This window comes from Leucopleurus acutus, assembly GCF_964270905.1.
Source record: "Leucopleurus acutus genome assembly, chromosome: 2".
Taxonomy (NCBI): domain Eukaryota; kingdom Metazoa; phylum Chordata; class Mammalia; order Artiodactyla; family Delphinidae; genus Leucopleurus; species Leucopleurus acutus.
This window is the reverse complement of record NC_139143.1, coordinates 50,140,644-50,204,476: the sequence shown is the minus strand read 5'-3', so window position 1 is coordinate 50,204,476 and position 63,833 is coordinate 50,140,644. Positions and strand designations below refer to the sequence as shown.

The 63,833-nt window shown below is 44.5% G+C and overlaps 1 protein-coding gene across 2 annotated transcripts; it reads right to left on the bottom strand.

The window, feature by feature from the left end:
- Positions 1 to 3,700: 3,700 nt before the first annotated feature.
- SMYD2 (SET and MYND domain containing 2) lies at positions 3,701 to 54,591 on the bottom strand. Of its 2 annotated transcripts, XM_082834591.1 has the most exons (12): positions 54,290 to 54,591; positions 33,507 to 33,570; positions 24,254 to 24,364; positions 21,814 to 21,874; positions 20,922 to 21,046; positions 15,817 to 15,884; positions 13,135 to 13,237; positions 10,761 to 10,871; positions 9,970 to 10,090; positions 8,636 to 8,810; positions 6,555 to 6,663; positions 3,701 to 4,582 (listed from the first exon to the last, which is right to left on the bottom strand). In XM_082834591.1, exons 1-12 carry the CDS (start codon positions 54,460 to 54,462, stop codon positions 4,502 to 4,504), a joined length of 1,302 nt encoding a protein of 433 aa, XP_082690717.1. In that variant the 5' UTR covers positions 54,463 to 54,591; the 3' UTR covers positions 3,701 to 4,501. The 2 variants fall into 2 exon arrangements, with proteins under 2 accessions (XP_082690717.1, XP_082690718.1); XM_082834592.1 differs by lacking the exons at positions 20,922 to 21,046; positions 21,814 to 21,874.
- Positions 54,592 to 63,833: the final 9,242 nt, after the last annotated feature.

Here is a 63,833-nt window from a genome sequence, read left to right as displayed (position 1 = left end):
CTTGGAAAACTGGACAGCTATGTGTAAGAAATGAAACTAGGACATTCTTTAACACCATATACAAAAATAAACTCAAAATGGATTAAAGACCTAAATTTAAGGTCAGATACTATAAAAATCCTAGAGGAAAACATAGGCAGAACACTCTTTTACATAAATCACAGCAATATTTTTTTGGATCACCTCCTAAAGGAAATAAAAGCAAAAATAAACAAATGGGACCTGACTAAACTTAGAAGCTTTTTACACAGTAAAGGCAACCACTGATAAAACGAAATGACAACCTACTGAATGGAAGGAAACATTTGCAAATGTTATGACCAATAAGGGACTAATATCCAACATATATAAACAGCTCATACAACTCCAACGTCAAAAAAACAACCCTATTAAAAAATGGGCAGAAGAGCTGGCTTATTTCCCAAAGGAAATGCAGACGGCCAACAGGCACATGAAAAGATGCTCAACATCGCTTATCATCAGAGATATGCAAATCAAAACTACACTGAGATATTGCCTCACACCTGTCAGAATGGCTATTATCAAAAATAACACAAATAACAAATTCTGGCAAGGATGTGGAGAAAAAGGAACCCTCATGCACTGTTGGTAGGAATGTAAATTGCTGCATCCACTGTGGAAAACAGTATGGAGGTTTCTTAAAAAACTAAAAATAGAACTACATTCCACTCCTGGGTATATATCTGAAGAAAACAAAAACTCTAATTCGGAAAGATACATGCACCCCAACGTTCATAGCAGCATTATTTACAATTGCCAAGATATGGAAGCAACCTAAGTGTCCACCAACTAATGAATGGATAAAGAATATGTGGTACATATATACAATGGAATACTACTCAGCCATAAAAAAGAACAAAATTTTGCCATTTTCAGCAACATGGATGGACTTGGAGGGCATTAAGCTTGGTGAAATAAGTCAGACAAAAACAAATACTGTGTGAAATCACTTATATGTGGAATTTAAAAAATACAACAAACTAATGAATATAACAACAAAAAGCAGACTCGTAGAGAACCAACTAGTGGTTACCAGTGTGGAGAGGGAATGGGGAGGGAAATATAGGGGTAGGGGATTAAGAGGTACAAATTATTAGGTATAAAATAAGCTACAAGCATATATTGTAAAACAGGGGAAATATAGTCAACATTTTATAATAACTATGAATTGAGTAAAACCTTTAAAAACTGTGAATCAGTGTATTGTATATCTATAACTTATATCATATTGTACAGCATCTACTTTAACAAAAAAAGATGATACTAGACAAAATACCAATGAACATGGAAAGAAGTCAAGTAGAATGGCAAGAGAATAGGTACATACACTAATTTGTTTTGTCATTCATGGAATGAGTAAATGGACTCAATTTCTTTGGTTGATGAACAGAAAAAGTAGTCTTACCCTATAGTTTAGACATAAAACTAACTATGAGTAGATAGCCCTGTTTATTTCCAAATACTCTATTAGCAGGAAGCAAATTAAAAAAGAGAGAAAAGAAAAACTCAAAAGAGCAAAAGATAAATACAAGAAAAACACACAAATATGCAATAAAATGACAAAAACAGGATCAAACACATCAATTTCATGTGATTCTACTTTTTATTATCTTTAACAACAAATAGGGAAAACTTGTCAGACTTAACAGTTAAGAAATATATAGAAGAAAAGAGCTCTTTCCTAATAGCTATAGAAAACATAAAATCTAGGAATTAAGAAGAATGTGCAGGACCTGTATAAACGTAACTAAACTACTTCAGAGGCAAAATGTAGACAAATTGATAAACTCATCGCATTCTTGGATAGAAAGACTCACGAAGAGGTCAGTTCTCTGAGTACCAATGAGTTCAATGCAATTCTAATAAATATTCCAGGAGTACTTTTGCTGGGGGAGTAGGGAAAGGCCATGAGAGGACTTGGCCAAGTGATTCTAAAGTACTTTGTAGGGTTAAACATGGGAGAATGGTCAGAAAAACTCCAGAGAATGCAAAAGGATTAGCCTTAGTAGATACTAAAAGTTCTGCAGTGCAACAATAGTTAAAAGTACTTTACTTCTATAGTAGACAGATCAATGGAATGAAACACTGCAGAAATAAACCTAAGTCTTAGGGAAATGATAATGGTATCATTTCAGATCAGCAGGGGAGAAGAAATCATTCCATAAACAATGCTGGCATAAGTGGCTAGCAATTCTGAACATTAAAAAGTTTAGAGTACTATTAGATCCCTTAACCATTAAACAATGTATTAAATAAAACGATTCCAGATAGATCATAGACAAAGTTGTATTTCTTTTCTTCATTTCAAAATGAAAAAAAAAAAATCTGCCTTAGTACAAATGTCATGAGAAATAAAGTTAATGGACAACCAGGGGAAAATATTTTCAACACATGACAAAGAGCTAATATCCCAATATACATTGAGATCTTAGAAATTATTATGAACGGCATAAATAACAAAATAGGCAATGGCTGTGAATATCAACTCACAGAAGAAACACAATAATTCCTAAGTATATGAAAAAGTGCCCAACTTCATTAATAAATGCATATAAACAAAATAGTTCACACATTATATTGGCAAAAAAATTTTAAACAATACAGTGTTATGAAGGTAGAGGAAAACAAATACTGTAAATATTATATTCTATTGGTACCTGCTGCAGTTTTTTAAAAAGGAAATGTGGCCATACTTACTCAAATAAAAAAAAGTTTCCACTATTTGATCCTGAAATTCCACTTCTAGGAATCTGTCTCCAAAAATGGTACCCCATGTCAGCAAAGTTATACGTCTAAGACTGTTCACTGTGGCGTCGTTTATAATAGCAGCAAAGTGGAAAACCCACATGTCCATAAATAAGAGAACAGCTGAATAGATTATGACATACACATTCCATGCAACGTTCTGCCTCTAAAGAGAAGGAAGCAAATCTGTAAATGCGGAAATGAAAAGGGTCCCTATTGTTAGGTCAGAGAAGCAGACTACAAAATATGTCAGTACCATTCTGCCTTTGTTTTTCTAAATCTATTTATACAGATATGCTATATGGGTGTGGAAAACACTGGGGCCACATAAGCAAACTATCACAGTGGTTACCTCTGGGTGGCAGGACTGCTGAGAAAGAAGGAACAGCTCACTTTTTCATATAATTTAAATTTATTGAGAAAGTATTACCTTTACAAATTTTATAAAACCTAGACAGATGTTGGGCTAAGCTTATTTTAGGCCTAGCTACAGAGTAAATTTGCATTCTTAAAACACTAAGCTCCCCAGAGCCAGGACTATGCCTTCTTCATCTCTATGCACTTGGAGCATGTTTTGCATATAGTAGGTGTTCAGTAAACATCTTAACACACTTCACTGAACAAGAGAAGGCATTCTACCTGCTGAATCCGCTGTGTGCAGTTAACTGCGAGTGAGAGATGTGTGTGGTGTCTGTAGATGAGGAAAGAAGGATAACAGACCAGATTCACAGCTGTTTCCAAGCTGTTTGCAGACCATGAATCTGAAAGAAAGCTGAGTGTAAACTCCATCAGGCTTTAATTATTACCTAATGGGGAGGTTCCTCTCTTTGGATCAGAAGAAACTCATCTAAGAAACATCCCTGCGCTGCAGTGCTCAGGGCTGTGCCCCTCTCTGCAGCAGCTGCTGAGAAACTTGCAAGTTGCTGTGGTCCAGGCTGTGGCGAAGCTGAATTCCTGCCGGCCGTGCAGGGAGAGATCAGCGTTTGCTCAAGAACATGGAGTCGGTAAGGAAAAAGTGTTTTTCCTGCTCAGGCTTACCCTGAGCACAGAATCATTATGCACTGAAGGGATACCAGACACTGGACAGAAAAAACCTGAAACTGACGCATTCTCCTGCCAGGGAGGGGCACCCATATCACTCAACTGCTCTCAGCTGCTGATACCTTTCTTCCCTTCTTGCACCTTCTCAGTCTTGGGTCTTGTCGTCCTCCATGGGCACTGTATAGGGAAAGCAGCTGCAGGCTAACGAGGCTGCAGACGCCACTCCTGGGGGAGGGAGCGTGCCTGGGCTCCCTGCCTGATGCAGAACGGGTGCAACATCCATGCCAAGACCCGGCTCCATCACCACTTCGACATCCCCCCGCCCGACCGACAGAGGAAAACACAAACTTCATATACTATTATCTTTTTTAATTCTCTTTCATCATTCATGTTTGTTTAGAACATTACAGTAGGCATGAAGGGAAAAATAACTGCATTTTTAAATGTATATTATAATATATGAAACCATGCCATTATCTTTTAGGGAAAAAAAGCATTCAAAAATTAATTTGATATGAAGGTTCAAGATTAAGACCAACATCCAAGTAAGCCATTTGTAAGGTTAAGTGCAAGTTGTGTTTTCATTCCAGTGAGTTTACAGAGATGCTGGCATGACGTGTATGATTTGAAACAGTCAAATCCTCGAAGGTTTTTGCACTTGGATTTAAATAAAAACTAAAATGTCAGCATAGTTTCAGTGGCTTTCAATTTCCTGTTTGATCTCGGAAATGTATGGATGGTCTTTGCCATGAGCTACTTCCATGATGGCAATGGCCTAGGAGAGAGAGAACAGGGGTTGAGAGCCTGAAGCCAGCCCCCCTGCCCCTCCCCCGGACAAACTTCAATTCAGGCTGGACCTCTCTGCTTGAAGGCACAGGATGCAAACTGGCTTTCAGAGCCTGTGTTAGCCTCCAGAGTCTGGCTTTTTTTTTTAAAAAAGAAAAGAGGACAAGATTCTCTCACATCCAACTAGTCACCCAGTCTCTACGGCTGAGGAAAACATTCTTCAGTAGCTGAAGAAATGATAGAGAAATTGATTTAGGGACAAACCTTTTTGATTTTCGTTCATATTACTAATGTGTAAGACATGACTAAACCGTTTTTCCCTTTCAAAAAGTGCACGCTTACATCTTTATACATATTCTTTAAAAACTTAAAAATAGGCACAAGTTTCATGTGAGGAATCCAGAGAGCACATATTTAATCAGGTTTCTTTAAGTGCAAGAGTTTCCAGTGGCTCCATTACTTTCTAGCTGTGTAACCTTGGGCAATTTACTTAACTACTCTGTGCCTCACTGTCCTCATCTGTAAAATAGGAATAACACATACCTCTCAGAGTTGTTGATACACATAAAGTGTTTAGAATAGTGCCTGGCATATAGGAATTACATACCTAAGGTAATCCATAATAATTTATTTTGCTCTTTTGTATTCAACTGTATTCTTCACAGATCAAAAAACTTAAATTATTCCCACGTCCCCCAAAGAGGGAATTTTTGATGGCCTGTGACTCTGACGGGCCTTCCTTTCTATTCTACCATTCTCTTCCTAGATCTCAAACCAACAGGAGTGCAAGCCTTCCGGAATCGCCTGGTTTAAATGTCTCTCCTTGCCCTCTGCATTCACGTCAGGACTCGTGTTCCTTCCTCAGATCTACTCTATCCTTCAGTGATCAGCAATTAGTTACTTAACAGCACTCTGCCGTTGAGACCTAACTGGTTAATTTTTTTCCAACCTCACCAAAGCAATAAATGTCATCTTAGAAGACAACTTCCACAGTTTAAAAACAGAAAATTTTATTAACTCCCACTTCTAGGCTGGGTCAGCCCTGGCCCTTCCTTTTGGGATGTCGGACCTTACTCCATCTTTCCGTATACTGTATCGGGAAGATATGGGGAATCTGGAGAATTAGGCATCCAGGCCTGGTCCACGGCCCCAACTTTCACAAAGATTCTCTTAACAGGTATAAACAGACTGTCCAAAGGTTACATTTTATCAACCTTTGTCTTCTACATAAATAATAATTGTCCCAAAGATTGTATTTTATCAACTGTTCATTCCTATATAAACAGCAATGAGAACCAATACTTGGGATGGTGGCTGTGCTTCTGTGAGCGGCAGGGCCTGGCCCCTGGCCCGCTGGCAGCTCCTGGCACATAACCATACTCAATGAATGCTAACAATGATTATTAAGCCTATTTTAGAAACTGCAAGTGGATAATCGTCATGCTGAGGGCCTCTCCAGACCCAACTGCCTTGATTTCACCACAATCAGGCATCACGAATCTATAATTCCTAAAGGGCAGAAATTTGGAGAATTCCCTCACTACGGTCTCCTGACCTATCCATGGCCTCTTTTTTATTTTTCTTTTCTTTTTATCGGTAATAGTGGACCAGAAAAGACATGTTAATAATGCCAGCCTCGTATCATGATCACATACTTATAGCACTTCCACGGCGTCCCAGGGGACAAAGGGCAAGTACCCCCTTCCCCACAGCCGTGAACCTGTAACCACAATGTGGACACCCCTTTCCCAACAGAAGGGTCAGGATGCAAACGTGCCAAAGGCTCAGTTACTTACTACCCAGCCGCCTGCTGAATCCACCCCCCTCCCACTCCTATGGCTGGAGGGCAGCCAAGGGCTAGTCTTTCTCCACGACTCCGTCAGTCACCTGAGTCCTGCAGGAAGGGAGGTGTGAGGAGTCCGGCAGGCACTGGGCCTCCTAACCTCACATCACACACATACCTTCTTCAGAGCTCTCTCCCCAGCAGCTTTGTTCTCCAGGCCCATGTACAATCTTCCCAGCTTCAGCCACATGGAGGCCACGTTGAGGGAGTACAGAGGATAGTGCTTACTGGAAGGAGAGAAGAGACAACAGGCCACCTTGTCAACGGCTGCCGAGAGCCCACAGGCCGGGTGCAGTGAGCTGTGGTCGCCCAGCTGGTGGCCACACTCTCCACGGCAGCCAGGCTCCTCCAGACCCCGGCAGGTGCTGGGTGGAGGGCATGGATGGTTCAACCCTGTCTGCCCATCGTGGATGCACTTCATTTTATGTAGTTTGTGTGTTTCTGAAAAACCACATAAAAACTACAGGGGAGATCCTATGGAAAAACACGTATAAACACAACATTGAGTCCCAGCCCCAGAGTTTTGTCTTTTAGGTGCACGCATCGCAGGGCATTGGGAAAATTCCCTCTTTATGAGGACAATAGGCCTATCCCCTCATATTAAAAAGACAGTATACTTAAAGATACAAACATACCAGTGTCTCAAGACCTCGGCTTTCTGTCACACTCTATGATATCAGTTGGTTTGGCAAAATTATAAGCTCTCTGAAGTCAGGTACTCACCTCCTACTACTTCTAGATATTCCTTCTCTATTGCCCAGGAGAAGGCTTTGTAGACAGCGGTATTCTCGCTGGTTTTAACTGAAGGCTGACTGATGGGGCCTGCCTAGGAAGGAGCCATCTCCCTAGGAACAGAGACCAGGAGGCAGCTGGTGTGTGTGTGTGTGTGAACACACGTGTGTGTGTTCAAGGTGTTTATTTACAGGCTGGTCTGTTCTACCTGCTCTATCCTCAAAGTCCATCCAAAAGAGACACATTCTAGCTGTATTCCTAGGCAGCGGGCAGCTCGCTGCCCAGAGAGATCCCTAGAGCCAGCAACCAAGAGAAGGCCAGGGCTGGGCCCCCCGGAAGAGCTCCCTAAGCTAACAGAGGGTCCAGCACAGCAAGCCCTGCTGGGAGAGCAACCACAAAGCCAACATTCACTCTCATTCTCTGTCTCTCTCCCTACAGATCTACAGAGGGAAGTGTACATGGCCCAGAGGACTTACTCACCCACCTCAGGAAGAAGGACAGGCTTTGAGATTATCCCTAAAGTATCAAATTCTGTTTCCAGGAGCAGATTTTAGGAGCTGGCTTCCCCCATGGGCTCCCCCTGCTGGCTAATCAGGGCACTGTGAGGTTAAGTGGAGGGCCGACTGGGCAGTGGAAATTCAGACTGGACATAAACTTTACAGTCCCCAATCTTAGAACTTGAAGAAGTACTGAGTGCTTCTCAAAAGCCCTCAGGGTGCTTCTGGAACACAGAGATTTCAAGTCCAATGCCCAGAGATTCTGATCCACTTGGTTTTGGAGAGGACCCTGTAAATGCATAATGTAAATGTGTTTTAACAGACGCCCCAGTGATCTGATCTAGGCCAGCCAGGCCCTGAAGTGGCTACTCAGAACCTCCTTCTGTCACCCACTTTAAGGTTTACTAACCCTCTCAACATGGAAACTTGCCCATGGTTAACATTCATTATCACTACAAGTTAAAATCCAACTTATTTTATTCAAATCTAGGGGAGGCTATTAAATAACCACAGACAACACACCAGTCCCAGAGTTTCCCCATTTGCAAAACGGATGCTGCACCCTGAAAAACGCAAAAGAAGGGGATAGAAAACCACTAATGGATTACTAAGTGCCATTTAACTTGGAAGGCATGGGAGGGGAACGAAACAAACCGGTGGCTTTTGAATACTGGTCTGAATTAACTACTGTGGACGGAGTACCCTGGACGGGTCCTGGGAGGGATCCTGCCCCAGCACCCGCTGCATCACCTCAGTCTGCCTCCCTGGGTGCCTCTTCCGGGTGGTGGAGGGCACAGGCCGGGCCCAGCGGAAGCACCCTGTGCCTGCGCCTCCAGATGTGTACAGAGGACGGGAAGCTGCTCCTGGCATGCTCCAACATGATAGCGTCAAGACAGAAGAGCCAAGGGACCATTCTAAATCACCCACTTCCATTGTGTGCTAAGATGATGGGAAGCGCCACTGCAATCACCTGTAGGGCTGGATGATTTTCTGTCCGTACCGCAGGGCTCCCTCCCAGTCCTGCATGTACAAGCAGACGCCCATGGCCTGGTACATCATGTGCAGCATGTACACGTTACTGTCCTCAAACACACAGCTCATCTTCTCCTGGCTGAGCTCGCAGATCTCCAGCAGCTCACTAGGGGGTGCTCTAGAGTCAAGGAAAGGACAGGCCTGGCAGATCAGCTAGGCGGCTTCCCAAGGCCCCAGGGGCAAGGAGCTGCTATTTTGTTCGCTCCACCTCTAGCTTCACCCTCCGAAAAAGTAAATTACAGAAAGCCCGGCAAAAGTGAAAGGAGTCCTATTTTTCTGGAAGAAAAAGACTAGGAGAACCTGGAGACCTCAGCTGTTAAACACAAAGAATTTTAGCCACAGGGAACAGAGCCTCCTTTCAGCTGTAAACAATATTGATTAGAATCAAAAATCTTCAATTTTCTAGTTAAATTTAAATCCTCACCCAAGCTGAGAATTTTCGCTAAAGTTCTTAAGGAAAAAGTCCCCACCATGGGAACGTTCTTTTTTACACTCAGAAAAAAATGTGTCTTTCTCCAATTTCCTGTCACTGGTTTTCTTTCTTTCTTCAGTACGAATCTAATGCCTTTTCAACACCCAAGAAAATGCTATACCACAGCGGTTAAGAATATGGATCGTGGGCTTCCCTGGTGGCGCAGTGGTTGAGAGTCCGCCTGCCGATACAGGGGACACGGGTTCGTGCCCCGGTCCGGGAAGATCCCACGTGCCGCAGAGCGGCTGGGCCCGTGAGCCATGGCCGCTAAGCCTGCGCGTCCGGAGCCTGTGCTCCACAACGGGAGAGGCCACAGCAGTGAGAGGCCCACATACCGCAAAAAAAAAAAAAAAAAAAAAAAAGAATATGGATTGTGCTAGCAGACCTGGGGCAAAACCTGGCTCTGCCCAGGTGAACTGTGTCCCTTGGGCAAATTACTTGCTATCTATGAGCCTGTTTCCATCTGTTACACAGCAAAACCCTTGGTGAGGTGCCTTGCCCAAAGGAAGATACCCAGTCAGTGAGGGTCTTCAAGGAACAGTTCTGCAGTTTTAGACAATAAAAGTCTTCCACAAGGATGCGCTCCTGAGCAAACTAGTCAAAGAGGAGAAACAGATAAGGTCAACATCATGAAATGCTGATGTAGTTGACTCCAAGGGATGGATGGCGAGTAAGTCTTTAAACATTTACCAGGACACATCCTTCCTCCAATATTCAGAATCTGAAACCCATTCTCCCCCTGTTCCCCGTGCCCAACTCCCCAACAGCCCCTGTAAGGGAGGGCTGGTTGTAAAGGATATATTTGTAGTGCTTGGCCCGCCGGAACTCCTCAATGACATTGCGTGCATATCTGACCATGTCACGGATGGCTTCTGCCTTTGGGGGATCATTGAGCTTCCGGATTTCCACCTTGGCCTTATCCTGAGGAAAATGTCCACAGGTTACTTCCCACGGAAACCATACTGATGGGGAGACCTCTCCAACAGCACGTTTTCCCGTGCAGAGGTAGAGGCCTACCCATTCTAAAGTTACAAAAGAATGAAAGGGAATCAGGCAGGGAATCTAAGAGAAGTTCAATACTCATTACTTTTTTACAAAAAAACAAAAATATTCATTTTCTAGACCCTCCTTATTGAGGCAAGACACCGAGAATATGTTTGCTGTGGGCAGATATGTGTGTTCAGACATCTGTGAAATCAAGAGAATAGAATAAGGAGGGGTGGCACTGACAAAATAATTTAATAATAATCTTCAGATTCTGGTGAATAGGTGGGAAAGCTTGAAAATGTTTCTCATGTGCTTCTTCCCTTCCCTCTCTTTTGAGCAGCCATTTCTTTTCAAGACATAGCAATTTGGCAAATCCTTCTCTTATTTGAACAATGTGATGGAAATGTTTTAATCAGCTGCGAGAATCAGGTTTGAACAAAGATCTGGTCTAACTGGATTCCCCCGGGCTATGCTAGTAAGGCGGTTTAAAGCCTCAAAAGTACGACAGGAGGAGACGCCCCAAGTCAGACAGGGGCGCTCACTTGGCACAGAGGCCCTGAGAGAGAGAGCACAGTCAGCACTTGTGCCGGGTTGGGGAGTTTACCTTGTCTTTGGTGGTGCACTCCTGGCACTCACAGGTGAAGAAATAAGAATCTCTTAACCGGTCATTCCTATCTTCTGTTGGGTACAGGAGGTCAATGTAGCTGGTAAAAACCTGAAGGGGTCCAAAAAGTTGATGTTGCAGATTGCTACAGGCCAACTCACGCCTCATCCTGCCTGTCGCTCTGCAAACATTCCTGATGGTGACCTTGCAGGGACAGGAGGGCCAGAGCTCGGGATACAGTCTTTTACCTTAACACACCAAACTCCTTAAACCGAGCACCCGCTAGTGGTGGTGAAGAGAAAGGGCTTCTCTACCCACCTCCTACAGAACCAAGGAATCCCTAAAACGGTAATTTGGAAGGTTGAGAGCATCCCGCTTCCTTCCTCCCCAGAGAGCAAGCTGTGAATCTGGCCCAGCAGTAGATGCCCCTGTCTTGCGTATAGAAGCAAAGGCCACGATGGGCAAAGAGCCTACTCATCCTTGGGATTGGCCCTGCACTATCTCTTCCTGGTCTTTGTTTAGCCTCTTTGATCTCACAACCCGGGACGGCCTAGATGCACTGCTGGGTGGGTGCAGGGGGAACATGAACACACACACGGTGTGTGTCCCTTTATCCTGCCATCAGCTGGCAATGGACCAGGAAGCTCGGCTCAGCAGCCCGGGACAGGTCAGCACAGGGAGGATGCAGCTCCTAGGCCACCAGCAAGCTGCTGCCTTACCCAGCCGGGCCAGAGAACTTGGAAAAGTCATACCTTTGGGCTCGTCAAGTTCTCCCGTCCTTGCTTTTTGCTAACAGGCTCTATAACTGAGACTTGCAGCATATGGAGGAGGCCGGCATTTAACTGTCCATTACCGACTCACTGGGATGGCACTCGCTGCTCATCCCACACCATCAGGCAAACGTCTGACTGAACAGATGGATGTCCCAAAGCCGTCACTGTGCCAGTAACCTCGGGCACTGGCAGGCAGGCGAGGGTGGGGGACCCACACGGGCTAGGTGCTTGCAGGTGCCCTGAGCTCTCCCCAGTGCAACGGGCAGTAACAGAGACCCTGTGGCTCATCTGACACCCCAGGGAGTGGCTTTTCCCCTTTGTAGGGCAGGTAACCCCCAAAACAGTGACTTGCCCAAAAGGAGGAGATTGCATTTCTGATCTGTGACAGCAGGAGGGCAAAACAACAGGAGCGAGCCTCGCCCTGCCCCAGTGGCCAGAGCCTGCCTCATCTCTTTGAAATGACTGATGGGCACATGGTGCAACAGACAGAAGGGCCCAGAAGATGGCGACAAAGGCCGCTCGCGGCCCAGACACAGCCAGTCCAGGTGACAAACTGCTCCAGGCAGCCCCAAGCACGGGTCCTGGTGACTTAGGTTCCTACTGACTGCAATCGGCTGTTTTAAACAAAAGAGGCACAGGGCAGCCTCCACAAGACATTTGGAAACCAAGACACCCTGACTCAAAACAAGATGCCTTCCTCAGGACGAATTCCACAAAGGGTGGAAAGTCTGATTTGTACCTGGGGCGTGGGGCTCCCAGTTTAGCTGTGGGTTAGTTAACAAGGTCCAGAGAAACCGAGGCCCATATCATTTCATACACTAATCATGAGATTAAAAAAATTCTAAATATCCAGACATACAACTTAAAAAATAGCATTAGAGATTACTTAAACTGAAATGTATCTAAAGTGGGTGATTACATTCCCTAAAAATTCATGTGTCTTGCTAGGGATATTAAGGTTTACTTTAAGAAAGTATAGCATACATCTGGCAAGGCCTGGCCAGCGTTCTCAACGCACCTGACAGGGTAGTCATGGACCCACAGCACAGGAAAGGAGAAGGGAATCGCTGACCAGATTCGCTCCATATCCCTAAGTTAGGGAGGGAAGCTAATGGTGGCCCTTGTCCACAGACTGCCTCTACCTGTCCCATCAAGTGTGTACACCTGGCCATCTGCATTCCATTCCTAGAAAGTGAACCCTCCCATGTTCAGATGTGGAACTGATACGACTTGAACCGTTGATGTCATTTGGAGTTGTAACTCGTTAGCTACTGCTGGGTTGCTTTTCTCTTTGCGGGCCGGGGGGGAACAGGCCAAAATTCATGAATCAAAAATAAACTCAAACCCAATTATTTGGAAATGGGAATACACAGACTCTAAGATTGCATTTTGCTCATTTTGGCAGTCTCATTTTTCTATAAATCTCTGTGAGGAACCTTCCTCGAATCTATTCTTCCCTGGTTTCTTTTTTTGGCCACAGATGGACATGGCGAGCGCCAAATGGAAGCTGAAAGTTTGGATCAAGCCGCAGGTCTGACCCTGAACCCTGGAGGGACTGAGGATGGTACCCACCACACGGCTGCCCTCAGCCACGCACTCACCTCCTCTCCAGGGTGGATTTCCTGTACAGCTCTGACTTCTGCCAGGGTCCCCTTGTAGGTCACAATGACATTGGGGCAACAGCTATGATTCATCAGTGCAACACTGTCGATGAGAAAACCCAATGTTCTCAGGAAGGCAGACAGACTGTTCAGGTAACTCCTTGGCCACTTACTTGCTAAGTTACAGAAACTGGATCTTTGTAGGACATTAAAAAAAATCTAACAGCTGGCCATCAGAGTCTAAGAGGTTGTCGTGCATGCATTTATGACAATATCTAACATCTTAAATTTGAACAGTACTGAAAAGTGAAATCTGCAGTTCAGAACGGTGATTTCTAAGCCAAAAACAAAACCAAAAAACTCCCCCTCCCCCAACAACGATAAAGACAGCAACAACAACAAATTCCTTCCTGTTAGATGCAGGACTCAAAACTCAACACCTACAGTGAGCAGCTCCTCCACTGGACACTGTACAAGACAAATGGGCTGTCACTGCCAGGCAGCTTTTTATATCAGAGGACGATTTCTAACATGCTGTCTTCAGATGCTGAGAAATCGGCACCGCGGGAGATGCCGGCTTCCTGAGTGAGGGTGTGTGATTCCCTGAGAGACCTGGAGGAGCCCGTCTGAGGCTCTGCACCTCAATTTCCTCATCTGGAAAATTGGGACATTGCTGCTCCGGCTGCTTGCGGTCTGCTTTACAGGGACGGCGAGGACAGAGAGAGTCGCCTATGTGAGGGCTTTGAGCTTTCTGATTATATCAAGGTCAAAGTTCTGAGAACAGAAATTTCTAAACTACAGGGGAAAAGTGCTTGATCTCTGAAAATGCTGCCTTGGAAATCACAATGCTGATATGATTTCTGCCAAAGGGAATTTTTCCCTCCAATTAAAACTGCCTGGATCCAAACTGGGGCTCAGATGGGCACTCACATCCCGGTGCATCCTGGCTCTGGTGGCCGGTGTGACTCGCCTGACCCTCCGTGACCAAATCCCCTTCTCCTGTTTGCTCCATGAACACAAAAAAGCAAGGGGGTTGGAGAGCCTGATGCAGAGGAGCTGCCCCCGGATCGTCGTGTACCAGGGGAGCAGCTGCTAGAGGTCTGGGTGAAGGGGGTGGCTGCCACGGGCTGGGCCATGCGGCGGCTTCCCTGTCTTGTCCGTGGGGAGGGTCACCTCCACCCTGCTTCCCAGCAAGTCATGCACAGGGAATCAGGCCCTAGGAAATCTGATAAAGAAAGGCACCAGAGGTTGTTCTTAGTGGAAGAGCAGGTTTGTAGAACCATTTTGCAAAAGTATTAAGTAACTCATTTCAAGACAGACTCCTGGCCATCTTTCTCATGAAGGCGGGGGAGCTGCCCGAAGGCAGGACACCTATCACAGCTCATGCTCTTGGTACCGCCGTTCTCTGGGCAACTGCTGGACAGGGGGAAACCTCAAGCACCACCACTCTTAGCCTTGCTTTCGATCTTTCACATACCAAGAGCAGACATTCCAAGCTCATTTCAGGGCTGAAGATGTCAAGATGAGTCTTCTAAAGAGGGTCTAATCACCCTTCTCTTCTTTTTCTCCTTCCTTTTCCCAAGGGCAAAGGTCCCAAAGAACCTTTCCCCAAACCACTTCTTTCCTCACCATCAGAATTCAAACTGCAGATGACACCGTTTTGGCCACAGAAACAGTAATACTACGGGAATAAACTTTTTGTTTCTCTGGTTCAAGAAAGCCTGTGACCGCTGATCAGGGGACATGGACCTGAACAGACTTTTCTCTGTCTTTCAGACCCGTACGATGCACAGAGCTGGGCAGCAACAGACAGACATGTAGGGCTCACGTGCCATCCACGGCCAAAGCATGGGTGTTAAGGGTTTCCTGCAATTGCTTCAACCTAGAGGCAGAGGCTCCTGTAGTTTATATTAAGCAACATCACTTTAGATGAAACTAATCTACAGTGTGGAAGAACTCAAGACAGGGGATGCAGGAAGGGCTCCTTTGCTCCATCTGTGAAGCCAGGGCTTGATGTCAGGGGACTGACGCATTTGGAGACCATCCTGTCCATCAAATAGATAACAGCAAAGCCATGCTTGGCAGTCCATTACAATCAGAGCTATAATGATCTCCGTTGCTCAACTGGCTGGCCTTTCTTGAATTACCTGAGTATTCCTAACATAAAGAAAAATCCTATCGTTCTTTGAAATTTTTCCCTAGTTCACTACTTTAGCATATTCTCCCTCCAAGATGTGCTGTTTCTACACTGGTATTTTTCAAAAAGGACAGATGAACAAGAAGCTTACACAGTCTCTACGTAAGCCTACAGCCAATTCTTGGCAATTAATGTTTTCCTTTGAGTGGAAGAAACCCGAAGATTCCCAGAACCACAGATATGCAAAAAGCAAATTTCTCAGCGGGGCCTGGGCTGTTCCTCCTATGCACACTCTAAAACGTTCTTGAATAACAACTCTCTACCTAGCAGGACTTACCAAGCAACTGTTGTCTTAACTACTACCTTCAGATCCTTAAATGCAGGGGAAATATTTTGAAATCTGGCACAATTAAAAAGGGGACTTAATTCACTTGGAGTTTCATGTGTGCCACATGCAGTTAGGGAGGTTATTTAAAAATCAGAAAAAAATTCAAATTAGTGATAAATAAGTAAAAAGAAAAACAATGAAGTCACACTCAGCCTACTCAGGAAATACTGCTGATCCCAAATGAGAAAGTTCTTCATCTTCAATTGTGAAGCCATTACAGTTAACCTGTAGTGAGAAAGGAGGGGGAGAGAGAAAGAAGAAAAAAAAATGAGCTAAAGCTTCTCTCTGGATAGAAATCATTTCTTTAATTTTGACCTTTAACAAATTAACTAGGAAGATGTTTGGTTTAGTGATCTGAAAACCTTTCTTTTGGCCAAGATATCTTATGTTCAAACACAGCTTACAGATCAGTCTCACGTGTGAACAAACAGAAGTAGAACTGTCAGGGCTGATGCACCCTTAGTCTAGCCCGGCTGCCCACCTGCCCATGGGAGCCCAAGAGCACAACGAACCACTAGGGCTCCAAGGACTGAAGTCTGCAGATCTGCATGGGAGTCAGGACGTCTGCACTCTGATCCTAATTATGCCACAGACCCGGAGTGGGATCTTAAGCCCATCACCGTGTGCCTCTGCCCTCGGTTTTCCTCCATTAAAAAAAGGAGTCACTTAACCCGGTACCTAGCTCATTAGGTGAGGCGGCAAATAGCCTTTACATAGCTAATCTAACTGCTGTCCATCCCCTTGAGAGGCAGGGGGGACCAAGGCCCTGAAGCTGCTTGGGACTGAGAATGTTCCTTCCTGCCTCAGCCACATCAACTACTGGCCACTTGTTCATCTTTGAAAAGAAATATTACATTGAACATCACCAAGGGCAGCTCTCAACATCCTGGAAGTCTAATTTAGAGCTCATAGCTGAAAGTAAGGACTATACTTCCCCCGTTCAGGCTGTTTCATAAACTTACTCTTTCCACAGACATCCACCGAGGAACCCTTATATGTTGGGCACTGTGCAGAGAAGGGAGAACGGGCCAAAATCTGTGCTCTCCAGGAACACCCAGGCTCCTGGGAGACGGTTAATTCGGTGGGTATTTTTCATTTGGATCTAAAACTTCACAACTGGAAGGGGACTCGGTCGCTTTACTTTCCAGATGATGAAAATAAGGTCAGAGAGGGGCAGTGGCTCACCCAAAGCCAGTGGCAAAGGCTGAGAGCCCTGCTCTCCCTCACAGCTATGAGGCTGTCTGTGAAGCCTGCGTGCTGAATGATTTCACCCCGTGAGCTGCAGCCAGGCTCCTTCCTACCAGACACACCACATTGGCGCCTTTCAGGCCAATGGATGGGCTTTTTAAAACTAGCACCCACCAAGCACTCACTCTGGGCTAGGCACTGGGCTGGGCGCTGCATATTTACCCTCTCATAAATCCATACTACTACTCTGGCATAACCCATTTTACAGATGGGAAAACTGAGGTTCAGGGAAGTCAATGATTAAGTGACTTGTTCAAGGCCATATAAGTAGCGAGTGGCAGAACAGGAGTCAAAATTCAAACTAGACATTCTGATGGCAAAGCCATCAGAAACACAAGTATTTCTTTTCACTGTACCATGCTTCTTCTAAAACTGTTCTGATTCTTAATGTTGCAATTTTACTTAAAATTGAAGGGCCAGTGTCAAAGGCTTGGAAATCTTGGTACATAGAGAAGTAAAGGCTCTGATGGGTTTGACTTGCTGTTTTTACAATTCAACACATTTGCGATCAGTATTTACAATTTTCAACATAAAAAGAGATGACTGTAGGCTAGTAGAACAAATACAGTTTTTGAAATCCTGAGGTGCTGGGCATTTTTATGTAGAAGACTTAGCATACTATTTTTTGTGCCAGCTTCAGGTACTCTAACCTATTCTGTCATCAGGACATTAACCAACTATCATTAATCAGTGACCATCAACGAACATTATGTTAAGAGGAAATCAGCACCTTCATTCATTCAACAAAATTTACTGGAGCATGAACTATGCGTCCTGCACCATACTAGGAACTGAATGATCTATACCCAGTCTCAGACTGGAAACTAACATGCCTCAGCAGTGGCTGGTACCCACAGGATGACAACAAACGTCTGCGAAGTGGAAGAATGAATGAGAGAATTTAGCAATTTGACAACTGATCTAGGGACCGACAGCTCTTGACTAGCTTTGGGAGGTCGGGGAAGGAGACTTGCCCCTTTGCTTCGTAATCTCTTCCTCTTCGAGGTTCTCAGCTGGACTGTCTATGACTCCAAATGCTTTCAGGCTTCAACGCTGCACGACCACAGGTCGGCTTTATTCCCTCTGCCGCCCTCCTCTCACTGTGGAGGAGACAGTGTGTTTCTTCATTGCAAAGGACGGCTCCTGTGAGCACAAGTGTCATCACTGTTCCTTTCTGGGAGGCGGTACTGGTGTTTAAGCCAACTTGCATAGCAATTTGCCTGCTAGCTTTCCCTCCCTTCTGAAATATCCCTAGGGAAGAAAAGTGAATTTGCCTGTTAAGAAAGATGCATGGGCCATCGTCCTTTTTTTTTCCAAGTCAAGTCAGGCGTTAAGTGCCTTACTGAAGCTATTCTCATAATCAGCATTTAGACTAGATGTAGGCTGCACACCAAAAATACATTTCCCAACCATGCATATGTTCCCGGTGATTAAAATGCACCTCAGCGCTGCCGAAGGAGTGCAGTCACCTTCTGCTGCCAGCTGCTGCTGGGCCACGAGTTAACCCACAACACCCTCCCATGGACCAGAGAGAGGAAAGGGCTCAGAGGCTGGAAGAGCAGACATGCAGCTGAGGGCTGAAAGGCAGGACCAGAAGGCGGCATGGGGCTGGAACAGCACTTTTCAGTTTTGCTTTAAGGTTGTCTTTGAGGGTACTGAATGTCCCTTTTCCAATTTATATACGGAGAAAAGATATGTATGTGTGCGTGTATGTGCACCTGTGTGTACACGCACGATCTCAGAGTGGATATTATGATCTGATAAGTATAAAGTCTTTCAAGGAATTAATTACCTATAGTTATATATGTGTGTGTGTGCATGTGTGAATATATATATATATCTGTATCTATCTCCTGGATTTTCTGAGTCAGTCCAAATTTCAAGGACTCTGAGTCATTTTCAGCACAAATATATTTCTGCTTGTGACACCAAGTGCCTTGATTTTTGGTAACTATGGTCCCATATCTACCATGTCAACACTGAGAAGTCCCATCAGCATGCATTACTGTGTTGGAAAAAAGTTGTTTTTTCCACAGCTTGAAGTGAAAAGATACCTATATTTATTTCATCTCTCTTGCTTTCTCACAGAACCATGCCTCATCTAATCCAGGAAAGAAGTCGTGTATCTAGCTTTTGAAAAAATGTAAGAGAAGTCAACTCCTCAACTTTGTACTGTCACCCAAATCCACTGTCTTAGGATGCTTAGGGAAATACGCTGTAATAATCCCAGGATCATATAATGAAATCAGGAAGGTTTTTCATCATGCCTATTAACACTCATAACTTGAGCCCATTTTTTCTTTTACCGAGAACAGCATTTTTTTCTGATTGTGACAGTCACACAATAGAAATACATCCACATAAACATAAAGTCTATCAAGGAACTCATCAAACTGTTCACAGTGTTTCTCACGGAGGGGTTGAAGTAGGTGAATGAAGTGGTGATGACTCACTTCTTTCTTGATATGTGCAGTTTTTAAAGTGGGAGAACTACGGGTGCTTTTCATCTTTTCTTCTTTTTAGTATTTTCTTAAGTTATCCATGCTCATTGTAGAAAATCCAGAAAAATCATCCAACAAAAAAGCAAAAATTTTCCACAAGTCAGGAGATAACCAACAGTGAACTTCCATTTCAACTTTTTTTTTTTACGTAAGTAAATTTTCATATTACACATTCCCCTGCTCTTACATTTAATGTTTTTATCATCAACGTTTTTCACATCTTCAGATATTCTTTGAAATGTAATTTATAAAGGCTACATAACCTTCCATCGTAAGGCTAGGCCAAAATTTATTTACCAAACTCCTACTGCCGACCATTCATAATACGTACTTCCTTTTCTTTTCCTCTTTTTTTCACTTTTCTTTTTTTTTTTCGGTTTTAAAAAGGACCACGCAATCAACAATTTGCATGTCAATTTCTGTCCATAATCTCTGACTACTTCCTTAGGCTAGATCCCTAAAAATGGAATTAGTGGGTCAAGGGGTATATAGGCGATGCTTACTCTGTCCTAAGATGAAAATGTGTAAGTATCTACCAAGCTCTTTTATCCATCTAGGCACTGAAGGCTCTGGCAGGGAAATGTAACTACTTGTGCCCACAGAGCAGTATTCTAGTACCTCTCTCTCTGGGAAGGTCACCTTCAGCTACACGTTCAGCTTGGAGGGGAAAACGCGAGGGTACGTTAGGGAGAGAAATCCGATCTGGTAAGTCATGCCAGGAAGAGCCACCCTCACAGTAACAGAAGACTGATGCAGCCAGACTGTGTTCGGCCAAAGGGTGCCGGCTGCACTGTCTTTTGTGTCCTAGCCATGCCCAACGGAGCCTCGGCCTTTCCAAATGGCTGGTTTGGCAACCAGCCTCAGCGCCTTTAAGTTGCTCTTGTCTAGAAGCCTCTTTAATTTTTTTTTTTTTATCATATCTGATTTTGGTAAACCTAGGCTCCTCTAAATAGGATTTCTTAGCAACCATCAGGAAAGGCTTCCTGTACGTAGACCCACTTGGGCTCCTCTCTGTGGTGACTGTCCTTCCTGGGGCCGTCTGTATTTGCCTCAATTTATCCATACAGTGTTGGTAGGAGTAAAAAAACAAAACAAAACAAAAACAACCAACCAAAAGAAGCCCACTACTGTCAGAAGGGAAGGTTTAAGAGAAGAGTAAAATTTAACGTAGGAACCTCAAATGGTCTTTTCTATTCCAAGAGCTTCCAGTATGCCATGGTACTGGGGCACTGGCAACTCCTCTGTTTTCATAAACCCTTCCTGCAGCAAGAGGCAGAGGTTAGGGCGAACTTCCTATGGGCCACCATCAGTGAGGGCCAGCACAGACAGGACCCTGACCTGCTCAAGGACACCCAGCCAGGCGATGCAAAACGGGGCCCAACAGGTCAAGCACCACGTTGCCAAGTAGATGCCATCATTCTACTTTCGTTCATCTTCACCGACCACGTGCTGGGGAGCGGGACTCAGGCAGGGAAAGGTTAGACTAAGTGTCACTTGATGCTCGCATTCTTACCTGTGCGAAGAGAACTACCAGGCTATGGTTGTCAGGGAACTCAAGGTGCTTGGAGTAAAAGTGATGGAGAGCAGCAATGTCACTCTGAATCAAACCTTTCTTCTCATTGTCTAATTTATCCAGATCTGTGGATAAACCATCATTCAGCTGGTAGAAAACTCTGGATTTCTAGCTATATCCTTTTATTGGGATCATGTTCAAGTGTGTTAAACTCTGGAGTCTAGCTATATCCTGTAAATGGCATGAAGTGGGAGAAAAAACTACGTGGAGCCCCCAGGAAATATACCTCCTCCTCATTTGGTCTAACGGATAAACCCTAGGGCAAGAAAAGCGTGCCATTTCTTTCTTCTCTTCCTCTGACAACTGGAAGTCACTCAGGACAGGGAATTTCAACTGACCATTAGCAACAAGGTCAGGAATGAGTGGCGATGACCGATAACTAGCTTGGTCAAGTCAAGGGCCCCCCGATTGGCCCTGGAGTCTATGTCATGATCGAGAAAGTGGACAGCCCCTGATTTAATGCCTTTCCGTAAGGACGTCAGCTGTTTACAGGACTGCAATTCAGCAAAGATCCAAAAAATACTCAGCATGCCAGGAGAGCCAGCAGGAGATAGAGTAGGATGTAACAATTCATCCTGTAAGTTCCTACTTCCCCTTAATTATTTCCTAGCAGGTCCTGGCAACTCAGAAAAAAAAAAAGTTATATTCATTTTTCAAAACAGCACACAAGTCAAAATAAAAACTGGTAATTGTGAAATCCCCACCACCACTAAGAATCCGGCTTCCCCCCCACCACTAAGAATCCAGCTATCTCTTCCTTTCCTCAATCCCGTCTAATTCACAGATAATGTGTGGGTAAGATAACTCCTCAGCCAGTCACAGGGCGACTTACGTGATTCAAACTCCTTCACGGCTAACAATTTCTCTGAAGGTGTTCTCTCTGGGTGGATTTTCTAGTAATTGGGGAAGAAATCACACAGACAGATTTCAACACCTAGTGCAAAACACAGTGCTTTCACTTGTACATCAACATGAAGAAAAAGGCAATAGTTCTGAATGAAGTAAAGAGCGCCAGCCAAGGAGTCTGCCATTTGGGCTCTGAGAGCTTTTGCCTAACATCCAAATCCAAAGGGCTCTTTTGAAAAGCTTTTAAAAGCGCCTGCCACGTTCCTAACACCCTGATAATGCTATGCACACAGTAGGCTCAAAAATGCTTGTTATGGGAAAGAACGGTGGCTAGAAAACAACTTTTTAGGTCCCTGACTTAAAAGGACCGAGTCTACAGATGAACCATCCCATTTATTATTTCTCCTTCTAAAAAGGAACAAAATCAAACCCCCATCCATTTTACACTTTCTTTAAGCATAAGCTAAAATGATCTCAAATTCCAGGTTTTAAAAAGAACACTTTCGGTTGTATCCGTGAGCCCAGATTCACTTGAAACGTGTTGCCGGCTTTGTTCTAGACACCCCAAGAGGAGCTGACAATAGTAAACCCGCCAGGCTTTGAGAACATGAATAAACCTGGTGTTGACAAGAGTTCAAACGCAGAGCTCAAGAGCTGGCCCAAGGCCGTGTCTTTGTAATCAGGCTATTCAACTTGGGTATACAGGTGGTCCAGCCGGGCGCTCTCACCTCCCTAGTTAGCATGCTACGCTTCCCCTTGGTAGTTGGGTAGCCTGTCTCCCCGAATCCTTTGCAAGTGACTAGAATACAAATGGTCTGGTTTTTTAATCATCAAGTCCTATAGGGATGAAAAGATGGCCAGGTAACTTTTCATTTAATAGACTATTAGTCATAGTAGTAATTATAATAAAAGTTGAATGAAACTGGTATAAACTCATCATAGCTTTCAGACTACCCTTCTGATGCCAAAACATTTCAATAGTTCTTTTTTAGAGCGGAAATCTTCCCATTCACAGGATCCATTTCTATAAGATTAGTAAGTCATTTTGCCTGGGAAAACTTTTCATTCAGAAAGGGCACCGGCTCCTTCTGAATTCTTAACCACCACACTTTCAGTAACGTCAGGCGGTGGGGCTGGGGGGGAACCAGCAGACTGGTCACCCAATCCTCCCAAGATGCTTACAGATCAAATCGGATGGCTTCCTTACCCTGACACCTCACCCAGTCACACCGTTTTCTTTCTCCTACCCTTTCCTTCCGACCAAGTACTTGGCATATATTTAAAGATGACAGTTAGTAAGGACCCAAAAGTTAAGTTCCTCCAGCAAAAAAGCATTCTGATTTTTCGGTCTCACTCGACAGGCCAGCCTTGATGCCTGTGGTTACCCTGAGCCAGCGAAGGCGCATGTCTGCAAGCACCTGACCCAGGCTGAACATAACAGAAGCGTGACTTCAGAGGTCAGAAATGTCCTCCTGTCTACGATGCCGAGGAGCCTGACTTGGTCTGGGGACAGATATGAGCCGGTCAGGATCACATTTGGTTTCGATGAAGGAAAAACCAAAGTTTTAAATGGAGGGAGGTGGGGTGGGGGAAGACAGAAAGAAGAGGCAGATGAAATTTCAGCTTAAAAGAGTTACAGTACAGAGGCCCTGCCCCCAGCTTGTCACTAGCTCCGTGGACATACACCTTCTAAGCTCCGTGCGGCCCATTTCATCGTGTCACAAGGACAAGTCCTACTGCATTTCCCGCCCCTCCTGTCAAGATCAGGCATCTTATTTACATGCAATCAATAAGGCCTGAGCAAACTGGGGGTCAGGACCACCAGCCCCGGCTTCATCTTTGGAGGAAACTGTTGATGGCTGTCTTCATCCCCACCCTCCTCCCCTCTCCCCTTGCCTCGATGTCTACGTTTCCGCTCCTTTTCTTTCTCCTCTCCTTGCACATGCCATGCTGGCTGTTCTACCCCAAGGCACGGCGAATAACGAGAAGGAGAGGAACAGGACCCAGCACAGGACAGGGGCGGAGGGCGGGGGGAGCAGAGTGCACTCTGTGTCTGGGGAAAGACGGGAACAGTGCAAAGCTTCGAAGGCCGGTCTGCTTCCCTAGGACGCTCTGATTATTGTCAGTCAGGTTTTCACGCCCTGAAAGGCCGTATTTTTCTATGTAAACCTGTCTCATAAAAAGCTCAGAATTTAGTAACTGTGGCTACGTTCCTGGCCTGGGGTAAGTGACATCCTAGCTGCACAGGTCAAACAAACCAGCTCACACGTGCAGCATTGTTCCCAACCCCATCCATACGGATGTGACCGGAAATAGGGTCCCAGGACACTTAACGAGAGATGATCACCATGGGTCACTCACTCATCTTTCTGACCTTTAAGAAAAATAAAAATAAAACACACTTGAACATGATCCCAATTCCTCACCTGTTTGGCCAGAATCCGTGCAGTTAGCCTTACAGTCTCTGAGGGATTCCAGTTTTCCCCCAAAACAACCATGGGAGAACATTCCAGCTTGTGCATGGGCCAATCTTCTCTCTGGGAAAGTGAAAAAACAATTATTACACACACACACACACACACACACACACACACACACACACACGTACTGCAATAAAGTTCGAGAAGAGAGGATGCAATAAGTCCTACTAAGGTCAAGTGAAATATGTTTCCTTTTGGAAAACACGATGATGTCACAAAAGCTAGAGATGAAAACATCCTTTAAGATAGTTGTGGCTATATAACCTTGACTCAGGCCTGGCCAAGGTTGTTGGCAAGAGAAAATCTGCTTTGTGTTGTTTCCTCAAGCATCTGGTGCCCCTCATCATTCCAAACAACACACACACCTTTCCATTATCTGTGGTCGCTGTCAAGTCACAGGGGTGAGTGACTTTGGCATTAGCCATTGGTTTGGCTCTGCTACCTACGGTTCTGTTCTGGCTCTGTTCTCACTTCAGAGCAAATAACCAAGAAGTGACACACACAGCACCTAGTCTGTGTGTGTCTACACAGACACAGCACAGCACCCTTTTACAGGTGATAAAAACAAAACACAAATGAGGGCTTTGTCAAGGGCCCTCTAAGAGTCTGGCCAGGGCAACTCTTGGGAATATTTAGGAACACAGACTTCCTGTAGAGTCATTTGATAAAAGAGGAAAACTGTACTCCTTTCTATCACTTGTCTTGAAGCTTTCTGCCCCAGGCTGGGGGGTAAAGGACGTGTGCTCACTCCTGGAAGGGTGGAGATGCCCCCTTCGAGAGGGGAAGGCTGAGGAAGTAGGAGGACGTGGGTGCCGTGGAGGAAGGCTCTGAGCACTGGGCATAAAGAATGATGCCGGTGTCAGTGACAGGGTTACTGTGGGGTGACTGGGAACTGCCTGGACCACACGAGCTCCAATAAAAGCCCACCGCGGTGGCGTGATGGGGCTGAGAGGCTGTGGGAGAGGACTCAGTGGGAGTCTGCAGACACTCTTTGTCGCAACGGAACTGGGTATCGTCGTGTTCTCCCCTCCGCCTTTCCTGCCTCAGAAAATGGCAAGTCTGATGGTTCAGGTGCTCAGGCCAGAACCCTGGAGTCCTCCTGGCTGCCTCTCTTCTCTCCCTCCCACTCCACATTCATCTCCCTGGCAAATCCATCCTGTCTGCCTGCAGAATACAGCTAGCCTTTGATTACTTCTTGCCTCACCACCACCCCCACCTTTCTACTGGGTGTGCAGACCCGACACCTCGCCCCGTGGCTACCTGGACACCTGCTTCTGCCCCCACCCGACTCTGTTCCAGAGAGCAGCCAGAGTAATTGATTCTGCAAAGCACAACTCAGATCCTGCCTTTTCTCAGCTTAGCACCTTCTAATGACTTCTCACCTCAGAGCGAAAGGCCAAGACTTAAAGATGAGCCGTGAGGCTACACGTGGTAGGAGCCCCCCCTCCCCCGCTTCCATTACTCTGAGCTCATCACCACCACCATGCTCCCTCACCTCAGTCCATGCTGGCCACCACGTGTCCTTGCTGCTCCTTGAACAGACCACGCTTGCTCCTGCCAGGAGATCTTTGGCACTTGCGGTATTTCCTGGCTAGACGCCTCTTCCCCTAGACATCCACCTTGCTCCCTCCCTCCTCCGCGTCTCTGCTCCGATGCCCCTTTTCAAGGTACCTGCCACGAATACTCTGTCAAGACCAGCACTCTCCCCAACACTCTCCCTTTCCTTGCTTTTATGTTTCTTCTTAGTACCTCTCACCACCTGACATATTACACACTGATTAGTTGTTTGGTTTACTATGTCTCCCTCCCGCTCCCACTAAAATAAAGGACCTTATTAGTCTGTTTTGTGTACGCCTGTTACCCCAGAACCTAGAACAGGGCCTGGTGTTTACTAGGCACTTAATAAAGTTGCTGAATGAATGAAGATGTCTCCCTCCCCTCCCCCATGCCAAATACAGGAAAGACACGATGTCACAATGATTTAAGGCAGCCCGTGGCACAGACCCTTGGCTCAAGTTCTGTGCCAAGATGTTCTGCAGAGTTAAATAACACCATGCCAAATATAACTAAGAACAGGGGGAGAAAGAAATGACAAGATATGCACAAGGGAGAAGAGGATCTGTTTTTAGCCAAAGCCTAAAATGAGAGCACGGTGATGAGGCAATGTGGTAGGAACAGGTGGGTCTAGCTCCCAGCCAACAAACCAGCTCCTTCCCCAAATGCAAGGCAAAAAGGGAAAGTCAAAGAGGGCTTCAAGCCTGGCCTTGGGATATCCAAGGGGAGTGAGCACCACCAGCTGGGGCAGATGGATAACTGGCAACTAGGAACACACACGTGTCCACTATGACCCCAGGAACGCTAATACAAGGTCTCCGCAGGGCCTGAAGATGTTAGTTTTCTGAACTGTAGGTGGTGTCTTTCGGTGTTTAACAAGGAGCTCCTGGGAGAAATAAGTTTAATACTAACATCTCTTAATATGACTTACATATTATTAATAGAATTAATGTCAAATTAATGTGAATAAAAAGTAACATACAATGTAGACACGTATTGATGTTAATGTCTTCAAAGGGAAGGGAACCTGACTACACGGCACGGTCTGGAGGCGAGCAGAGTGCTGTGAAGTAAGAGGACACTGGTTTGGGGCTCGGGGAGACCTGCATTCTCAGCCCCCGCTCTTCAGCGAAGCAGCTGTGTGACACCAGGCAGGCCTCTTAATCCCTCTGCATCCATACCCTTGGCTGTAAATAACATGATCCCTAAGTTATTTAGCAGGTCCAGAATTCTCAGTCTATGATTTTATGCTTTCCAACAGTGATAATCAGACGCAAAAGCTTGAAGACTACCAACAAATATAGGACCTTCAAGCGGGATAATTAGGCATTCATGCAACCAACCACAAAGGGTCATTGTGGGGATCCAGCAAATAAGCTAACCCACAAGAAGCATTCAGACCAGCGCCTGGCACACACTGCGCTCTCAACAAACGCTGGTAATTGTTCATTTACTGGTTCTTGCATTCATCCAATAAGCCCTCGACTGACCGTAGAGGCAGAGGTGGGAGATGGAGTCTTTGACTTCAGGTAGTTTACGACTATATCCGAACACAAGGTAAAAGTAAGAGCACCTCGAATGTGATACAGCCCCACACAGAGCAGTTAAATCAGAGAGCTGGGTAAATCCAAGGATGCGCCGAATCGTGTAAGTTTCATCAAGGGAAATTTACTAGGTAATAAGAAGTTTTCACTTTCTGTCAGAAGGTGGAAATGACAGAGATGTGCCACAATGTCACTACTCGGTTTTAATTCTTTTTTTTTTTTTTTCGGTTTTAATTCTTAAAAAAAAAAAAAACTGTGGGGGGGAGAAGAACATCTGGTAGAAATGTCAGATAGGTTCTGAGCGTATCCTGATATAATCTGCCCCTGGGTTCTGAGCATATCCTGATATAATCTGCCCCAATTCTGCCCATAAGAAATTATCAACAATCAGATTGGACAAAATTGAAACAAAAAATTAAGCTAACCTGATGGATAGGAATAAGTCTTATCAAGTAACAGTGCTTTATTTGTGTTTTGTTTTGTTTTTTAGTACTGGCAGTTTCACTGTACACAGAATGATTTTGCAACCCTTTATGCTTTTAAAAAGACATTTTTGCCCGTTTTTCCAAAACTTTCTCTACTAGTTTTCTTCAAAATTCAAGTTCTTCCTCCTTGCCTGATTGCAATCTTTATAAAATTTTATGCAAACTCAAATGGATCCCATTTCCCAGGAAAGTAATATACAAATAAATGCACAGGAAGGATTCAGAAAGACACATGCCAAAGTGTTACTAGTGATTTTCTCTGGAAGGATAAAATTATGAAGTATGGCTACTCTTTCTGTTCTTCTTTCAGTCTTTACTTTCTGATTTTTCTGTATTGAGCACAGATTATTCGTGCAATAAATCTGAACAATTAACTATCGTAAAAGTAAGATAGGGAATATTTTGGTACACTTTTTAAACTTCTAGTTCATTTTCAGCCAATGTAATAACAGCTCTGCATGACTTTCCTTTTTGCGCATGGACAAAAATGCTTAAAGATGCGTAAAGAGCATTGCAAAATTGTTTCATGGTACACCGGCACTTCCAACACTGGAAGAAAAGAGTGATTGTTATGTCATCCAGTTTTCTGCTGAGCAAGCGATATATTGCTTCCCTGCGTAAGAAGACCAGATTCTTATTGTGACGTCCCCTTTTCTAACTCTCGCATTTGGTGTTTCTCTCGTTCTAATGGGGCTTTCAATCTACACCATGTCTACTTGTACACACGCATACGTGGTTTCCTGAAATGGGGAGCAGCACGCGTAGGTGATTTCTTAAAATGTGGAATAGTAAGAAAACGTCAGGCTTGCTGCTCTCTACTACCATTCTCTGCGAGAGGAAGAATGAAGAGGGAATCAGGGGCTTAGTGACCATCTCACGCCAAGATGACAGACACTGCTGAGCCCCCGTCACAAGGACATCTGCTTTGTTTTCTCTTCCCATAAAAGAGTGATTGGGATGCACTCATTCATTCCTACACGTTTTTTCCTACTGGTGATATTAACCATTTAGAAAAAAGAGTGGCTCTGTTGAAGATGGTTCCTGTGTCTGGGTTAAGAGGACAAAGCGAATTTAACCAGGACTAAACCTATGACTCTGGCCCCACTCACTAATCACCCAAACGACAGGGTCATGGGAGCACTTCTTGGACACTTTCTACACTTCAGTTACTTTCTAATCGATGATAAAAGTCAAGAATGTTCGCGAATCTTTGATCACAAGCTCCTCACACGTGCTTTTTAAAATCTCCATTGGGATATGCCCCTTCCTACTGTCAAAAGCACACTCATAATCCTATCACCTCTATTTACAAAACACAAATCGTTTTCTTCTATTTGTCAAAGTTAAGAAATAATACCCTAGAAAGTTCTACTCCACAACTCCTCTATGTAATAACTTTCTAAAACTCTTCTCTTCAACGTGTCAGAGTACGACTCAATGAAAAAGTCTTAAGTGAGTGAATAACACACTTAGCTTTCCAGGCATATTTATAAAAATAAATATAGTTCATTAAAACACACAGGTTACAAACCAAGCCTAACTAAAAAGGAATTCCTGTTTCTTTTATATTTCCTCCCATTACCCTTTCATGCATCGTCAATTAAAATCTCTCCTCTGGCAGGATCCCACTGAGGCAAGTGAATGAACAGGAAAGGAAATGGGGCAAGACAGGGCCAAACTGCATACAACAAAGCAGGATCCTAAAGCCCTGCAATTAGAGAGGAGGGCCCGGGGAGAGTAAACAGTGCTGAGGGCCTCCTAAGATGCTGCGTTTGTGGAAGGATGTGTACCTTACACTGTTGGAGAGGTTTCTGGAAAGACAACACTACTGGAAGGGGTCTTCCCTTTCACCTCAATGAAAGGCCACTTCTCAGTCTTTGACACATTCCCACGGTGCCTCTTCTCCTGGAGGGTCCGCAGAACCCCCAAGCACAGTGTTGGAAAGCAGTGAAAAGCCCTCCCCAGGCAGCCTGCACAGTCTGGTCTCGGTTCTGCTGCTGTGTCCCCTTGGGTGGGTCACCCAACCAGTGTGGACATAGTTTTCTTATCTACTGATAACCTTCTTTCCAACCCCATCATCTGATGTGTGGTACCGACCCCCTGGTGACTCCAGGTGGGTGGGGTCTGCCTTTGAAGAACGCCCAGTGAATGACCAGCAGCTGAGGGCCATGCTTTCTTAGGCGGAGAATCACTCATTTACCTTCTTCATTGCCGCTCTTGTTCTGTGCCACTTGTAGCAGAGTCCCCACTTTGATCCTATCCAAGCAGTCCCTTGGGCAGAACCCTGAATACATTTTTATCTGGAGCAAATGCCCCAGATTCCTCCCTAATGATTTTATGGATGAAGCCCTTATACAGCCATTTATTTCTAGGCGCTTACTTTGATTAAACCTTTATGACCATTCTATCTCATTGTAATACAGTGTCCTGCACTTACTCAGTTCTTCAGTACCGTAGGATAGAACACCTTAATGACTATTAGCCTCTTCCTTCCACATCAGGAGACAGATGAAACAAAAAAGAAACTTACAGGTCAAATCCAGCCTCACCTCTAGAAAACGAGTGGCTCTGGGAGCTGTGTTATCACTTGTCCTCTAGGAGGCTACTTCTGTCACGAGAGACACTTCACAGAGCACAGAAAACTGAATTGCAGAAGTGCTCTCCAGGACTCATGATGTCCTAGCCCCGAACCTGGGCGACACACAGGGAAGACTGCACATCACGACGCTGGACACAGCAAGCTGTCTTGGCCCAGACCTTCAATGTGACTTACAGTCACAGCACTGTATCCCCCCACATCCTGGGATTCCTTGCTACAAGCAATCGCATTATGCTTTAACCTGTACAATCTGTCTATGGGAGGAGAATGTACAGACTTCAAGCTGCTTGCTGTAAAGTAATAAAGAGGCATTCTGGGGGGGCTTCCCTGGTGGTCCAGTGGTTAAGACTCCTCGCTTCCACTGCAGGGGTCACGGGTTCGATCCCTGCTGGGGGAACCAAGATCCCGCATGCCACGCTGCACGGCCAAAAAATTAAAAGAAGAGAAGAAAACCTTCTTTAAAAAAAAAAGAAGAAAAGAAAAAAGAGGCATTCTGGTTAAAATGGGTTGATGAACTCGATCACTGTGAACCTTCCAAGCAGGGCACCTATTACTGTGAGTGTGCAAATCTGGGAGACTAGGTCCTAAAGGCAGGGGGACCACAATGGCCACCTCAAGACCCCAACCCGGACCATGATGATTCGTCAAAATAATGCCACCTGGTGAGGCCTAATGGAAGACAGCTCAGCGGCCCGCTCAGGAGACCCCGAGGTAGCTCAGCATCTCACAGATTCTCATATTTTATATTAATGCAGAGTTTACAGTTCATCAGAGAAGTTAACAAGCATTTTGTAACAAGCATTACTCATACAATGTACACCATTAGGGATCTCAAGTTCTTAGAAACCATCCATTCTCTTAGGTGAAAAAAACAAGCCCCTCGGGTCGGGGGAAGAGACAGTCAGGGAGTTTGGGGTCGACATGTGCACACTGCTATATTTAAGACGGATAACCAACAAGGACCTGCTGTGTAGCACGGAGAACTCTGCTCAATGTTATGTGGCAGCCTGGATGGGAGGAGAGTTCAGGGAAGATTGGATACATGTGTATGTGTGGCTGAGTCGCTTTGCTGTGCACCTGAAACTATCACAACATGGTAAATCAGCTATACTCCAAGATAAAATAAAAAGTTAAAAAAGAAAAAAAAAAGTCCCTTAAATCTAACATGTGCTATATACGTTATTCTCTGCATACAGCTAAGCTTCAGTCCAGCCTGAGTTACTGTAACATTATTATTTATAAGCCCTCACGCCTGTACACAGCATTACAGTTTACATAGAACTTTCATATCTGTCAAATCATTTGGTCCTTACAATTCATCAAGATAGGGGCCACTGTCCTCATTTACATTTAAAGAAACAGAGACTCTGAGATGTCCTTTGTCCTATGTCCTGTGAAGTTCCTAGAGCTAGTCATTTGCAGAGCTGGGACCATGTCCTCCTAGTCTTCTGTGTTTCAATAGTCTGAACTGCCTGTGAGTTACTAGCTTGCTTCTTTAAAGAACCAGAACGTCATGAGTTATTTCTTCTAGAAGTGGTTAACTTAAATATAGAAACAGCTAACTTATCAGGCCTGGAACCAAATCATGTCATTCCAGGGCTCACTGATCTCTCCAATGTCGCAGCAATCTAACCACAGAATTCTCTGTGTACCATCAGTAGGGGCAAAGTATGATCTCTCCTCTTCAAAAGAAGCCACACTCCCTAAAAACTCAACGACAAACCCATCTATATTCTCACTGCCCCACAGGCTGACAGCCTCTGGAAGCCCACAGGGAGAGGGACCGTGTACGTGGCCTTCAGAACCAAGGCTGACCTTCCCAAGCCAGTGACTCAGCCTGTGTTTCATTCCCGCCAGGGCCCCTGTGACAGGAGCTCTACGGTTAGATGACACTGACATGCTAGACATCGGAGCTTAGCAACCTCTCCCACTGCCAAATAACGCTCTTTGGAGACTTTCAGAGACCAGCTGCACAGGGAGAAGAGAGAGGAAAAAAAAATGAAATCGTGGGTAATGAGGCAGACCAGGGAGGGGGGAGGGGACAGACGGGAATGACACCAAGTATGGGAAGAATAACAACAAAAAGAGGTACAGATATGTTGAAAATCCTCCCTGTCATATAGAGCCATTGTTTAATGGCATCAGCATTTCCCAAGGAGTATCAGCAGGTTTCCCTTAAAAAAATAGTTTGGGGAGGGTATACTGAAGTCAAAGATCATATTCTCCCCAAATTCAAATTGCTGGAACATGGAACACTTTTTCTATAAAATATCTATGAACATTTTGTATAACTATATAGTATCAAGTAGAAAAGTTTGGAAGACACCACTCCTCGTCCCTCAAAGAATCTACCAAGAGCTCCTCCAAACTCCCCCTTGAGCTTCCCAGTCCCGTGTTCCGAGACTCCCTTGAGACGTATCCATCAAGCCAGATGGCCCATGGTCTACATGCAACCCGCCTCCTGAACCCACTCAGCACCGACTGCTGCCGAGGCACCGTCCCCAGGTCTCCAGGTCCAAGTTCAGAGCAGCTCGCCTCTGGCTGTACAAAGGCTGTGCCAGGGGCTCACCTAAGTCTAGCTGGAATCAGGCTGGGTTAGACCAGCCCAAGTGCAGCGTGTGGCCTGCTAGAGGGACATATACAAATACAGACCTGTGATAGTAAAGATTAAACAATTTTAAAGATAGCATTTTAACATTTTTCACTGGTCATCTTTGCATGTTCCGTCTGTTGCTGGTAGTCTTGGGGGGCAGACTGTCAACCTTAGTGATACACATGCCTGTATCCAACATGGCTCCCCTATTTCTGCTCTTCTGTGTGGCCCCAAAATGCTACCGCTGGCTGCCCGTCATCACCGGCAGCACACAGGGGAACCCAGCCACTTCCTATGCCACAAGGAGGCTTTGTAGCTCTGGCTGCAGGAGGGCTCTGGGATGCGGCGACAAGGACGAGAAGGATGGTGGGTCCCGATCTTCCGAGGAAACAAGGCCCTCCCTGCCAGCTGGCCCAACACCTACCTGACACTCCACATTGCAGTAAAATGCCTGCTTGCATCTTCCACATTTGGACAATCCTTCTTTCCTTAAAAAACAGAAAGGGCACTGTAGTGTCGAGAGGCAGGGAAACGTGAAGTTGCACATTTTATCATGCAGTAGCAACAGCCATCTGGTCCGAAAGCACAGCCAAGAGTCACCTTACCTTGCTCTCCCACTGATAGGTGGCATTCTCCCAAAGGAGAGTTTGACCAGATTCAGCCCTTGAGTAGGAGTGAGTTAGTCAAAGAGGACACGCACCGACATTTACCGACCCCCACGGCATGAAAGGCACTTTCCAAAGAGACGAATGACACACTCTCTGACTCATGAGCCTGGCCTGGGACACCACAGCTGTTAACATCACCTGCACTATCATTCAATAGTTTGGGGCAAGTCAAAGGCTCTTATGTCCTGATTTTCTCACCTGCTAGACAGGGACAGAAATAAACAAAGCCATCTTGGAAGTTTGCGTCTGTACAGATGGAGGATTGGGTCCACCCACACTGGTGAAAATGCACCGTGAGTGGCAACTTTTAGTATTTAGAGACACAAGTGATGCAGAAGATAGGATGGAGGGTGTCAGGAGCTCAAATGTTGTCTGGGAAGCTAAGTTTAAAAACAATGCAACCCAGCAAGTGGGAACATATTCCTGAATAAAATATTCCCAGATCTGATTGGTATACACATCCACCTTGTCGGTATCCTATTGAGCGATTCTTCTGCCTCGTCATAATTAGGTCAGTCCTCCCTGTTCATTGCCGTATTATTTATCTTCCTGCTTCCCACAGAGGACAGGGATATTGCTGTTTCCCAACTGTTAGGTGCTGGTATGTTTGCTGCGTTAGACAAGCCACAGTTTTTTCAAAAACTGTGAAGCCTCTAAGTTAAACCACATACGATAGAACTCTTAAAAATTTTTTTGAGGCGGGGGACCACCACGTGGTTAAATCAGAGCACTATCTGTAAAGCCCACTGTCTGAGTCTCACCCACCACACTGAAGCCAGCTTTCTGACTTACGGAAATGCTGACACCGTGAAGAGCACTCTTGCTACTGTCAGGGGTGCCCCCTGCCCTGCAGCGGAGCCCCCTCACACCCATTCCTTCTGCAGCTTCCCCAGAGAGCTGATAGTTCATGATATACATATAATCACGCTGCAGAGTCCTCCTCTGCGTCTCATCAGCAAGTGGTAGTCACCACACTACTCCCACGGAATCGGGAAACTGTTCCAAAAATGCTAGTGTTGGAACGAAACAGACTGCCTTGCAGTTTTCATGACAGCGCTTGGGTTCCAAGAAGCAGACTGAAGAATGTGTGGGGGAAAAACGCATCTTGTGGTTGAGGTATAAATAAATGTTCCAAGTTTGCACATCTCAGTGGTTCAAAAAGGAACCCACTGATTTGGTTGAGCATATTCTCCGGCCTGAAATACCCTCCGAGGAGATACACCTGGACGAGATGCACGGTCCCTGCTCTCCTGCATTTTATGCCAAGAGGAAAAGGACAGATGTGCGTGAAGACAGCCGTGAAGTGAGTTGTGAGCAAGTGCTAAGTGACATGAACCGTGAAGGAATGCCAAAGGAATGGCAAGTACAGACAGGCAAAGCCAGGGAGGGAACTTTGAAAATTCTTTCCAAAAAGAAGTGCGTTTGGAAATGGACAATGGATGGGTAGGTGCTACCCATAACAATGTCCATCTGAAATAACCATTAGTTAAGGTTTGGTTTTGCAAGGGGGGAGGTCACAAAACCTCCCTGAGAACCTGAAGCTATTAACTCTCCCCAACAACCCACCTTCTCCCCAACCCCCGAAAAACAACAGCAAATTTTGTGAAATTTCAAAGGCTCACGAGTCACCTAAAGTCTATACATGGACTAGCTCTGAAACTAGAGTTAAGACCCCTTGATATAAAAGACTACCAAATTATAATGTCTTTATTAGCTCTACACCATACAAAAAAACAAGAATTCTATACAGAGATCTTCCTGCACAGATGCCAGCAGTAAAGCTAATATGAAAAACCAAGGTTTGTTTTCAGTTTCAAGGTAACATCCCAGAGAGAGAAACAGCAATTGGGCTCTGGTGAGCTCGGGAAGAACTCCAGTGGGATTTCATCGACATGATAAATCTCCCAAAGGCCGGGTTTCATTCAGCCCAGCCAGTCACCAAGTCCACGGCCACAAACAACGAAGATCAGGCAGAAAGAGCTAACTTGTCAGGATTGGCGAGAGGTTACACAATTCCTACTGTCCACCCCAGTGGTTCCCAAGATGTGGTCTGTAGACTACTGGGGGCCCGGAGACCCTTTCAGGGAGTCCGTGAGGTGAAAACTATTTCCAGAATACTACTACTGCCTTTTCTGTCTTGACATCTGCGCTCTAGAAGGTGTAAGGTGCCTGGAGGGTAAAACCTGCGATGCTTTAGTACAAATCAAAGCGGCGGCGCCCAACTGTCCGAGTGGTCACTGTATTCCTCACTTCCACACACTACAGCAAGGGGGGAAAGCCAGTATCACTTAAGAATGTCCCTAATGAAATCTAAAATATGACACAAATGAACTTACTTACGAAACAGACTCACAGACATAGAAAACAGACTTGTGGTTGCCAACAGGGGCGGAGGGGTGGGAGAGAAATGGATTGGGAGTTTGGGATGAGCAGATGCAAATGATTATACATAGAATGGATAAACAACAAGGTCCTACTGTATAGCACAGAGAACTATATTCAATATCCTGTGATAAACCATAACGGAAAAGAATATGAAAAAGAATGTATATAGGGCTTCCCTGGTGGTGCAGGGGACGCGGGTTTGTGCCCTGGTCTGGGAGGATCCCACGTGCTGCGGAGCGACTGGGCCCATGGGCCATGGCCGCTGAGCCTGCGCGTCCGGAGCCTGTGCTCTGCAACGGGAGAGGCCACAACAGTGAGAGGCCCACGTACCGCAAAAAAAAAAAAAAAAAAAAAAGAATGTGTGTATATATATATATATATACATATATATATATAGGAATTACTGTTATACAGCAGAAATTAACACAACACTGTAAATCAACTATACTTGAATAAATTTTTTAAAAAAGAATGTCCCTAATGAAGCAGGAACAAATATTAACATCACTAAACCTCAACTCTTTGGTATGTGTTTTTTTTTGACATCCTGAGATGAAATGGGAAGAAGGCGGGAAGCATTTCTGCTCCTACTGAAGGATGAGGGCTGTGTCTCAAGGAAGAGCTCTTGGCCATCCCTGGAGCCATAAACTGAACTAGCCACTGTTTTCTTGAAATACCACTTTTACCTGAAAGAACAACTTTAGACAAACTGATTATTCAGACTTGTGTACCTGGCAGCTATATTATGGAAATGAATGAAGTGAGTCCATCACATCAAGGAAAATAACTAGCAATATTTGTTGCCAATGATAAAATTTGGGCTTTTGAGCAAAAGTCAAAATTTCAGAACGTACGTCTGTCGCCCTAGGCTTGACAGTCTCTCGTCTGATGAGACTGGTGGTGGTTTTCATAATTATGATTTTTTGATATGGTTTGATGAAATAAAGTTTTAGAAGGTCTGCCTAATTTAGTGAACCAATGTTTTCCAAATGACCAGTGTATGATGTTTTAAAAATTACGCATGGGTAAAAGAGGCATTCAAAGTACAAGACAGACTAAGGGATTTTACGTATCAGAGTACATAAAATTCACAGATGGCTTCAGGTTGCACATTACAACTAGTCTTTAACACAAAATCACTTACTAAGTTCTAGTGTTGAATCAAAGAATATCTGCAATTAACTGAAAAGGTTATTAAAATACTCCTTCCCTTCCAATTACATACTTATTTGAGGCCAGATTTCCTTCGCATACTTCAACCAAAAGTACATAATTCTCCAGGCTGAATTCAGAAGCATATCTGAGAATCCACTTGTTTTCTGGAAATCCAGACATTAAAGAGATTTGCAAAACTGTAAACCACCACTATTCTCATTAATTCTTTTGTTTTGGAAAACAGTCCTCATAAAAAAAAAAATGTTACGTTAACAGTAACGGTTGCTGTCATTTTAAAATAAATAAAATAAAATAAATAAAATAAAACGCTTTATAATATTCTTTATTTTTAATTATTAATACAAATATGGTATTGATAAATACCAAGGTAAATAAAAAAAGCCCTTTGGAGTTCTCAATTTCTAAGGGTAGCGAGGGCTCTTAAGACCTCCGTTATACATATATACAATGGAATATTACTCAGCCATAAAGAGGAACGAAATTGGGTCATTTGTAGAGACATGGATGGACATAGAGACTATCATACAGAGTGAAGTAAGTCAGAAAGAGAAAAACAAATATCGTATATTAATGCATATATGTGGAATCTGAAATTGGTACAGACGATCTTATTTACAAAGCAGAAATACAGACACAGACTTAGAGAACAAAGATATGGATACCAAGGGGGAAGGGCGGGGGTGGGATGAACTGGGAAACTGGGATGACATACATACACTATTGAGACTATGTATAAAATAGATAACTAATGAGAACCTACTGTATAGCACAGGAATCTCTACTCAGTGCTCTGTGGTGACCTAAATGAGAAGGAAATCCAAAAAAGAGGGGATATATGTATACGTATAGCTGATTCACTTTGCTGTACAGTATAAACTAACAGAATGTTGTGAAGCAACTATACTCCAATAAAAAAAAGACCAAAAAGTTTGAAAACTGATCTCTTGCAATAATTCCATCAGCTGTGAAGAAGTTATTATTCCCGCTTTTCAAATGAAGATATTGAGGATGCTAGAGGTGAAATATCTAACCCAACACGGTCATTCAGAAGGTGGGTAGCAGAATCAGAATTCACACATCAAGGTACATACTATGTCTCCATCGTGCAAAAATATCCTTCCTTGAGTACTGTGACATGAAACAAAAATAATCTATGTGTCTGGATAACAGTAATAACAAAGTATAAATAGAGGCATTCTTTACTCTGGTCTGCATAATGTCCCAGCTCCAATGGTATCCCATTAATGCTACTTGGCTTCAAAGATGCAATGGGGAGAATCCAGGATCATTTCTGAAAATGAGATCTGGGGAGGGAGCATCCCCACAGAGGGTCTCTCAATCAACTGTTCCAGAGGAATCAATATCACCTGAAGCAGACTGGAATAAAATAAGGATTACTTTTGTATTCAGTCTGTGCAAAGAAGGTCCCTCTGTCTCATTCAGTGTGCTAAATCCAGGTGTTTCTCAGACACTGGGCCAGTCCAAGCAGGACTGTGTCCTCTGGGAACTGGGTGATAGAACACTGCAGCTCTCACAAACAATAGAAAAGCCCTGCCTGGCTCACAGGCAGATTTTACTGTATATATGCTTATGGAGTCATCTACCTGGCTACATGTGAATTTTCTTAGCAAAGATTCTCCTGGGCCAAACTGCCTTCACAGTAGAAAAGGAGAGAAGCTAAGCCAATTACGGAGAGTGAATAGCATAAGAATCTACTTTGATCTATTTGGTAATAGCAGTTCTCGATGAAATGGGGTAGGGATGGGAGCTCTGTTTAAATTATCCTGATACGTGCTTCAGTTTTTCCCATAGCTTTTCATAGGGAGAGATGTACACGTTTCATAAGTCTAATGGTTGAAACCCAAACTAAAATTTGCTGAGCTGGAACGTGCACTGTGTATGTGTTTTAGAGAGAAAGAGAGAGCTCCTGTGAGAGTTTGACTATTGCTGACTGCAACGTTTAGCCAGAGAGAAACTTCATACGGGAGATCCATTTTCACTGTAGCAATATACAGGCTTTTAGAATAAACTCTGGTCTTGCAGAAGACACAGCTGTAAATCTTTCATTTGCAATGTAACCTGATCTGAATTGCCCAGGAGGTTTGGGGAAAGACTGTAAAAACCAAGAAAAGAAAGCTGCCCTCAAAGAAACGATTAATAAAGGTCATTTGGAGGAATGAAGTGAAATAACTGAAAAGGAAGGGAACTAAAGGAAAGTTACTGGTGAAATCACACTCATAACCTCTCGGAGTGGCTCTCAACCTCGGCTGCATGGGCCCGTCTGGGGGTAGGGTTGGGTCTAGCAGTTCTCATCAGACTGATTTGTGTTGGGAGTTTTAGAGAACTACCCGGATCCAACGTGCTTCCAGAATGCAGAACCACTGGCCTAGGCCTATGGTCATCCATTTGGGTTGAGTGTTTCTGAGTGCTAAATTTGCCAAAGAAGAGCGCTGAAGCATTCTTCTCTGCAATGCAGACTTTACAATGTAACTCTTCTTAAAGAATGACTGGCACACACAGGATGTATTAGGTTGTTTAGCTACCTTGATGATGGTCAGAATGAAGTGGCAGACGCCGTATTTTCGAACTATGACAAGCAAATATTCTAGAAGCCAGGTGCAAATTTTAAAAAAGGAAGGTTCAGCTTTCTTTCCGCCTCCTCCTGATTCCCGCTTCACAATGTAGGATGAAAACGATGAGTTACTTTTCCTACTTCCCCATCTCAAGTCCTTTCTTCTTTCTGGTGCCGGAGGTGCTGTGCGATCTTGGGCAAATTAGTAATCCTTTCTGAACCTGTTTCCTCCACTGTAAAGACACAGTTTCTACCTCATAGGTTTGTTATGCAAATTAAATGAGAAAATAACCCGTGAAGCCTAGGACTACTAGACTTTTAATTAGCCTTCATTCTTTTGTGTGTGTGTGGTTTTTTTTAAGTGACGTCAACTCCTGAAATATCTTCAGTACAATGTCACTCAGGCTCATAGTTAGAGGATTTATGCTTCTAAAGCCTTTGTTTTACAGGCAAACATCTACCCTGCTGTGAATGGAAGGGCTCTTTGAACTTAAGAAATGGTTCTATTCCACAAAGGGAGGAAAGAAATGTTACAGGAAAATGCAAGTATCTGATTATTAGCGACTGGGACAGAACTTAGAAGACACGCTCCTGTCATTTTCTACTGGAGGAGACACACGCCGTGATTAATTTTCTTGCTTTTAAAATTCGGAAGCCACGAAAATCAACAAGTTAGGGTTGTAATTAACAACTCCTGCTAGTTAAATGCGTTGCCACAGGCGCTGTTGGTGGAGATCAAAAGGATTTGATCCTGCGAGCTCCCTCCTTTCTGCTACTGAAATGAATGCTTCGTGGGTTTTCCCCATGAAAGAGAATGATACTGGCATGGAGTGGGTTTGCAATAACAATTACTTTTAACTAACGGTGACAGAAGAAATGACAAGTAGGCTCTGTGGAACAGAGGCAGTCCCGGCCAAATGAAAAAGAGAAAAGGAAAAAAGCCCCGGTGGCGCAATGTAACTTCTCCACGGGTTGAAATAAGACAATCAGAAACAAAGTTAGCCTCCCACCCAGAGAGGGTGGTTACACTAGCAAATTTCTATTTGAGAGAAATAAAAATTGGAGAAATTGTGGCAGAACCCTATTATAACCCTGGTCAGGGGACAAGGATAATATTCAGGGTACTGGTTTTTGTGTAACGGTGAAAGATGCTCCACATAGCACTTTAATCCACAATGTAACAGTGAAAATGGGACCACTTGCTGTGGGAACGTCTTCCCAGAGCAGGGCTGAACCTTCCCCTGGGCATCAGGCTTTGTTCTGAGGCTTGTTAAAAGTTAGAGCCCAGGGCCTCCGGGGAGGCGGGAAATATTTAGGGCAGTAAGGCAGCAACTAATAGGTTTTCCCCAATATTGGAATAGGAGCTGTGATTTACAAGGATAAAGCTGGGCTTGGTGGTCAGCACTGAATGGTTGACCTTGTTATAAAACGATGACCCTGGGGGAAATGGGGTGACGCAGGTCAAAGGGTATAGTTTCAGTTGTAGGAAGAATAAGGATCTACTGTACGGCTCAGTCACTACAGTTAACAATACAGTATTGTATGCTTGAAAGTTGCTAAGAGTTGAGCTTAAGCATTCTTGCCACACAAAAGGAAGTTACCTAGGTGAGGTGATGGATGTGTTGATTATCTTGATCTTAGTAATCACTCTACAACCTCTATGTACATCAGATCATCACATTGTACACTTTAAATACAGACAATCATATGTGTCAATTATTCCTCAGTAAAGCTAAAGAAATACTGTAGACATGACTCTCCACATCACTGATTCATGAAAAGTCAGGCTCAGCAATGAAAAAACGGTGAGGATGCCAATTTAGGATTTGTTTTAATGCAGGCTCTAGTTGAGATGAAATTTACCTTTGCCTTAGAAAGAAAAAAATTCATGAGGCTTATGGATAGAGCAGAGAACTACTGACCCTACTGAACAGTGAACATTATGTTACTCTTTTCAGCCACTGGACAACACCTACAACCAAGCCTCATCTTGCAGGCCCTGTAAAATCCCTAACAGTTGAATCCTGCCAGAAGAAGAGATGTATGCGCTTTTAAATTTAACACTCTCCTCTGAAACTCTGTATCAAATTTTGTGGGAGATGAGAATGACACTTCCTTGCAATTTGCCTTTGACTTCCCTGATGCCTACCGATTGAGAAGTCAAAAGGAAAGAAACAGGGGCCATAGGGCACGTGACCGAGCCAACTCCCGGGCACTCGGCCGAGGTGACGGTGGCATCTTTAAACAGCTGCGAAGGGCCGGAGAGACCTAAACTCAGAAGCTTGCGGGCTGCCGGCCCGTCTCGGCCTCCACACACGGCCGTGGGCAAGTCAAGTTCGAACACTTGCTGAATTAAGAGCCCGCCTAAAACGTGATCTGGCCCTCAGTTTCCTTGCCTGTGACATGGGTACAGTGTTGCCAGGGGAACAGGGTTGCCTCGGGCCTAGGTGAAGCAGGGTGCATGGAATACCCTGCCAAGTTAGAAGCGGGGCGAAGGCCTGGCGGGACGCAGCGGCCCGGGGAAGCGGGCACCCCATTCATCTGCCCAGAAAGCTGGCCATGGATCACGTGCCGAGCAGAGCAGGGCAGCGCCCCTCTCCTCGGCTGACTTCAGGCACCAGCCGTAGAGAGTGGGTGTGCGGTGGGCCTGCACCCTCTGGGTGCGAACCACTTGACTTTTGCTGTCTTCCTAGATCTTTCCAGCAGCCGTGTGGGGTCAGTGTCGTAGACAGGGAGACTTCGCTGAGGCCGCACAGCCTGGAGTGAAGGAGCCCTGCAGGGTTGGACCCAGGTATCAACCTGCTCAACCCGCAGGCCTTCCAGCAGGTGGCTCCTGCACCCCAAGGGGGCCGTGCCGCGCCTCCATAAGGGACTCGGCCCTCGCCCATGAGACCCACCCATCACTCACGTCCCCTCTGTTTCCATCATCAGCCCCAGTGTCTGGAAAACCTTAACAGGACCGTGGTGTTCTGGGAGCATAATTAGGATGCTGGAACCATGGGCCCAGAGTTGTGAGTTTCACCATACAGGGCGGGGCCTGCCCCTGGGCAGTCTAGGCATAGCCACATTGGGATCCTTTTCCCCAGAACCTAAGGCACCCACCGCCCATTAGGATGTCTGGCCCTCAAAAGGAGGGGCTCTCTGTCACACGAGATCATCACGACAGACCTGCCTCCCTTTCTTTGGTAATAGACTATATTAAGAAAAAAACCAAAAACACAGTTTTAGGGACTTCCCTGGCAGTCCAGTGATTAAGACTCTGAGCTTCCACTGCAGGGGGCACGGGTTTGATCCCTGGTCGGGAACGAAGATCCCGCACGCCCTGCAACGTGGCAAGCAATCGATCAGTTTTAGATTTACTGAAAAGTTAAGAGTACAGAATGCCCTCATTACAGCCCCCCACATTCACACACACCCAGGCACACACACAATTTCCTTTACTGTTAACATCTTACATTAGTTGTACATTTGCTACAATTGATGAAGTGATATTGATACATTATTAACTAGAGTACATAGTTTGTTCAGTTTCTTAGTTTTTCCCCATGTGTTTCTTCTGTGTCAGGATCCCATCAAGGATGCTACGTCACATGTAACTGTCCACCTCACTTTTTCATTCTCAACGTGCAGTATTGGGAGAGGAGGTTAAAGAAGCACATAATTGCTTAACTTGTTCTCGGCTTTAAGTCTGAGAAAATGCTAGGGAGGAGGCTGCCGCTGGGGGCTGCGTTTTGGTGTTGTGTCTGGCAGGTGCCAGCCGAGTGGGGCACCGGGTCCTGGGGAAAGGCAGGGCCCTGAGGAGGGGCTTCGCTCCAGAGCGACCCTTCTCAGAGCGGCCCCTTGGGTTGGGGTGATGGGAAGTTATGTTTAGAGGATAGAAAATTTCTGTCTGGGGTGATGAAAACATTCTGGACATGGAGAGTGGTGATGGTTACACAAATTTACTTAATACCACTGATTGTAAAGCATTAAAAACGCTTAAGTTTTATGTATAGTTTACCACAGTTTTTTTAAAGCTGAAAAAATAAATATGCAATTTAAAGAAGAAAAAAAAAAAAGGAAAGAAACAACCAACGAGTTCTCTCATATAGGAACTGCCAATAAGCAACAGCCACCATTTCTTCCAATGGGACAATAAATGACAGATGTTATCAACAGTACTTTGTAACGAGCACAACACTAGATCCTCCTACGATTGCCGTTGCCCTAAGTTCTACAACACCTAGGTGATTAAATATCAAGGAAAAGGACAAAGTCATACAAATGTAACTATTTAAAAGCTTAAAATGTTCCTAACAACACCCCTCACTTCAACATTCTGGCCACAGAGTAGAAAGAGACCATGTAAAAATACCTTTATAACCTAATGATAAGCCTGAGTTCCAGAATATGGTCAGGCCCTCTGCCGCCAAACGTGAGTATTAACTCCTGGCCCCAGAAACATGTGACCTGCTCTAAATCTTGCAAGAAAGTGCACCTTAATTGGTTACAGAAGAATTTTAAGAGGTGACACTCTCATCCTCTTCATTTCATTTTCCTACAGTCAAACAATAAAAAATCGAATTGTCAATTTACTTAGGTGAATTACCCCGATTTTGGACTAGACCTTGATAACTCCAACTTATATATCGTTTGAACAGATCCAAATAAAGAGTAAATAGTAAACTCCTGTCAAATAAACATAAAGCACTAACTAAATAAAATGAAGAGATTGTGGGCTGAAGTATTGAAGAGGAAGCTTCATAAAAAGAGATGCAATGTGGGGAGTTCCCTGCGGTCCAGTGGTTACGACTTGGCGTTTTCACTGCTGTGGCCCAGGTTCAATCCCTGGTCAGGGAACTAAGATCCCGCAAGCCTCATGGTGCGGCCAGAAAAAGAAAAAAAAGAGATGCAATTTGAGCTGGGTCTCTGCTCAGGATGAACAGACTTAGAGTAGAAGGCCCTACCAGGGAAGAAGTTAGAGGGTTAAGTAGGGGAATAATGCACAGAGGAGCATTCCTGGTTCAAGTGGACATTGGGAAGAATGAGGAATGACACAGCACCTTTGTGGGGTACTGGAAAGACCACTCAGGTTTTGTTCAGGGTTTAAATGAAAAAGTAGCGAGGGATAACACTAGACAGGGTGGGAAGAGCACTGAATACGGAGGACTTGAGCAGTCAAGATTTTGTCCTGAAGAAAACAGGGATCAATGAAGGGTTCTGTGGTTATTTATAAGGATTCATTTCTAAGAACAAGCAGAGTTGTATATATATTGGTACGTGATGTACATATATAGATAGGGGATGAGGCCTGTCCAAAGAACCGCTAGTAAAATAAGTTGCAGAAATGAGACTATTCATTTAATAAATATTTACTGAGGTTACGGGGTGCCAGGCCTCAGGCTAAGTGCTAGGCTACAAAGTTGAGTAAGACCTGGTTTCTGAGTCAAGGAGCGAGTGTATGAAGGAAGTATGCACAAGGTGCTATGGGTGCAAGGACACGCGAGTGTGAGTGTGTGTGTGTGTGTGTGTGTGTGTGTGTATGCACCACTATAAGCAGTTTGGAGCTGCTGAAATGAAACTAACACTGCAGAGCAAGGTGGACCCAAACATCACCCCAGATGCCCAGCCCTCGGAGCGTGCCAGCAGGCAGCACTGACCCTCCGGTGGAGTCCTACCAGGGCCACTCTCTGAAGATGCGCAGAAAGAGAAGGTGGCAGTGGGCTGCTTTCCCCCTCTGTGCCTAGAAAATATTTAGCAGCTAGGTGCCTTGAAAGGCCTGAACATGCGCCGAAATCAATTAAATATTGAGTGAAATAAGTAGACTCTTTCTAAATCTCTACTACTTTGGGAGCCCGAAAGTTTTTAAGGTGAAAAAACCCTAAAGGTTTTTTTTTTTTAAGTAGTATTTAGAAATATTTATTCAGGTGTATGAATAGACTAAATTTCATCAACTTCTAAAAAATGTCTACCCAAAGTGCTGCTGTTTTAACCCAATGCAGGGATGCCACAATTTTATTAGACCAAACTATTATCTGATCAAAGCCCTCCCTTAGTTTGCATAAGTCATGAACCAGCGTGTGTGATTAAACTTCTTTGTTAAGAGCTTTCTTTATGACATACTTTATCAGTGTTCCATAAAAGGAAAACACTCAACCCAAAACCTTATGCCTTTAACAAAAAAAATCTGCTAAAATGACAAAGTTCAATGCACTACAGTGTCAACTAAAAACTGTCACTTGCCATCTGCCTCTACAAGGATGAGGTCACTAGCCACCGCGGTCGGTGACCTTCGACACCCCCGAAAGGAGTTCAGGGTGGAGATCAGGAACGAGGCGCTCTGTGCTCTGGAAAGAACTGGCAGAACAGGCCTTCAGATAGTTAGAAATTTTCAGAAGATTTTATGAGCCCAATTTCTGACACCTTCTCATATCCAGAAAAGCACTGAAATGATTAACAGAGACATCTGCTTGTCGTGACTAGCAGCAACCTTCCTGAGACTGGCAGGAACCTTCTGCCAAAATGTGTGTTTGACTGCATGTACGCCCCTTCACCAAAATCGCATATACACTGACCTCGTCACACCCCACCTGCTAAGAGCAGTCCCTCAGAGCTCTCTGAGAGGCTGTGTCCCGGGCTACAGTCCTCATTTTGCCCCAAATAAAACTTAACTCACAACTCTCATGTTGTGCTTTTCTTCAGTCGACAACGGGTTTATAAAGATGAATAAAACCTCCTGGAATATAAGCTCTGTGGAGGGAGGGTGTCCCTTTTCCGCACAGTTGTTTCCTAGGGATTCAGAACTCAGCGAGGGCTCCATAAATATAAATATTTGCTGAATACATTAAAAACAGAATCCCTGCTCTCAGGGAGTTTACCATCTGCTCATAATTAAATGTCTCTCACTGTTGAGGTTTTAAGAACATGTGAAGCTATCACCGTGAACAGCAATCATCACTCTGCTACAGATTTGTGCAACTGACAGATAAGAGATTTTTCCGATTGCACCAGGGTGTTTCCTGTACAAACATTGCTGTGGTGAGGAAAATCAACAAGATGTGAGCCCAGGGCCCATATCCCTTGAAGAGCCTTTCCTGGTCCTCACAGACTGAAGAGAAAAAGCTCCTCCCGTCCAAGATCTTTTCATTTTGCCACAGATGGCAACATAACTCCTTGCAAGTGCCTGGATATAAAACCCTTGAGATTTTACTTGACTCAGATGAAAAACTGCATCTTGCTGGTCAGCCGGTTTCTTTCCACCTCTCCCCCCAGGATATGCCTATGTCTTCAGGCCTCGGTGTGAAATTCGCTTCTTGGTAAGCACGTCGCCCTTAGTTTTCCTCTCCCCCACGGTGACTGCAGATTCCCGGGGCTCTGAGACACCTTGTTCGTCACAGTGCACTTGCGGATACACGCCGGTGGCTCAGCTATCACAGGCGAGCGTTTATTTTGGTTTCTAGGGACTATAAACTTGCCAAAGATAAGCACTTATGGATTCTCCTTCTTTAAAAAGCAAACCCAATCCATGTTAATAACGTACATGCCATATTTCCACTCAGTCATCTGAAACCTTCCACTTTGTCCCAGGATTTTATGTTAATAAATTGGCACGGGGAGTTCCATAGTATTTTTAAATTTTTGATTGAAGAAAAATCTGAGACACGCAGCTGGATTCTCAGCAAGTGCATGGACTAGAAAGATAAGTTGTTTCCTGAACCCTCAAGACGTTTTGGTATTATTTTCCTGCTAAATTGCATATTTCTGGCCTTCAGAGAAGTCTAGAAGAGATCTGGTTTCCTTCTGTTCTATTGTGTTGGTGTGAACGCCTTTGCAATTGAAAAGGAGGCCTCCGAGGGTGGTAGGAACAGAGTCAGCAGAAGTTACACAAAGTGAGGTGTGTGGCTTTGTGGCTGGTTAGAGCGCCTGTGCTAATGAGGCCAAGGTCATGGGTTCAGCCCCTGAAAAGGCAGTTACTTCAGTCAATTCCCCGCTGGAGGGCTGCACCCCTAAACTACCACAGATTTGCTAGAAATCCAGAGATGCAAGGGTTGGGGATGTGAGTGGGAGAGTGATGGTGGTGTACAGAGGCTGATATTGCGAATCCCTTGAGAGGGGACTGAGAGACCTCTAGTGCCAGAGCTGGCCCCTCTCCAGGGCAAGAGGACTGCTCCAGAAACCACCTAGCCGCCAGGCTGACCAAAGGACGGTGCAAAGTCTGCATCTGGTCAAGTACAATCAGGGTGGCCTGTTCCATGTCTGTCTAGTTCCCTGGAGGTGATCAGGGCATATATACTCACAGGTGCAAAGACAAACAGGCAAACCCAGAGAGGGGCTGTCTGTGAGAGAACAGGAAATGGGAATGCAGAATCAATAACAGAGGAGAAATTCATTTCAGTCAACTTGTCCTTACGCAGATCAGATGAAAGCACGCCTTGAACTCAGAAATGTGATTACTCCACATCTGACGTTCAGAAAACAAGGTGTGTGTATGGGTGGGAGGGACCTCAGTTACTACTGATGACTCCAATTACATAAGGGATATTTGTAATTATTGATCGCCTCCTTGGGAAGCAGAAATAAAGTGGCTTAAAATTGTAATTATTTCATATTTTCTTTATATTGACAAGAAAAAGAAAGGGGATAATGAACCTCAGGCAAAAGAGGTACGTCTCAAACACCAAAATCAAGTAGAAACTTGCTTTGCATTTTGCTGCTATTTCAAATTCTATAACAGACAACGTCACTGTCCCAGGTTCTCACCCGTTCTGAGTCCTCCTGAAGACCAGTTGCTGCCAAGCTACAGCCCTGAGCCCTGGATCTTCCCAAAGAAATTTAAGACATTTCTGAGGATCTTTAAAAGAATCTTCTGACAGATAGTGCGCCATATGCTTGTCCTACAGGAATACCATCCTGGGGCCTCTTAGCACAGCTGCACCATGAATTCTGTTCCCAAACCATGCCCGTTTAACCTTGCACAGAGTAGAGTTCTGAAGACTGGGTATGTTTAAGGGAAAAAAAAAGGACAGGGGGTTTATACTCTCATGCTGCCCTAGCAGAGGGCACAGAAACAAACTCTATACGTAGCTATAAACACTAAGATGGTAAACTCGTCTTAAATAACTCGAGCATACTGAAAAATGTCCCAAACCCACAAAAGGACCAAAGCCTTGTATTTCTTTTTACATTTTATCAGGTAATAGTGGATAATACAGAAGAATATATGTAGCTCTTATGCAATTTCCAAAGCATTGGAATAAAAAACCTCTGGACCCAAAGCAGCACAAGATACAAGACAGCTGAATCAATTTATTTGTTGAACTGTTAGAAACAATGCGTTAATCTGTTGAATTATCTCTTGGGGGAAGGGGAAGCAAAAGAAGAGAGGTGATAAAAATTGCATTCACTTGAGAAATCAGAAGTGAATTAAGTCCTGGTGTCCAGGTGTGAACCACACGGTAGATTCAGGTCAAAAGGGGCAGGGAAGGAAAACAACACTCAGAATAGGAAGACACGGTTCCCTCCACGAAGGACACAGAGGCTGGCCCTAGGACGCGCTCAATCAATATCTGACCCCAAAAATGTGAAATTCAAGGAAACAAGCTTTCCAGCCCTCAGTTACTTCCTACATAAAATGGGATAAGGTCTTCTCTACACAGGCCATCCTTGGGAGGATCAAAATAAGAATGTTATCTGGAATGCTTTGTGAGCTGCAAAGAGCAACACGATTTAAAGGAACGTCATTTTATATGGGATCTTCACATTTTTGTGAGAGGATTTTGTGCAATTGCTTTTGGGAGGGAAAGGTGTTAGATGGTGGTTTCAACTCACCAGGGTTTGAATTTCACTTCAGGATATCCTGCTGCCGTTCTGTCTCTTTCATCTCAAATCGTTTCCAAATGTGTAGCTTGGTCACTGAGCCCTGATAAGCTATAACAGAAACTCTGCTCCCGCGTATGAAAAATGTGCGTGTGCTGGCACTCGGCACATCTGAAGTCCTGCAGGGCGGCTCCTTGCCACAGCTGAAAGAATCATGCTGGAAGCAAAGAGCAGAGAGGAGCCATGGTATCCTTGCTAGGTGGAAAATTCTGCTTTCCTCCATTTCTCTTTTCAAACATTTGTTTAATCCCACGGTAAAAGAGTATTAAAGTACCTAAGCACTTTGGAGATACACGAGCCTTATTTTTTTCAAAAAGCTTTATCTGTGTAGGCTAATCACATCAGTGCTGTCAGGTTTCGAAAAATACTGAAAATTGATTCCAGACGCCCATTATTATGCTGGGGGACCCGAGGTTGAGAACTGCCACTTTTAACTCTGGGTCAACATGCCATCTGAATGATGACTCCATTGGTCAACAAGATACAGTATCTCCTTCCCAGTTTTCCCCACCCCAATGCCACCACCATAAAAAAATGTCCCTGAAGTGAGACTATGTTATCACACTATTTAACATTTAGCCAAGAGAGCTTATCAAACACGTCCCTACAAGCAAGACACGGGGCCAGTTCTGACAGCTCCCGAAGTGTCCGGGCCGTGCTAGGCACTTGACTTCACTGTCTCAGGGCCAGCTCAGTAGGTGGGTGTTAATGTGCACAGTTTACAGATACAGGAACCCGGGAGTTCAGACAGGTTAAATTATTTGCCTCAAGACAAACCATCGGGAAGGGATGAAGCCAGAATTCAAACCCAGTCAATCTGGCCCCGAAGTCCCTCCTTCGTAGTCTCTAAATAAACGAAAAACTTGAAATACTGAAATGTTGAAAATGGCAACCCAATACCTCATTATCTACTATACAGACGGCTTTATACTCTCTCATGTAACTTTTTTAGAGGAAATCTGTTGTCTGTGTATTTTAATCTTCCTACCCATTTCTTAAAAATACATGTAAAAAGATGGAGGGAATCCTTTATTGGAGCACGTGTGTCCAATTCTTCATTCAGAGAACAAGATAATTTGAGAACAATCGGAAGCCATTTCTCTCCTCAGAGACTCTCCAAGTCTCAGAGAAGGTTCTCGGAATAAGCAGAATCACAGCAGCCCTGGGGATGACACCCCCTTCCGAAAGCAGCTTCAGGCCCAGGGCTCTTTCAGAGAACCTTAAGAACAGGATCAAGGGTTCACATCTCTTAATACTGATGAAGATCAACTAAAGATGACTTCAGTTTGGTAAAACAGTGGGGAAGAGATGAATGCTGCTACAGAAAATAAATCGGGGGGACATTATACCTGTATAACTGCCGAAACAGGCCATCTCAATCACAGTATTTCGATCGTGCAAACATTTTAATGTTTACGTCAACCACTCTGACTGAGCCAGACTGAATATAAATTTCCTGAAACCAGGTTCCAACAGCTCTAGTCCAAGGAGGTGAAGTGGGCCTTCCTACTTTGCCCCAATACGCTGAACAAACAGACAAAAAAGACAATATTCCTGCCTTTAAATGACCCATGAGTCAAGAGGATGAAAGATCAAGAGGGGTACATCCGCCCTCCTGAGGAACTGCACACACAATGAATATTCAGATGGAACCCAGGGTTACAGATTTTTTCCTTTCTGAGACAAATACTAGCAAGTGTTAAGAGATGTCAAATACCAAGTGAAATATAATATAAAAAATGCGCCACAAAATGCTGGCCAGGCCAACGTGTGTGTGTGTGTGTGTGTGTGTGTGTGTGTGCGCGCGCGTGCGCGTGTGTGTGTGTGTGTGTGTGTGTGTGTGCGTGTGCTTAAAACGCATCTGAGAGGTCTGATGAGGACAGCTCCCAACTGGAAGACATTTATATTTTTAGGGGCTGCCGTCTAGCAGTTGAGGCAAGATACACATCTTCCCAAGTGTCACCCTGAGTAAATGTGACACAAATACAAACTTTTGTCTGTACTGCCCTGACAGTAAGAATCCCACTCCACTGTGACTTAAGAGAATTCCCATTATTTTTCAACTTATAGAACATAGTTATTCCCGAAAAAAATCACGTATTTTCCTTCAAAATAAGTCAAACCCTGATAAAATTAATATGATAGGGAAAATCTGTAGTGGCTCATTTGTCTTAAGCAACGTTATTTACCTTCAACTTCTGGTACAAGAAACGATAAGGTGTAGTTTTCTTTTTATGGGAGGGGAGGGGAAGTCGTGGATTTTGCCCTGTATGCTTCAGTATTTGAGAATTCTGCTCCTACCCCCTGGGGGAATCGTGGGGACATATATGCCTTCCTCTAGTACAGCTGGACAGAATAATTTGTCCTCAGTCTATACAGACAGTTGACAGAGGAAACGGTACTAAATCTATGAGAATGATCTAGCCACTAATTCTAAACTAATCGCATTTAATGGAAACCAGAGTGGAGTACAAATATATCTCTAATTTCACAGGTATCATGATGTCATCATTTCTTGTGTGTTATTTTAGTTGATTTCAAATGAGTCCTTGGGGAAAGAGGAAAGGAGCTGTGGATGTTGACAGAAGTTCACCTAAACCAGAGAAAAGGGGGGGGGGAGGTGCAGCAGTCCCACCCCAATGCAGGGAGGGGGTAGCCCTGGTGAGGGATCTAAGGCAACAGTGACCCTGATGAATGTCATTCAGAAAAAGGGAAAACAAAGGCAAACACTGTCCCATATGGCAGGGTGATTTGCCAAGTTGCACCTTGAATGTACCTTCCTGTTCTAAGGTCGGGGGTGTGTGTAGTAGACAGAGTGTGGAGGCTCACAGCAAAAGAGAAGAATCTCTCAGCTCTGCTTCTCCACTGAGAACCCAGCTGGATTTGATCTTTCATTCACTGGAGGAGTGGTCAGGCAACTACCATCTGAGCACCTACTATGTGCCTGGTACCGCAGTCTTCTCTCCCACGCTGGACCCCAGGAATCACCAGGATCCCTGATGGAGGCAGGCCCCTTCTGTGCTGGGTGACCTTGCTTTGCTCCTGCCACTCCAGACACCCACACTGCTTCAGACTCTGAGCCACAGCAAGGCTCAGAAGATCAAGGGACCAGACACAGCAGCCTTTTTAACTTTGGGAAAACCCAATGCTCACTTCACTCAAACGTCGCAAAGTGGTGCCATGACCCTTCAGCTCCTGGCTCACCAATTCAAAGAGCCACATCACATACAGCCCTTAAGCTGCCCACGGCATGATTCTGTGTCTAGTTCCTTTCCAGGTCCCCCCAAGCGGAAGACAGCTCTGGCAGGGAGTCTGGACAAGACTACTATAGTATTTAGCTTTTGTCCCTTCTTTTGCTCTGTCTTACCGTGGAATGAGAGGAACACGTCTCGGAGATTGAGTACTTCAGCGTGTGTTGGACTTGAGACCTGTATTCCAAAGGTACCCGCAGGACCTCAGGTGGGCTTAATCTAGCCCAGGAATCTCCACTTCAAAGATGAAGAAACTGAGGTTCAAAGAAAGTAAAGCAGGGTCCTGGAAGGCCCTGTACGAATTTAACTCCAACGCCATGCTTCCTGCCTCAGTAATTTTATTGAGCACTTAACTAGGTAGGAAATGGGCAGAACTGAAGACACCAGACTTCATTTTCTTAACTATGGGTGTGACTAGACATACACAGTGACACTTCCTCTCTGGGCATTAGTTTTCTCCCCTGTCAAATGGAAAGAGTGTTGCATTCATGACTTCTAACACGACTTTCAGGTCTGAAACTATCATAAGGCTTGAAGATATAATTATGTGTTGGTGTATGTGAAGATATACACATATACACACATACATGACATGCTACAATTAAATACCAATTCCAGCCATACGTTCTGCCTCATCCCCCCAGCAGCCATGTTTTCCCAGTCCCAAACCAGGGCTAGATACGTCCCACCAGTGCAGCCCCTCTGAACCACGGGTGTGTGGTCAGTACTCCTCTGGCTTCTCTCCGAATACCAAGTGCAGAGGGTGACAAGAAAGAAGAGGGGCCATGTACTTTACATGAAATATTAAGTGTCATTAAGTTCCTTGGAGGAAACACGGCAAATCTGCGGCAGAAGAGACTGTGGGCCACAGAACACATCGCAGGAAGCACAAGTTAAAGGTGACAGGCTGTGGCTGCGCGAACCTGGGGCCCCGCTGGCAACGCACCGAGTGGGCAGTGCGTGCCAGCGCTGGGAGGAAGCCTGGCTCCAAGCCCACGTGTGAGGGCAGGACCCTGCACCTCTCCAGTTTGCACATCCCGCGGGAGCGACTCGGAAAACATGCCGTGCAGGACGTGCGGCGAGAACTTGGCTGGTCTTTCCTAACGCACGTGGCACAGCCGGTCTGGGGTTCAAGGGCGCAGCCCGCCCCCTCCCCCGCGAGCCGCCGGCGCTAGGACCCCGCGGGCCGCACGCACTTCCTCCCGCCGCGGTCCGCCAGCCCGTCCGTGCGGCGCCCCAGGCTCCCGCCTGCCGCCGCCGCCGCCGCCGCCGCCGCCGCCGCCGGCCCGCACCGCCCTACCTGGCGAAGCAAAACTCGCAGTGGTTGCCCCGTTCGTTGATCGTGAGCACGTAGGCGTAGGCCGGGCAGGAGAAGAGCAAGTCCCCCACCTGGAAGGGCCGCAGGGCCCGCAGCCCCCGGCCCTTGCCGGGGCTGCAGAAGCGCTCCAGACCGCCGTCACCCTCGGCCCTCATGCCGGCGGCCGGGCTGGCGCGGAGGGTCCCCGGCGCCGGCGGAGCCCCCAGCTACGGCTCCCCGCGAGCTGTTATTGGAGAAGCGTCACCCAGAGCCGTGGGGGGGCGGGGTGGGAAGCTGCCCGGCGGACGCGGCGGCAGCCACCGCTCCCCGGAAGGGACGGCGGCCCCGCCCGGCCCTCGCGCGCCCCCGGGAGGCGGGGGACCTGCCCGGCGGCCCCGCCCCGCGTGCGGGACCCTCGGCTGCCGCCCCACACGCGCCCGGGGCCGCTTCCGGTGTGGCAGCTGCCAGGATCTGCATCCCAGGCGGCTCCTGGAAGGAGGGCGGGAGGCGTCTGCGCCTCCGCGGCGTCTCCACGGAGAGCGCTGGACGCTGCCGGCTTTCCGGTGGGCGGGATGGGGTCGCCCGGGGGTCAGATATCCAACGCCTCCCGGAGAACCCCGTGGCGTGACCCCGCGCTTGGTTAATTGAAAGCGGGGCGGGGGGGCCCAAGATGCTTCTCAACCTTAAGTTCAGTTCCTCTGTCCTTGTCAAGGACCCTAGAAGGAGTCCTCAGGGGACACCGAAGAGAAACCACAATAGCAAAGTTTGACGTGCTGAGGGTTAAAGGGTGCTTCCCCAAGGTTAAAGGTGTTTAAACCCTGTGAGACTTCAAACCTCCCAGAGAGTCTCTCAAGTATTCATTGTGAACCTACTCTGCCTCTGCCCCTCTGGTGGAAGTTACTTACGTAGACGGAAAAGGAAATGCACTGGTCAGGCTTGCTCACTCAGTCTCTGCATACAGGCAGCGATGCGGAGAAGGAAGGAGATAACCTTGCAGTCAAGGGACTTAGACTTGTTGGGGGCGATGCCATGCTGTGGCCAGAACACACGGCTAGAATTTGCGGTGGTTCTAATCGGTTTGACCACGCACTGTCATCTTAGAAAAGTCAATTAGGTTATAAGTCTCATAGAGGATTTAAGACACGCAAAGCTCATAGAACAGGGCTGAGCACGTAAGTCCTATACACTTGCATGCGATATGAGAAAGAAGGATATAATCTGTTTCACCGAGGAATGTGTAAAGGCTGAAATTGATATGCGTGCAGTAAGGACTCAATGTATGAAGAGAGAATTTAGCAAAAAACACTAATACTTAAAACTCAAGTTTGATCTCATTATGTTGCATGTGTAAGTTAAGGACTGGTTTAGCAAAGGGAAAGATAAATGTGATTTGGAGTATGTCATAAGGTTAGGAGAATTTTTGACACGTCAGTAAAATTCCTAAAATGAATAAGCCTCTAGCCTACCTGAAAAAAAAATAATAATGGATACTTTCCCATTTAGGCACTTCAAGAAGCATTCACTGAGCATCCACTATGGCCAGTCACTGGGATACAAAGATGGGCAAAATGTAGGCCTGGTTCTTTGCATTTGACATGTTTACAATCCAACAACAATTACCCTTAGTTATTGAACATCACGGGCCAGGCATTGTGCTAAGTGCCTTAAACACATTATCCCATTTAATCTGTAATTCCAACTGCCCAGTGAGTTAGGTGTTACATATCTCCCATTTCCAAAACTAGGACACTAAAACTCAGAATAATTTCCAAGGCCACACAACTAGGCTGCAGAATTTGGTTTCAACCTCCAGTCAGTCTGAATTTGAGGCCCATGCACTTAACCCAAATGTCCCTCTGCAAAGACAGCTCTCTGTTATTATGGTGGATTGTACAAAGTGTTCTGTGGGGATACAGGCAGGGAGTGACAAACTCTGCCTGGAGAATGAGGGTTTGGTCAAGGCGGGGGCCACATTCCGGTAACGTTTGAGCTGAGTCTAAAAGGTAGATGGGACTTTGTAAGTGCAGGAGAGGAGGAGAGTTTTCTGGGCTGAGAGAATTGCATGGGAAACAGGTGTCTAGTTGCAGCCCCCTGAGGAGTTCTGCGTGGAGCATGAGTTCTCAAGCAGAGGGCAGGAGGTGAAGCAGGAGCGGTGGAAGGGCATCTCCTCAAGAGGTGGGTTTTGTCCCAGGGGGTGTGGAAGTCACTGAAAGTGTTTAAGCAGAGGGGTGCCACGATCAGTTCAGTGTTACAGACAGTTCTGCTGGCAGCTTTGCATAGACTGGAAGAGGAGAGGACCAAACACAGGACCACCAGTAAAGAGAGCAGTTGCAGTATTTTAAATGAGAGTGGAGGAAAGCTGGAATCAAGGAGGTGGCATTAGGGAAAAAGGCAAAGGTGTCGAGGGTAATTCTAATTTCTAGCTTGGCATATGGCTTCTCCACGGCAGGCAATTAACAGTGCTGGCTTTCTAGCCTAGTAAATCTTGGAGGCTCAAAACAGGAACCATAAATATCCTAGAGTTTGGGGAATGTAAGAGGCATTTTCTTACTAATGAGGAAAGTGAGGCCCTGTGAAGTTAAATAACTTGCCTAATAACCCAGTGGCAGAGCTAGTGTGAGATTCCATGACATATTCGTTCAACATTTAAATATTTATGATATGCTCACTCTGTTCCAGCAACAGTGATAAAGGCTGGCGATATAACGGTAACAACAACAACAACAAAAAACTGACTTATTCCCTGTCCTCACAGAGCTTTGTACAGTCTGTCAGAGGAAGCAGACATTAATCAGACAATCATATAAACAAATACAAACTGTCAACAGTCTCAAGTGCTAGGGCAGTGCTTAGAGGATATGACCTAATCTAGGAATGCTTTTCAGAGAGTCATGACTGAACTAAGATCTGAAGGATGAATAGAACTTGAGAGAAGAGGAGGAGGGACAAGCATTCTAAGCAGAGGGAGCAGCGTGTGTAATCGAGCAGGACCCTATGGCGCCTTCTCAGAACAGACCCCACCCCCACAGGGCCCCCCGCCTGCCTCTTGTCTGTAGAAAAACGTTAGCCTCCTAGGCCTTCCCCCAGTAAATTTAATCAGAGAAGTGAGAAAATGCAGAAAGAAAGGAAAACGGTCAAGCAAGACAAAATAATAATAGTTTAGCCATTAAACAAAGTCAAGGATCTTTAGTTCTTTCTCGAGGAACATAGATAATATTCTGAGCCATATCCTCTGGGCTGCTTTGCAGATACAGAAATCCCTGCCAGGGAGAAGTTAATCAACTTCATGCTCACCACAAGCACATGGACTCCAGACTGGTTGGAACCAGGAAGTTGATGATGTTGACTCCCGATTACCTCACCACCAACCAATCAGAAGAATGTCCACTAGCATGCATCCCCACAACCCCAATGCCCCCGTCTTTAAAAACCTTTCCCTGAAAGTCACTGGGGAGTTCAGGCCTTTTGAGCACTAGCTACCCAGACTCCTTGCTTGGCACCCTGCAATAAATGCTGCACTTTCCTTCACCACAACCCAGTGTCAGTAGATTGGCTTTACCGTGCATGGGCAAGCAGATCCAAGTTTGGTTTAGTAACACATGTCCGAAGTTTCATTGACTGCAAGAAATATGACCGCCATGAAAGGGTGACTTTAGCAGGGCTAGAGGGAGAGTGTTGTTCTAGATGATTTTAGGAAGTAAGTAGGTCCTGTTGGACAACCTACAAGGAATCCTCTCTGATCAAAGAAACCTCTGGCAGGTGCCAGACTACGTTAGATGAGCTTTATGCCAGTCGCCATCACCTAAATCGATTTTGACAATTGTGTTTTATTACAGATGGATGTTGTACGTTAATGAAAGAATTTTCTCAAGCCTCAGAAGTTTCCAAATACACACCACCCTGGGCAAATCTTGGATATATTTGGGGACTCTATAGATTTTTTAACTTTCTGATTCCTGGCGGCTCTAACCAGCACAAAGATGAAAAACCAACATAGAAGTAAACAAACAATTATAATGCAGTAAACAATTGACTGTTTCAAGGATTACTTGTGCACAGTAATCTGCTTGTTCACTTTATTGCAGTCATTTTTTCCTCTTTCACTGAAAAAGATTTCCAACAGCTGAGCAAAACAATCGTGTAACGGCTGAGTTGTCTTTCCAACTGAGTCGTGGCTGGAACAGACTTATTCTTATGGTGAAGGTGGCTATGATTTTAAGAACACTGAAAAAGAAACAGCCTCATTTCAGAAAAATGCCTGTACTGAACTCAAATGACTCGAGATGGAGAAATGGTCGGTTAAGTAATAGCCATGAATTTAGGAGCTTACCTTATGAAGAATACTGTGTTTAAAATAAACGGCCAAGGAATGGCAACTCACCAGCCCTGTAGATCGATGACAGAACTCTTAATGCAGCTCATGCTTGTCAGCCAGCTACGCCGCATTCTCACATTCCGGGAAAGTCGCCATTCAGCTGCCAGGGCCCCTCCACCTTTTCCACTACCTCTCACCCCACGGCTTGAAAGGAATGGAGTTTGAATGGAGTTTTTTGGTTACTTTGCCTCACCATAGCTCAGAAGAAGCGATGAGAGTATGAAGGCCCCTTTCACTTAATTTCTGTAACCTATAAGTTGATCTGATTCATGAGTAAAATATCCTTCCAACCACAGATTAGCACATAAAAGAAATAACTCTGGCCTGGGGAAATAAAGCCTTAGCAAAGCAGGAATACCAATGACCACTGATAGTGGACCCCTAGCCTATACCACTATACCTCTGCGTGTATTTCATTTATTGAGGACACATGATGTGCTTACACTGCGAGAGACCCTTATTATACAAAGGTGAAAAGACCAACACACATGCAAGCAGTTCTGTAGTAGCTGAATAATGGCATCCAAAGATATTAGGCCCAAATCCCTGGAACCTGTAAATGTTACATTCTATGGTTTAATAGGGTCTTGCAGTTGTGTTAAATTGAGGATCTTGAGTGGCGTGATTATCTTGGATTATCCAGGTGGGCCCTCAATGCAATCACAAGAGTCTTCACAAGGGACTTCCCTGGTGGCGCAGTGGTTAAGAATCAAGTATACTTCAATAAAATTAAAAAATTAATAATTTTTTAAAAAGGCAGCAAAGACCCAAGAAAAGGCCCATTACTGACATAGTTGGTCCTGATCTAGACTTGTAAACTCTTTCCTTTATCTCTTGCTACCTTTTTTCCCCATTTTAAAAAAAGTGCTGACTGTAACAAAGTTTAGAGGTTTTGCATACTTCCGTCTTACTGAGAACTGTTAACAACTTTCTTATTTTGGGGGAAGCAGTGTCTCTAAGTGGCTGGAGGAGGGGTGCTGGGTACAGAATTTGACTTGTTGCCAAAGGCCCATGACCTTGAGCAACTCCCCTGGAGCCAGATTTTCAGGGTTTTGTGCTACGTGTAAAATCCCCACCGATTTATGTGAGGGCAGAAGAGTTCCACCAAAAAAAGAGATGAGATATGATATTTAAAGCCTTAAAGCCTGAGTCTACCCCTCTTATAGGTTTAATCTTTACACAGAATTTGAATATATCAGTATAGTTTATTTCTTTTATAAGAGGGAAGAAAAATACAGGAGGAAAAAAGTCGATAGCTGTGAATTGAGTTCTTGAAGAAGAATCCGTGCAAAAATGACTGTCATCATCTCAACTGCGAGCTATGGCAACACTTTGAAAAAAAACTTTGGTTTAGTTTTCTTTCCTATTAAGCATTAAAAATTAGTAAGATTAAATGTTTATTAAATCATGAAAATTTAAGTTAAATACAATATATTTTCTTAAGCTGGAAAAACAGGATTTGTGACTTTACTGGATACAAAATGAATGTATGCAACAGTGTTTTTAAATACAGCAAATTTAAGACCCCAATAATTTTTTGAATGATTTTGGAAAGTATACACAGGTCAAAACATTGTCTTATCTGAATATATTTTAAAGGCTACTTTTATGCAAATTTAAACATTCAGGCATTTATTTCACTGACACATTTCTGAGTTATAGCACTTTGAATGCAACAGATGAAATGTGCATGTTTGCTCCATCATTTGCTAGTTTTCCTCCACCACAAGCCTTCTCTCTGTTTTTTCTCATCTTCAGGATTTTGTAAATTGAAATCAGAAAAATTGAAAACTGAAAAAAGATGTGTGAAAAAGGGAAAATGATTAATAAGTGTGGTTCTCAGGGTCAAAGTGTCAAACAAACCAAAGAGCTATGCATCCTTTCCCTAGTCAATTATTTACTGATATAACAGTGCAAAGCGCTCCCTTGGGGGCTATGGAGGAGTCAAAGTTAAATTAGACCCAGATCTTGTTCTCTAGGGACTTAGAATCTAGAAGAGGAAACATGACATACACTTAGAAAGCAACAAAAATCTACTAGAGTGTAAGCCTCATGAGGGCAAGGAATGTTGTCTGTTCTACCCACTGCTTTACCCAGGCAGTGCCAGATACAAGTTGGATACCCAAGAAATATTTGTTGGATGAATGGATAATACCAGGTAGAGAGTGTTGAGCCATTTAAGAACCATAAAAAAAATTGAAATTGGTAATAGGAGAGTTAGGTCAACTTGCAGTATCTTTAAAATTATACATGTATCTTACAGACAATTAAGCTGACAGGCCATGAAGAGATTCTGTGCATTGCTATTGTTTTTCAAGTCCATCAACTGCTCTGCCATCCTCTTCAAGTAAGATCATGAACACATAAGTAAAAAGCACACTATTTAACATGCTGCTCCTCAGTGAAATGAGGAAGTTAGACTAGGTGAGTGTTTGTGGAGACAAATATGCAAGATCCTTTAGATGGCAGAATGGTTAAATGTGTACACTTGCCCATCAGATCTCTGGTTTCGAGAGAGGGTGAAAGGAAAAATATTTAATAAATAATAGTAGAGGTGTTATGCAAATGTGACAAACCTTGTAAATACAACACATAAATGACATGTTTGGGAAATGGGAAGAAAGATGATTAAGTTCATTTTAGTTTTACTGTGTTGTTATTTAAATGAACTTCAAGTGGAAAAAAAATTGTCCTTACCTAACCTAAATAATATTAAACTTAGTTCACTTTCTTAAATCCTCTGAATCGTTTCTCAACAACTTTCTGAATAGTTGACTAAATACACATAGTGTTTGTCCTGGGTTTTGTTTTTTTGTTTTTTTTTAAACAGGACCCTCTTTACTAGATAACTGACTCAAAAAGCAGTGGTAGTGCCTGCTCAACCTTCACCAGTCTACAGTAAAATGAGACAAACACGAACAATGTACTGCTTATATTTATAAAGCTAAAGTGACTTTTCCTAAAGGACTTAAAAAAAATCTGAGATTAGGATCTTTTTAAGTTTAGAATATGTTTTCTTTTTAAATGATGGAGGCTGTAAGTGATATATATATATTTTAACATCTTTATTGGGGTATAATTGCTTTACAATGGTGTGTTAGTTTCTGCTTTATAACAAAGTGAATAAGTTATACATATACATATGTCCCCATATCTCCTCTCTCTTGTATCTCCCTCCCACCCTCCCTATCCCACCCCTCTAGGTGGTCAAAAAGCACCTGGCTGATCTCCCTGTGCTATGCGGCTGCTTCCCACTAGCTATCTATTTTACTTTTGGTAGTGTATATATGTCCATGCCACTCTCTCACTTTGTCCCAGCTTACCCTTCCCCCTCCCCACATCCTCAAGTCCATTTTCTAGTAGTTCTGCATCTTTTTTTTTTTTTTTTTTTTTGGCGGTACGCGGGCCTCTCACTGCTGTGGCCTCTCCCGTTGCGGAGCACAGGCTCCGGACGCGCAGGCTCAGCGGCCATGGCTCACGGGCCCAGCCACTCCGCGGCATGTGGGATCTTCCCGGACCGGGGCACGAACCCGTGTCCTCTGCATGGGCAGGCGGACTCTCAACCACTGCGCCACCAGGGAAGCCCGAGGTCTGCATCTTTATTCCCATCTTGCCCCAAGGTTCTTCATGACCATTTTTTTTTTTTTAGATTCCATATATATGTGTTAGCATACGGTATTTGTTTTCCTCTTTCTGACTTACTTCACTCTTTATGACAGTCTCTAAGTCCATCCACCTCACTACAAATAACTCAGTTTCGTTCTTCTTTATGGCCGAGTAATATTCCATTGTATATATGTGCCACATCTTCTTTATCCATTCATCTGTTGATGGACACTTAGGTTGCTTCCATGTCCTGGCTATTGTAAATAGAGCTGCAATGAACATTTTGGTACATGACTCGTTTTGAATTATGGTTTTCTCAGGGTATATGCCCAGTAGTGGGATTGCTGGGTTGTATGGTAGTTCTATTTTTAGTTTTTTAAGGAACCTCCATACTGTTCTTCACAGTGGCTGTATCAATTTACATTCCCACCAGCAGTGCAAGAGGGTTCCCTTTTCTCCACACCCTCTCCAGCATTTATTCTTTGTAGATTTTTTGATGATGGGCATTCTGACCGGTGTGAGATGATATCTCATTGTAGTTTTGATTTGCATTTCTCTAATGATTAAAGATGTTGAGCATTCTTTCATGTGTCTGTTGGCAATCTGTATATCTTCTTTGGAGAAATGTCTACTTAAGTCTTCTGCCCATTTTTGGATTGGGTTGTTTGTTTTTTTGATATTGAGCTGCATGAGCTGCTTGTAAATTTGGGGGATTCATCCTTTGTCAGTTGCTTCATTTGCAAATATTTGTAAGTGATATTCTTTAGAATATTCTAGGCAAAATAAAAATTGTCAGTCTTCTCGGGATCCCATCAGCTTTTTAATAAATTATACTATTTTGTGAAATTTAGAGGTGTGAATGTTAAGAAGGGCTTTACAGTGTCATTTCAGAGACTACTTGGAATTATTCCTTAGTGCAGAATGGTGAGTCTTCAAATAACCCAATGCTAAGTATTCAGAATTACGGCACCTTGATTTTCTTTATTTTCCTCTTGGTCATGAACCCTGGGGCTTGTCTGTACCATCTAATGTACAGACTACTGTGGATCAAGAAATGTAAGGCCACATTCAGTTGAAACTATCATTTCTTCAAAGGCATTTTAAAAATTCATTTCTGTGCTTATCACAATTTTATTATTTTTAGAAAAGTGATTAGGCATCTTTGATGATGGTGTTATTAACATTACCATTTTAAGCAAGAATTTACTGATATAGTTTTATTGAGTCATATCTTTTTTTGACAATAAGTGATTTATTTATGCTATCTGGAGTGCTAAGGGAAACAAACTATGGAAAAAATTCATAAGTCCACTGATTTTATTGCTCCATAAGCAATGTATATTAACTTTATATAGTTTATAAAACACATATAAACCCAGTGATTGCCAGGTAAAATTTTGTTGTAGATCCTTCCATACCTTTATTTATGAACATATAAATATTTTACAACAAATACAGATTATATTGTAAATGCTGTTTTATAACCTGCTTTTTCAAATTAAAAACGTGTTGTAAATCTCTTTCTATGACGAATATTTTTCTACATCATTTTAATGACTATTGTGG

What these genes read in the sequence shown, in the direction of transcription:
- SMYD2 (XM_082834591.1), bottom strand. Translation starts at nt 54,462, where the DNA reads ATGAGGGCCGAGGGTGACGGCGGTCTGGAGCGCTTCTGCAGCCCCGGC. An exon ending in ACTGCAATGTGGAGTGTCAG is followed by an intron (nt 24,365 to 33,506) that starts GTAGGTGTTGGG and finishes TCACTTTCCCAG; the next exon opens with AGAGAAGATTGGCCCATGCA. An exon ending in GGATCAGCAGTATTTCCTGA is followed by an intron (nt 13,238 to 15,816) that starts GTAGGCTGAGTG and finishes TCTCATCGACAG; the next exon opens with TGTTGCACTGATGAATCATA.